The sequence below is a fragment of the Camellia sinensis genome, chromosome 5 (genome assembly GCF_055761805.1).
Source record: "Camellia sinensis isolate YWXY chromosome 5, ASM5576180v1, whole genome shotgun sequence".
Taxonomy (NCBI): Eukaryota; Viridiplantae; Streptophyta; class Magnoliopsida; order Ericales; family Theaceae; genus Camellia; species Camellia sinensis.
The window spans coordinates 151,891,775-151,952,722 of NC_138965.1; the positions used below are offsets into that span (position 1 = coordinate 151,891,775).

At 36.7% G+C, this 60,948-nt stretch overlaps 2 protein-coding genes across 5 annotated transcripts; one reads left to right on the plus strand and one right to left on the minus strand.

Annotated features, from left to right (window-relative positions):
- Window positions 1-18,220: 18,220 nt before the first annotated feature.
- On the minus strand, window positions 18,221-18,847 carry LOC145791790 (uncharacterized). Its single transcript, XM_082872229.1, has 2 exons — window positions 18,711-18,847; window positions 18,221-18,620 (listed from the first exon to the last, which is right to left on the minus strand). The coding sequence occupies exons 1-2, from the start codon at window positions 18,845-18,847 to the stop codon at window positions 18,221-18,223; spliced, it is 537 nt and encodes a 178-aa protein (XP_082728355.1).
- Window positions 18,848-32,511: 13,664 nt separating this feature from the next.
- Window positions 32,512-39,539, plus strand: RAD9 (cell cycle checkpoint control protein family). 4 transcript variants are annotated; one of them, XM_028212327.2, is made up of 11 exons: window positions 32,512-32,736; window positions 34,016-34,135; window positions 34,206-34,314; window positions 34,414-34,665; window positions 34,778-34,890; window positions 35,244-35,308; window positions 35,900-36,147; window positions 36,245-36,386; window positions 37,199-37,242; window positions 37,327-37,520; window positions 39,136-39,539. In XM_028212327.2, the coding sequence occupies exons 1-10, from the start codon at window positions 32,632-32,634 to the stop codon at window positions 37,461-37,463; spliced, it is 1,335 nt and encodes a 444-aa protein (XP_028068128.2). In that variant the 5' UTR covers window positions 32,512-32,631; the 3' UTR covers window positions 37,464-37,520; window positions 39,136-39,539. The 4 variants fall into 4 exon arrangements, with proteins under 4 accessions (XP_028068128.2, XP_082726324.1, XP_082726325.1 ...); XM_082870198.1 differs by having other exon boundaries at window positions 37,202-37,242; XM_082870199.1 differs by having other exon boundaries at window positions 36,245-36,373; window positions 37,154-37,242.
- Window positions 39,540-60,948: the final 21,409 nt, after the last annotated feature.

A 60,948-nucleotide genomic window follows, 5' to 3' on the forward strand; every position in this document is an offset into this window, starting at 1 on the left:
CATGTGAGGTATACACCGATCACAAGAGTTTAAAATACTTCTTTACACAGAAAGAGTTAAACATGAGACAGCGGAGATGGTTAGAACTGATAAAAGACTACGACTTGCAAATCTTGTACCATCCGGGAAAAGATAACACCGTTGCTGATGCACTGAGTTGGAAATTAATTGGAAATTTGGCCTGTTTACTTTCCGGACAGAAATAACTGCTATGTGATCTTAAAAAATTTGAAGTTGAGATTGTTTTACGAGAACAAGGTGGGACATTGGCTACCATTTCTGCTCAACCGACACTTATTGAAAAGATTAAAGAGAAACAACACATAGATCACTTTTTGAAGAATGTCGTTGATGAACGGGAATCCAAACCAAGGCCGGACTTTAAACTTGAAAACAATGTGTTGAAATTTCAGAGAAGGTAGTGTGTACCAAATGATTCTGAACTTAAAAGGCGAATTTTGCAAGAAGGCCATAATTCAAAACTTTCCATCCATCCAGGAAATACAAAAATGTACCAAGACTTGAAACTTAATTTCTGGTGGCCGAGAATGAAGAAAGAGATTGCTGACTTTGTGTTGAAATGTCTACATTGCCAACAAGTTAAAGCTGAACACGAATGACCCGCAAGCTTACTTCAACCCTTACCAATACCTGAGTGGAAATGGGAACATATTACTATGGATTTCATTGTTGAACTGCCTCGCTCCAGTAAAGGTATGGATTCAATTTGGGTTAATGTTGATCGATTGACTAAATGTGCTTACTTCTTACCTATTAAAACAATTTATAATGCGGACAAATTGGCTACAATTTATATTGATGAGATTGTTAGATTGCATGGAGTGCCTGTATCTATTGTTTCTGATAGGGACTCGAAGTTTACATCGAGATTCTAGCAAAGTCTGCAAATAGCATTGGGTACTGAACTAAGACTGAGTAGTGCATACCATCCTCGAATAGATGGCCAATCAGAAAGAACATTCCAGACTCTGGAAGACTTACTGCATATATGTGTTCTTGATTTCCAAGGAAATTGAGAAAATCATTTACATTTAGCTGAATTCCCCTACAACAACAGTTTTCACTCGAGTATTGGTATGGCGCCTTTCAAGGCTTTATATGGCAGCAAATGTCGATTTCCTATTTGCTGGGCAGAAGTTAGAGATGGGCCTTTACTTGGGCCCAAGATTGTCCACGAGACCATAGAAAATGTGAAACTGATTCGACAAAGATTGAAAACCGCACAAAGCCGACAGAAAAGTTATGCAGATGTACGAAGGCGAGACAGGGAATATGAAGTGGGCGATCATGTTTTCGTTAAAGTGACACCAATGAAAGGACACACTCGTTTTGGGGCTAAGGGTAAACTAGCACCGAGATATGTTGGGCCGTATTAAATCATTGAAAGAATTAATCCAGTGGCGTACCAAGCAGCGCTTTCTCCTGAAATTGAGCATATGCATAATGTCTTCCATATTTCAATGTTGAGGGATTATCTTTGGGATCCCTTCCATGTTATTGAGCCTACCCGTGTAGTGCTAAGTGATGATTACACTTAAGAAGAACGGCCCATTCAGATTGTAAACCGACGAATCAAGAAATTGAGAAATAAATAAATTCCGTTAGTGAAAGTGGATTGGCAAAACCATGGTGGCGTTTATGCCACTTGGGAAAGGGAAGATGATATGATGAAAAGATATCCTCAATTGTTCCCTCTGGACCCAGTGTTCCTCCAAAATGAAAATAATCCGAGTTTTGAGGACCAAACTCTTTTTAAGGGGGGAAGACTGTGACAACCCTCACTTCTGATTAGTGTTAAACTGTGATCAAGCATGATAAGTGATTGATTAAGATGAAATTCTAAATTGTTTGAATGAGTATGTAAATTACTTGCATTTCTATCTGTTCGTTACTGAATGATCTATTCATGTTTTTAATTTTGAATTGCGAATTGAAAGCCTTATCGGCGACCGATTCCAAAATCGATTAGTGTTATATGCTAATTAGGATTTATGTGATTTTATGATAGGTTTAATTAAAATTTGATTTGGAATGATTAAATTAGAATAAATAATGTTAAATTACTTTAACTAGAGTCATTTGCACTTTTGCCATTAGTGGGCATTGTCTAGGCCATTAGTTTGATTTCATGTTTGGCATCATTATTCATCTCATTTCCTAGACCAAACCGCGAGAGAAAAGGAGAGTAGGAGAAGAATTGATTCAACAAGATTTGGCTTGGAAAATTAGAGGAATTGAAGAGAATTTGCAAAATTAAGCTAGCATACTTGGAATTCAAGACCTAAGGTAGGAAATTCACCCTCTTGAACATGAATTTAAGTTGTTTCTTGCATGGTTCATGGAATTATTGGAGATTAGAGTCAAGTTATGGCCTCAAGAGTTGAATTGCGAAGCAATGTGTGCATGCATGTCCATATCATTGAGTTTTGAGATCATTTACATGAAAATTTCCACATGCATGTTCATATTTTAGTTGTGGTCCATGAATTTACCATGATTTTGAGCTCAATCTTGCATTTGATCATGTTTTGGAGCATTAGAGTTCATAGGAACTCATGCATGTTAAGTTCTTGCATTGTTCTCCAAAATTTCATTCAAATTGTGTTCAATTGTCACACCTTTGGGCTTGATTTCATAAAATGATCTTTAAAACATGTTGGATTATGGGTTTCTAAGTGTTTTTCAGAAAATTAGCCCAGAAAAATCGAATTTGAAGCTTTAGAGGTTGAGTTTTGCGCTTGGGGATCAATCTAGAAATTCCAGATTTTTGATCCACGTTCGAGCGGAGGACTTCACGCTCGAGCATACACTCTGAGTACATGCACTTCCGCTCGAGCGTAGGAAGTCATGCTCGAGCGTGAAATGCATATGCTCAGAAGTTCACGTGTTTTGCAGTCCGCTCGAGCGAGGTAATCTGCGCTCGAGTGAGGGTTTGAGTCTCACGCTCGAGCGTGAGTCGAGCGTGAAAAACGTGCAACCAGTACTTTTTCATGAGTTTGCAGTCCTCTTGAGCGAGGGAAGTCACGCTCGAGCGAAGCCTCTTTGTTTGCATGTCCGCTCCAGCGGGGAAAGCCACGCTCGAGTGAGACCCCTGTTTTTAGCAAATTTTGAAAAGTGTTTTAAAGTGCAATTTTGCATTCTCATCCCATCCTAGGCATTCCTAGGCCATGTTTAAGGCATCTTAATGAGGATAATGTTATAGAACCACACCAAGTCAAGATAGGGGCCAAGTTATTAAATCCGAAGTGTGTAACTTAGTGTGTGTTCGTTCTGCAACTGTGTAGGGTTGGCATCCAAGGACGCTGACTAGCATGTCTATAGCTCAGTACTCTGTGAGTAACAATGTTGTAAAGATACGTTCAACTATAATTATTTCTGAACGATTGACTGTACTGCTTTCTGAAATAACACTACTTACTGAATGAATGTTTATCCTATTTGTAAACTGCACTCGTGGCATCCATAGCAACTTACTGTTACTGTACTGTTACTGCTATTGTTATAGAGATCTCTATCAGTTCCAATGTTTGGAACTACTACTGTTTATTGTTATGATGGCCATCAACCGTCTGTTCAGTCTATTAAGACTTACTATACTGTTTTGCTATTGGACGTACCACGTATGCCTGTTATAATTTCTAAATGACTGATATGGCATGAAATATGAGCCACAGATTGAATAACTGATTTACTGGTGCAAATGACTGTTTTAATTAATGAAAGGACATTCACTCCTAACCCCTTTACACAGTTGTTATTCACTGGGCTTTAGCTCACTGTTTATATATATGTATGTAGGTGGCCAAGCACCGGATCGAAGCTAGGAGCGTCGAGTTGAGTTCATGTTTTGTCAAGCCAACCATTGTGCCTCACTTCGAGCTTCCGAGTCCGCTCAAGCTAAGGCTGTTCTGGGGCGTCTCAGGGTCACCATTTGTCTCTGTTTTGTAATAAATGTTTAAGACTTGACTGTACAATTACGGTGAAGGGATTAGGTCCCTAACTTGGATGTTATGTGCATCTGACATGTATATATGTTTTAGTTATGAATGTGGCCTTGTGCATAAAAGTCTTTTTGCATTCAAATTTTCCACAGCTCATTGGACATCTTCTATTTACTATTTGGCTTCCACCAGCCCCTTACTCTGTATTATTGTCATTACTGTTAAGTAGGCCTTTGGTAATCACAGATTATTGGCCGGCTACGATGTTAAACCCGTAGGGGCGGGTTTGGGTCGTGACAATTGGCGACCAAAGGCTTTTTTGGTCGCGGAAGATCACCTTTTGGAGGCTAAAAAAAAAAAGTTGGTCGCGGAAAGTATACTATTGGCGACCAAAGGCTTTTTTGGTCGCGGAAGATTACCATTCGGCAACCAAAAAAAAAAGTTGGTCGCGGAAAGTTACGGCGGAATAAATTTTTAAAAAAATGATACTACTGTAATTACATGTTATTTTTCTGTTTAGGCATTAAAAGTTTTATAAAATAATATATAACCCAATTTTTATGGGTTATATAGTTTTTTTGCCAAATATGAACAAGAAGCATATTATTGGCAGAGTGGATTGGGTGCATGGTGACTCCTTGGTCAGGAGTTCTAGTCCCAAGTAGCACAAAAGAATTATTTTTTTGGGTCAAGGTGCTGACTTTTGGCGACCAAAAGTTTACTTTTGGCTCATATGAATTGGACTTTCCGCGACCAAAAAAGTTGGTCGCGAATGGTCACTTTTAGCGACCAAAGGCTTTTTTGGTCGCAGAAAACTATCTGTGATGAGGCTTTAGCGACCAAAATGTTGGACACGAAAAGCGTTTTTCTTGTAGTGACCTAAGGTTCCGAGCCAAGCATCCTTAGTTACGACGAACAGTGGCATTGGCGCGAGTCATGGGTTTCCTAATTTCCCAAAATAAATATTAGGTGGCGACTCTGAGATCTGATGACACGGTCCATTTTTGACAAAATTGCAATAAAATTGATTTTCAATAAAAGTTGCCAAATTTGGACTCTCGTGTATGTTTCACATTGCACTAGTGAGGCTAGATCAAAGAGATCTCGGGAGTCCGAACTGTTTAACACGTGCGGGTACCCCCCGGGCATGCTACAGGATCAGGCGAGGTTGTGCTGGGTTTTGTGTCGCCAATAACGGCTAGTTTATCCACTGCCAGTTGTGGATTAGGGATCTTGAGTCTGCAGGCTTCCTTCCGATGATCAATACGACCACAGATGAAGCAGAAAGAGTGAAAAGATTCATATTCAATATTGTAGCATTTGTTTTCCCAAATGAATTTGGGTTTTAGAGGCTTGGTGAGATCCATCTCCACTCATACTCTTGCAAACTTTCCTCTGGTTGCCATGGTTGTTGTCCAATCAATTTTTAGGGGTTTGCCAATGGTTTTGGCAATTGCAAACAAAACTTTATCTTGATAATACTCTATCGGAATCTCCGAAAACCGAACCCATACTGCGGTTATTGTTTCAAAGGCTTCCAATGGTTTGAAATTTGGTTCCCATCTCCTAATAGTAAGATAGTGATCCATTAGCACCCAAGGACCTCCAGTATAAACCTTAGAGTAGTCTTATGGGTTAGAGAATTTAAAAAAAAAAAAGAAATTACAGCCCAAGTCTATAGCATTGAATTCTTCTTGGAGCCCCCAGATATTTTTCACTCTAGTGCATAACATTTTATATCCAATGTTTTTTCCCAGGAGTCTGACAATTAAAGCATTCTCCCATGGTTTCCTGATCTTCTCAAGGAGTTTTTTGGGAAGAGAAACTTTGGGCAAATCCATGTGATCCAAGAAAGAGTGCACAATGAGATTTTGGCCCTCTGGATCATCATCTTCTTCATCGGATGAGAGTACTTCCACTATACTATCAAAGGTATAGTCACCAGTTCTAACCTTAATCAGAGCTTCTTTGAAGGATTTGACTGAAATGTTCTCCTGAGGTGCGAGAGTTTGTGTGTATGGGCCTTCTTCCCTTGTTTCTGTGTCCATAGCTACTTCATTTTCCTCTTTTAGATGTTCCAGCAGATTAGAGCTCTTGATTTTTTTGGTGCTTTGAACCAGATGGTCTTCTTCTTCTGTGGACTTAACAGTGCTCAGTGTGTCTAGATAAACAGAAGGGTTATCGGAAGTCGCCATCTCTAACACTATCCTTAAACCTCTTTAAACCCTTTTCAACTACTTCAATTGCTGTTAAAGTAAAATGTTTATGAAAATATCTAGAAAGAGGAATAAAAAAAAACAGCATTAAAGACAAAAAATACAGAAAATGTATTATTTTTTTTTATCTTCAACAATTTTATAAGTCTAACATAATTATATAGTGCCCTCTAAACAAAAATGTTATATAGACAAAACAAAAAATATTAAAAATATTTATTGCAGCTTAATGTAACTTGCATTCATAGTATTTTGATGGTGCAAAATGATATTCCGCTTAAATAGTAGACATGTGTAATAAACAAGTGAATACTAAATATTCGATCTATATAATTTCTCAATTCTAACACAAAATACTTATTATATTGAATAAGTACATTTTATCTAATAAAATGATTTTTTCCATAACCTAATAAACTAATATAATCAATTTATAAGAAAATATTATAAATTTTCTTTTTATATAGGGCAAAACACCAATAAATCCCAAATTTTAATTTGTTAAATCATTTGGTACTGCCTTTTATTTTGTAGACTAATAAGTCCTATTTGAATGTTAATTACGTATATACCCATTTGTTTAACACGTAATTTTTTTTGATAAAGGACAAATGTAAGTTTTTACTGATGTTGTAATGACAAAAATACCCAAAAAGTTTACTATAAGCCTTTTTTAGATTTTCCTCCTTTCCAAACATCAGCAACATCAACAACATCATCAAAATCATCAAACATCAACTACATCAGCAACATTAACTACATCAACAACATCAAAAACATCATCAAACATCATCAACATCATCAACGTTGTGAACATCATCAACATCAACAACATCATCAATATCAACTACATCAACAATATCATCAGCATCATCAAACATCAACTACATCAGCAACATTAACTACATCAACAACATCATCAAACATCATCAACATCAACTACATCATCAACGTCATCAAACATCAGCAACATCATCAAAACATCAGCAACATCATCAAACATCAGCAACATCAACACCGTCATCTTCGAATAACCCCCAACACCTTCGTCTTCGAATTCGAGTTTTGGAAACCCTAGCAATGGCGGACCAATCGGCCGCCGTCGATCTCATCCCTCCAAACCCTAACCCTACCGACTTTGATGCCCTCGCAATCCCACCCCTTGACTCCGCCTTTTTATCAGACTCCTTCTTCTCCGATCTCGCCTTACCCTTTGACGCCGATTTCGACGACCTCGATTTCACCTTCGACGATCTCTACCTCCCCTTCGACTCTGAAGACTTCCTCAACTCTTTCCCCTCTCAATTCTCCTTCGATCCGAGCCGCGACGCTTCCACGATCCTTCAGATGTTGATGTTGATGTTGATGTTGAAGAGATTAGAAGACCTGCAAAATGAAATCAATATGGGTAAAAATGTAAACTCTATATAAAATATATCAAAAACATATATCATACCAAAAATAAAAGGGACTAAATGATTTAAGAAAAAACACTTAAGACTAACTAGAACGACATTTATTAAAATGAGATTTATGAGTATTTTTTCTTTTTATATATAGCATTACTTCCTTTTTTTTTAATCTAAATTCACATTACTTTTTCTCGTACCGTACGTTAGTCATTTGGTGTAAAAATAGCCATTTTAGCCCTTTCTACACTCCTCGTCCACGTCCATTTAAAACTATGTGAGTTTTCTTTTACCTAAATATAAATTTAGAATTATTATATTTCAATGGTTGATATAATATATAGAGAAAAAGATGGAAATAAGTGGTACAAACCTCCACTCTCAGCTACACAATAATTTTTTACATAACGCAACTTAAAAATCGTAAATTTTGATTCTTTAAATTATAAAATGAGATCACTTTGCAATTTGAGTTTGAAATTAAGAGTATAAAATAATATTCAATCATAGTTAGAAGGTGCCAGTAAAATTAAGCACATTAAATATTTATTTACTTTTAAACTTAGAGTTGTTTTTTGTTTATATTTATAATAGAAAACATATCTATATATTATATTAGCTAAATGAAATTTCTAATGAGAAACCTTTTAAAAGCGCAAAACTTTCATTCTTAAAATTATTGATTTTTTAATTTATAAAATAAATTTAAAAAAATTATTGACTGATTTATTTATTTAATTACTTTAGAAATAATAATTATTCCTTAATTTATGGATTTCAAACGGAAAGATAACAAAAATATTTCATAATCTCTTCATTCTAATCTCTTTGACCGATTTTCAAAAGAAAATATTAAAACTTGCCTTCCTTCTCTCTACCCCAAAAATCAGATAGTAATATTTTTTATGAGAGTTGTGGGTATCTATCTATAACTTATATATTATATTAGAGACTTTTTTTAAGGTCTCTGACATTAAAATTTTATAAGATAAAATATATATAATATTTTCATAATAGTTAAGGTTCCTTAACAATTTCACAGATAAAATTCGACTCAAATAAATTTTGTCCGACTCACCCTGTCTTAAAGAAATTTCAATTTTCATAGACGGGGCAAAATTTCTCTGAGTCGAATTTTATCTGTGAAAATGTTAAGGGATCTCAGTTAATAAAAAAATATATCTTGGACCTCTCCTACTACACAAAGTTTGAGAGGGATATTTCACTAATTTTTCCATTATATTATAACATAACAAAAAAAAAAATCATATATATAAACAAATAAAATTAATAAATTTGATTTTTATTATTCAGTCAAAATCTTTCTTTTGCCTCTCAATATCCAATTTTAAATTTTAAAATTGTTAAAATTTATCTAAACAAATCTAATTTAAAAATATCTTCCACCATTATAATTTAAATCAATAAAATTCACATGTTTATTGCATATTTAACTCACAACATAACTTACCTAAATAATAATAATTAAAAACAAATAGAAACCACAGATAAATTAAATTTTAAAAAAATAGAAACCCACAACTTCATCTTAAATAAATTGAAAAAAAATATAAACCACACAAAAATAAAGAAGATAATAATTTAGATATGATTTTAAAAAATATGACAATATTTAAATTTAAAGTATAATTTAGTAATGTAATTATATATTTTTTTGACATATATCTATCAAAATTTTAAATAATGGAACAAATTAGTCAATTTTCAAGTTTTATTTAAAGAATAATCTGATTAGTCATCCCAACTTCTAGACTTCCCAGGCACTGACGGAGGAGCTTACAGATTGGGCTAGGTGAGGTCTAAGTTGTTGGAGGTAACATCCTACCACTGTATAAATTTATTTGTTTTTTAATTTTATTTTTTTTCCTATGTGATTCTCTTTCTCTACTATTGATTTGGTTTTGGTTTCAATTTTAGTGAGATTTATGTGTTTATTTACAAGTTTGCATGGTGGAGAAGAATTATTGGTGATGGTGGTTACAATCGAGGTATCTATGCCCATTATATTCTAAGGATTTTGATTGGATTTTGTTTTATTCAATGAAAATCATAAAATTGAAGTAAAAACAAATGATTATAAAAAAAAATTAGTTTAGGGACGTTTACACACAAATCATAATTTATGAATTTATACTCCATTAAGTTCTAACTAAGATTTTTTGAACCTTCAAGTCTCAATAAATTTTTAATAGTCGGAATTATCCTTCAAACAATGATTGTTCGTCATCTATGATTATTTATAAAGGAACATGATAATTTGACATTTATTTTGATTTTCAAAACTTTAAAACAACAACTTTCAAGTTGAAAAAAAAAATTAAAAAATTATGTGCCCAAAAAAAAAAAACTTAAGTTTTATTTTTTTGAATTTTTTTTAAAAAATATTATTTTTGGTGCAAAACTCAAAATTTTGTATTTATAAAGGATCATGATGATGGAATATTAATGTGTAAAAAAAAAAATTGATAATGTTCTCAGTTTTAAAACTGGAAAAAACTAATAATGTTTTCGGTTTTATTGGATAGTTCGAATCAAACCAATAAGCAGAAGGGCAAAAACGTTTAATCTTATACTCTGTTTTTTTTATCAGTTAGTGAAACAATTATCTGGAACACTACTATACAAAATTGATAACATTCTTAATTTTAAAAATTGAGAAAAACTGATAATATTCTCAATTTTACTAAATAGGACTTATTGATTCAAAAAATCTTAGATAGGACCTGAGCTACCATAACATTTGTAAATATGACTTTTAGGTAATTAACTCTTATAAAGTGTGAAAATTTACTGGAAATTCAAGATTTTACTGTAATATTAGATTTTTGTATAACTAGATAAATTTAAAATTTTTAAATATGATTGTATTGTTTATTTTTATCCTTTTTCTGTTTCATTATACCATTACTGCTATTTGTTAGTTTGTTAATTATAATTCAATTAATTGAAAATGAAAGCTTTGTATGACTTTTCATATATATTATAGTTAATTTGTTACCGATATAGTTGTGTATAATAACATAATATATGAAGATAATCTCTAAAGCCTTGTTTGGCATGATCTAAAAAAGACAAAAAGTTAAAAAGTCACTATCCTATTTAAGTCACGTCATCTTATTTAAGTTACATCACATCTCTAACACATCACTTCAAATTCAACCCATACCCAATCCATATTTCATAAAAAGTCAAAAAGTACACTTATTTAGATCATCCCAAACCACCCCTAAATATAATTTCTATTTTTTTATGTGATTAAAATAGTCCATCTTAAATAGCATATAAAGAAGTTAGATGATTTATTTTATCCCCAAAAAACCCATTCTATTTAGTTTTTTTACTTTCAAAATTTTTAAATTGAAACGTCAGTTGTTCATGTTCACAAAACAAAAAATAAACACATATCCAAAAGTTACAATTTTTTTTTTCTTTTTCTTTTCTTTTTTTCTTTTTTTAATAGGTAGGATATTTACAAAGGAAAAATCTTTGGCACCTAATTTTTTTTTTCATAATCCAACTAATAATGATGTGGTCATAAGTGTCAATTTTTATACAAATATAAGAAGAGAATTAATCAAATTATACATTTAACTAACCACATACTAAAACTTTTACTATTTCAAGATGCTATTTCACTATAATTTCAATTAAGAGAATCTTCAACCCGTAATATTATTTATCAAATTATAATTTGATAGAAATTTAAAAAGATGAAGCCTTAGAAATCATTATTTTCTCCATCAAAATTGACAAAAAAAAAAAAAGGGATAAGAATGAAAGTTTTTTTTAAAAATTGATAAAAATTTAATGAAAAAGTTAAAGTAGTTCATATCAAATCAAATTTTTTGTTTAAATTTAAAATCAAATATAGATTAGAAAAAAAATTAAAGGAAAATGATGAATGGTTCGAAATATTCGGAAGTCTTCTTATTCTTAAAGATTAGAAATCCCTGCGCGTATTACATTCATATTGTATTTTTAGTTATGAAATTGAAATCAACATAAATGTAACTTAAATTATTGTATTAATAATAGAAATATCATATCAATTATTGTTAAATATCATTTCACTTCATATTTAATAATAAAATTATATATTTGTCTTAATTATAAATTTTTAATTTATATATTTTCATATGTCATAACTCATTTAACTTCATTTAATCATGCTTAACTTTTTGTTACTCAAAAGACAACCTAAGAGGGGGGTGAATTAGGTTTTTACAAATAAAAATAATAATAACCTAATAAAAATTATGACTAGCACAATAGATAAATATAGTTAATGAAATAAAAATAATTAAAACAAGTGTTCTAACAACTATGTCAGTTAATAATTTTAGCACAGTGAAAATGTGAAATATAATTATGGAAATTTAAATAAAATAAGGAGATAAGGGAGAGAGAGACAAACAAATTTATAGTGGTTCGACTTCAACTCGGCTTACGTCCACTCCTCAAGCTTCACTTGAGATTTTCCACTATACTCTAACTCCACAAGGTGTTAGTAACCTTTTCACAGATGGAACAATCATCCACAGATTTTACACACACTTTCTAAGTCAAGAATACTGAGTGTACTACACTTTTACAAGGTTGAAAAAAATGTGTTTTTGCTTTCACAGAAAGCTACAAGAATTATCTCTCAAATATAGATATAAAAATGAAACTCTGGTTTTTCTGTAAACCTCACACAGGAAAGATGGGTTTAAAGCTATACGTCTCAGTGTATAATTTTTGAAAGAGGATGTAAACAAAAATTGAAGAACACTTCTTAGAAAATTTTTCAGAGAATAAATGAAAGTGATTTTAGAACAAAGAATATTTTATGGTTTCTATAACTTGTTTGTAGTTTCTGTGTCTTGTTCACATCAGAGGCTTTGGTACATATAATGAAATTTATAACCGTTTATAGCCGTTGTATTCATTTGAATATCTTCCACTCGATCATTACTAATTTAAATATCTTTCACTTGAACCTTTTGGCTTGCTGCTGTGCTGGGCTGTTTGAACCTTTGTTTTGGGCTGTTTGAACCTCTGGTTTGGGCATTATTTTTGGGTTGAAATGAACTCCTAATTTAAGAAAATATTAAATACATTTAAACAATATTTAGGATAAAAGTTTAGGTGAGAAATAATGGGACAAAATAAATTTTGATTCTATTTTTCTCTTTCAAATAAATTAAAACATAATTAAATAAATTATAAAAAAAAAATGGATTCTATTTTTCTTTTTCAAATAAATTAAAATATAATTAAGTAAATCATCAAAATAAATTTTGGATTCTATTTTTTTCTTTCAAATAATTTAGAACATAATTAAATAAATCATCAAAATAAATAAGTCTAACACTTTTTTTAATACAAATTATCAAAATTGCACTAAATAGATTTATAATATATTTTATTTTTTTGATCTAATAATTTAAAAAGTTATAAAGATAAAAAGTTAACTTATAAATTTCATCTATACCACAAGATAAAATAGTAAATTATTTCAAGATAATTATATATCTATTTTTTTAATTTATAAAGTCCCGTGCATAGCATGGGTTACCATTCACTCTATTCGGTTTTAATTTCTAGAATTCACTTTTCAAAAAAATTTACTTTTTTGTTTTCCGTATTTTATTGTTTTCACTTAAATTTTTTTTAGACACACCTAATGTACGAGTACGAAATAATCTTCTCGTATAATCCTGTTGATCAAGTTTGCCCTCCTCCAAACGTCGTCACTTTACCACCTAAAAATACAAACCTGAGATAGTCAGCGAGAGTGTGCCGAAAACCTCTCTGATGCCTAAGTCAGCAAAGTAGATAATAGACACAAAAGCTCTGTATATTTGAGAATTAGAGTTGTGATACCTGTGCATAGGTCCTGTTACGAACTTTTATAGGTTCTGCCTAGTACAATTCTAGCACGACTCCAACTCTACTTAGAAGAGTCCTCCCAAGAATCACGTTCACAAGGATACTCCTTATCCTCGGAACACCCTAAATATTGCAAGCTAAGTGAGTAAGCTCAAATCTTTTGTCTCGGTTGGTACTACATTCAACCGAGCTTTCTTGGTTCTGAGCTACTTTGGGTAGAGTCATGGTAGCTATCACTACAAGAGGGCCCAATGCCAAACTACACACAGCTCGACCTTCTTCCTTGTTAACACCTTGGTCTGCCCTAGGACTTAGGTCTAGATAGTGCGGTCAAGGCCCTGGAGGCACCTTTAATTGGCTTGATGCCTGGATGGCCCAGGACCGAGCTATCGTAGCTCCAACTCCGGCCCATAGCTCAGTCCAAATGTCTAAAAAATAGGGTACTTAGCTCGGTCCAATTTATTCACATAAATTATCCTCTCAATTGCCCCTTAATTCCATCTACGTAGCATGATTAAGATTATTTGTCTTTTAGCCATGCTAAAATGTTTCAAACCAATCGAGCCAAAATACTCAAACTAACCTAGCCAAAAATGTTTTATCCAACCGAGCTAAGTTTAGCTCGGCTTCCAGAACCCATACAATCGAGCTAAGTTTAACTCGGCTTCTAGAACCCACGTTGGTTAAATAGTCCATCGTCTCAGATATCTGACATCGTGTCCTTACTAGGACATGTGACGTGCATTAATTGCCGTTTTGTACTGTAACAATCATTTCACACTACTCAAATTTTTTTTGAAAAGACCTGCCATTTTACATCCATTATATACATAGTCCCTTACCTTCGAACAGTCACCGTTCACTATTCATCTTCAAGCCCGAAAAATTCTTGTGATCTTTACTCCAATCCTGTACTTTTGAGTTCTTCAAGCCCCGGTACCATCATTGTCGTCATCAAATCGAGCTCAAGCACTGTTGCTGGAACACTTTTCACTGATCAGCGTCGCATTCTCCACTCAAAAACTGGTAAGTTTCCTGTGCTTTTAAACATTCTCTGTAACTTTCTATGTTCTTGGATTGTGAACCCATCGATGATACAACAATAATATTTTTAGTATTTGTTATGTGTAAAAACAAACTCAGAACTGCATTAGCTCCTAAAAACTCCACACTTTAGGGAAAACTCTCCCCTCCCACTTGGAACTGAAATCCAACAAGGCTTTTGGTTTTGATCCAAAATCGTCCTGAAACCGAGCTACAAATTTGTTTGTGCTCACTTAGACGCGTTTCACCAAACTAGGAAAACTTTATTTAAACCTGACCGTGCTAAAATCTCACCCTTGCTCAGGATGAGGCTAAAACCTTGCCTCAATTTTTAGCCGAACAAACTAATTTACACTGATGCCTTAGTCTAGTCACTAGCTGGCCATAACACATTCTATGTTTTTCACTGTGTAGACTTTGACTAGGTTTTATCCAGGCACACCATTCACCACAACGCCGGGCTAAGGTGCCGGGCAGATTTTTATAAACAAACTAAGGATACATTTATGGGCAAATACCAGTTCCTCGTAAGGTTGCCCGGTGCCATAGCCAAGTTCCGAAGGAAATACAACATTCCTGACGATGTACAATTCGAGCTAGCCGAACTGGACACCACGTGCTGGGGCAAATCGAGCTTCGTCCCTTTTACCTTTATATCCATCGTAGAGGCCGAGCTACGGTTCCCTGTCCAGCCCCTCATCTACGAGTTTCTTAGGCAAACCAGATTGTGTCATACCCAGTTATCCACAAACACATACAGGATAATAAATAGAATCACCGAGCTGAATCGCCAACTCGGTCTCAACCTTGGATTGGTCGAGCTATTTCATCAATATTCGCTCAGCCAAAATGACAACGGTTAGGTCTATTACCTACGCATCAGAAAGGGCTGAGAGAAAATCGTCAAGAGTATGTCAGACAAGGATCTGAACGACCACGATTTTCTCTAGGTTTCTAGTAATTTTGAAGATCAAGAGGCCCAAATACTGGGCTACATCATCAACTGGAATAAAGGAACCCTTGGTGAGCATAGATCGGTCGTTATAAAAATTGCATCGTTAGGCTACCGTGCTAATACTTACTCTTTTTGGCAAATCTAAGGCTAAAAACAGACTACGCCTAAGCTAACCAAGCCGGGCTACGAGCTGGCTTACAGTATTGCCACCGCGATTGGACCGAGCTTTTAGGAGTAATACCGTCGTATCACTACAGTGACAAGAGGAAAAGCAGAGTCACAGACTTCCTACTTGAGTCTTCGCCTGAACCAGATCCCAACCTAGCTCAGATCAACCTCATTCCCCTCACCGAAGAGTAAGATATGGCCAAAAAAAGGGCGGTGCGAGCTCTTATCACCGAACAGCCCTCTGTTGAAGTTCAAACCGAACAAGTGTCCTTTTGTCAACCGCGCGAGACCGTGGTCGCCTTTCTAACCACCAAGGCAACCACGTCTCGGTAGAACAAGCGCGCGGGCACCTCGTCAACCAAACAACAACATTTGGTGGATGAGGATGAGACCGTGCTTCTTGATCCCGTGCTACTTAACCCAAAGCCTGCCCGTTCTAATCGAGTAGGCCCTTTTAAATGGGTACAAGCAATGTCCTACAAAAACCGCGCTGTGTCCACCAAGGATTCAGTGGTTACTGAGAAGGACCACATGCTCGCGTTCAACCTTTCAAAAAGCCTCTGCCTTCCAACAGACATGGAGTTTCACGACCACTTGACTGAACTAAAGGCCATTTGGTCAGCTTCAAAGTCTATGGTGCTAGTAAGTCCTCCACTTGTTATTTTTAAGCCTGCTGTGTTTAGCTATTTGCTCGGTTTGTAGCCTAACACCTCTTCATTTAAATCGCAGGCCCTGTAAAAAAACCATGTAGCGCATAAACGTGTGCTTGAACTACGAAAAACAGCGTAGTCGGTCGTGGCTGATTCAAACGCAGAGGTAAAGGCAAAACTAGCCGAGGTGGCTGTTGAAAAATGAACGACTGGCTAAGCTAGTCAACACGGCCGAGTCTAACAAGCAAAAGGCCTTGGCTGAGAAAAAAAACTGTTATTTGCATGAGCTCATCAAGCTAGAAAAGAAAAAGAATGCTGAGATCCAAGAGTGGAAGAAGAAGACGGAGGACGCTAAGGACCGGGGTTATAAGGAGGGAGAAAAAACCTACGTCCAACAGTGTGAGGCAGCCAAAGACATATTTTTCAAATGCGATTGGAAGGCTGTGCTAAAAAGCTCGGTCAAGGGCATGACTCCGGAATTTTTCTGAACCCTTCCTCCACTTCATACCGAGCTATATGACGGACTATGCAAACGCAGTCCAGTAGAAATTCCTTCAAGAGGGGGAGAAGGAAGTAGAGACCCTTGACCCAGTTAATGCTCCTCCTACCAACACTAACCTTGGTCGCCAGTCTTCACTACCCACTCGGGTGGATCTGCTCAGTCAAAATGTTCCAAGCACGGTCGACGGAGTGCTTGTGACCAATCTAATTTAGAAAGCTGAAGCCGGAACCGACTTGCCCAGTAGCGAAGTCCGTGGTGGCCTAGATACTGACCTAGATGACCTTTTTGTTTAACCAGGAAGCCTTTTCTCTTGTTTTTTGTTCTGTGAAAAGTAACCGGACTATATGCTCCACCTCTTGTAATCACCTTTTAATCAATGAATTTTTTTTTGTTATTTTTGCTTGGTCACTATGTTTTTCCTCTATTGTAGTGCATCATTTTAACTGCATCCCTTGCCGGGCTCACCAGCTTTACTTTACCTTATCCTACTAACCTTCATTGGCCAAGATACTTATCTCGGCTAAAGAAAAACTTGTTGGTCAAACCTGCCAACCTTCTTAAGCCTAGATCCTTATCTTGGCTGAAGAATGCAAAAAGAGTTAGTCAAACCTGCCAACTCTCTTAAGCCTAGATCTTTATCTTGGCTGAAGAATGCAAAAAGAGTTGGTCAAACCTATCAACCTACTTAAGCCAAGATCCTTATCTCGGCTGAAGAATGCAAAAAGAGTTGATCAAAACTACCAACTTTCTTAAGCCTAGATCCTTAACTTGGTTGAATAATGCAAAAAGAGTTGGTCAAACCTGCCAACTTTCTTAAGCCAAGATCCTTACTTCGGCGGAAGAATGAAAAAAGTGTTGGTCAAACCTCTCAAAATTCTTGAGCCTAGATCCTAATCTCGGCTGAAAAATGAAAAAAATATTAGTCAAACCTGCCAACCTTCTTGAGCATAGATCCTTATCTCGGCTAAAGAATGAAAAAACTGTTGGTCAAACCTGCCAACCTTCTTGAGCCTAGATCCTTATCTCGGCTAAAGAATGAAAAAAAAGTTTTGAACAAACCTGCCAACCTTCTTTATTGCCCTCTAGTCGGGCAATGAGTATGAACAATTTTACAAACAGAGGAAAGAATTTTTACAAAAAAAAATGTCCACTTGTTTTATTAAATATCAAAAAGAAAAAATTACAAGCGTTTAAGAGAGAGTTAAAAATAAAATACTTTGAGATTGGCTGTGTCCATGTCCTTAGAATAGCTTGGTCATCCACATCTTCTAGGTGATCTGCCATTTTCCTGCCAAACCAATCACTCTGTATGGTCTTTCCCAATTAGGTCCTAATTTGCTATCTCCAGGTACCAAAGTGTTTCCTATTACTTTGCGCAGTACCCAATCTCCAATATTGAATTACCTTGGGTGCACCGTTTTATTATATTTCTTGGACATCTCCTGTTGATACAAGGCAATGTGTACCAATGCCCTTTTCTCTTCTCTCTTCTGCAAGGTCTAATTCTAAGGCTATGGCCTCTTCATTTAAGTTTGGATCAAAATTTTCACTTTTAATGGTGGAGAGGCCAACTTCCAGAGGGATTATTGCCTCCATGCCATAAGCCAAGGAAAAAGGTGTTTCGCTAGTTGACCACCGAGGTGTAGTTCGGTAAGCCCACAAGACGTGGGGAAGTTCCTCATCCCATTTGTCTTTTGCTTTTTCTAGCCTCTTTTTCAGACCATCTAAGACTACCTTATTAGAAGCTTTAGCCTGGCCATTGGCCTGGGGGTACGCCGGCGTAGAGTTATAAAATTCTATCTTGTATTCTTCGCAAAAACCCCTAAAGTTTTTTCCATCAAACTAAGTGTCATTGTCAAATATTAAAGCCTTAGGTATTCTAAACCAAGTCATGATGTTCTGACAGACAAACTTCTTGACGTTTTTCTCTTTAATGGAGGCGAGTGCCTCTGCTTCTACCCATTTGGTGAAGTAATCTGTTGCCGCAATAAAGAACTTTTTGTTGCCCAGAGCAGTTGGGAGTGGTCCAACAATGTCTAGGCCTCCCATTGTAAAGAGCCAAGGGTTGGTCAAAGGTAGGAGCTCTCTAGCTGGTTGATGTATTTGATGTGTGAACTTCTGACATTTTTCGCACTTCTTGACGCACTTCTTTGCGTCCGTTTGCATGTACAGCCACCAATTCCCTTACGAAATAGCTCGGTAGGCCAGGGACCGCCCTCCTTGATAACTCCCACATACGCCTTCGTGAATCTCGAACAAGAATGCCTCGACATTGTTGGGATTGACACACATCAAGTATGGACCTGTGAAGGACTTTTTGTACAACGCCAGGGATGGGAAAAGCCAAAATCACTGTGATTTTGGCGCGAACTTTGTTGGCTTCCTTCTTTTCTTCAAGTAAAATGTCGTCTTTTAAAAACACTATGATGGGATTCATCCACGAAGGACCTAGATCCACGCAGCATGCTTCAGCCACTTCAGGCTCTTCAATACTTGGTCGTAGCAAGAAGTCTATTAACAATGGATGTAGGATAAACGTATCTGCCATTGACACAAAATCGGCCAGCTCATCTGCTTTACTATTTTCCTCTTAGCCAATTTACTCTATCCTAACCACTTCAAATTTCATGATCTCCTTTCTGACCAACTCTTGGTACTTTGTCATTCTATCATCCTTTGCTTCATAGTTGCCCGGAATTTGGTTGACTACAAGTTGGGAGTCAATGTAAACCATCAACTCGGGGGCCTCCATGCGGAATGTTGACTTCAAACCAACTAGTAATGCTTCATACTCCGCCTCGTTGTTGGATGCTGGAAATCCAAGGTTAATTGCCTGTTCAATTGTCAGACCATCTGATGGGATGAGGACTATGCCAAGTTCTACACCGTGCCTGTTCGATACTCCATCCATAAAGAGCTTCTACATCTCTCCTACAAACAGCTTCCGACAAGTGAAGGGATTTGATAATGTCTTGGGATCAGGGGCGTTGATAATGCATTCTTCTAATTAGTTATCCGTCATTAGGATTTGATCCATACTGTCTGACTGTTTTAAGACTTTACCTTTAAGCGAGTCTTTGCTGGTAGTAGTGTGGTCTGATCTTTCTTCTCCTTCTATAGGGTTAAATGGTTCGCTACGCAGTTGAGCGTCTTGCTGCGGGGGTTGCGCTATCCTTGTGGCACTTTCCCCCCTTTGCTCGGTTGCCTTGGCCAAGTTGATCGAGTAAACATGATAACTGCCTAGCGCAAACTCAGCCACGAAATCTGCCAAATCTTGGGCCGTTATCACGGTTCTTGGTTGAAACTTAATGTCAAACTGCCCTAACTCCATGGCCCACTTCAAAATTCGCCTAGAAAAGTCTGTCCTTTCAAACAAGGCTTTTAAGGAGAAGGCCGTTAAGACAATCACAATATGGGCATGGAAGTAGTGCAGCAATTTTCTTGAGGCCATCATCAAAGCTAAGGCCAACTTTTCCAATGGTAGGTACCTTGTTTCGGCGCCTGGCAATATCTTGCTAATATAAAAGATAGGCAGGTGTTGTTTTTCCTCTGCTCGTATCAACACTGCGCTAACTACATACTAGGAAACTGCTAAGTATAAAAAGAGTTCCTCTCTTGGTACTAGGGTCACCAACAACGGAGGAGAGGCCATGTACTCTTTCAAGCTTTCCAGAGCGCGATCGTACTCGTCATCATGCTCAAACTTGGCCTTCAATGCCTGGAAGAATGGTCAACACCTATCTGATGATCGACTTATGAATTGGTTTAGCGGGACTACTAGGCCAGTGAGATGTTGTACCACCTTGACTGTGTTAGGCCCCTCGAGATCTTGAATGGATTTGATCTGAAACGAATTGGCTTTTATACCTCAGTTAGTCACTAGAAAGCCAAGGAATTTTCCTTATCCCACGCCAAACGCGCACTTGGATGCGTCAGTCGCAGCTTATGGGTTTTCAAAATTTGGAACATCTCAATGAGATCCTTGAGATAGTCTCCTCCATTCTTGCTTTTGACCACCATATCATCTATGTAAGCCTCCATTGTTCTGCCAACAATGGCTCAAACATTTTGGTGATCATTCGCTGGAATGTCGCTCATGCATTTTTCAGGCCAAAGGGCCCTGTAGTAATACAATCCTCTGGGTGTTGTAAACGATGTGACCTCCTGATCTAGTTCATGCATAGCAATTTGATGATAACCGCAATACGTATCAAGGAAGCTAAATCGGTTGTGACCTGCAGTTAAGTCCACCAGTTGGTTTATTCGTGGTAGAGAAAAATTGTCTTTTGGGCACGCTATGTTGACTGTCTTGTAGTCCATGCAAATACGCCACTTGCCGTTCTTTTTTGGCACCACCACGGTGTTAGAGATCCACCTGGGATAATGAACCTCCCTAATTGCCCTGCTTCTAGTAGATTCCCCACTTCCTCAGCCACTACCTCGGCGTGGTGAAGTGCTGATCAGCGAGTTCGCTGTATAATTGGTCTGGCGATTGGGTGGACATTGAGTTGATGGCAGATGAAGTTTGGGTCAATGCCAGGCATGTCGTACGGCGTCCAAGCAAACACCTCGATGTTAGAGATCAAAAATTCCATGATCTCTATTCTCTTGGTGCTGGACAAAGATGAGCCGAGCAGAAAGAACTTTTCTAGGATCTTCTCGTTTATTCTGACCTCCACCAGATCTTCCACTGCCTTCTGTTCAGCTGTCTTGTCGACGTCTGCGAACAAATCGTTGCTTTCTGGCTCCTCCATAATTTGTATGAATCCTTTGGCAGCTTGACTGCTGTTCACTGTTACGAATAGGGCTGTGCAAAATACAGCTCAATCAGCTAAAACTGCACTGATTCGTATCAATCTGCACCACCGTAACCGCTAACCGCTGTTTAAACTTCAAAATTTATAATCCGCCAATCGAACCGCTCCGCTCCGCTATAGTTAATACGTATATATTTTTTAACTTCCAATGAAATATCAATGTAAAAATAAGTGTGAGAGAGATTTAAGATATAGAATTTATTACAAATTAGTGGTTATATCTATGAAACATATTATGTAAAATTACTTTGTATTATATATCTAAAAAATATTATATAAATTTGTATTATATATTATGCAAATGTATGATAATTAGTTAAAATATTCTTCAATCCGCTAAAAACCGCCCAAACCGCAATTTGTCAATCCGCTAATCCGCTAACTCGCCATTCGGTTTGTAATTTTACTTTCAAATCGACCAAACCGTGCACACCTCTAGTTACGAAGCATTGCTTGGACATAATTTGGTCTCTTAAGACTTTTTCAATCGTTCCGGCTTCGTTGGGGAACCGTAACACCTGGTGGTAGGTTGATGCTACCGCTTGCATAGCATGCAACTATGCTTTTCCCAAGATTATGTTATGGGACTTTCAATACCCAAAATTCCACTTGCTTTGTCATTGTTCCTACTTTGACTGGCAGAATTATCTTGCCAAGAGGGCCATTCTGGCATCGAGTTGAAGCCGACTAAGGGAGATGTCGCGGGTGCTAAATCTTTGTCCTCCAATTTGAGTTGTTTGAAGGTCTCATAGTACATTATCTTGCATAAGCTCCCTTGGTCAATCAGAATCCGCTTGATGTTGAAATTTTTGACGCGCAGAGTAACCACTAGTGTGTCATTGTAAGGGCTTCGTAGCCTTACTAAGTCTTTATCAGTGAAGGTGATGACGTTTGTTGTCTCTGTTTTTCTCTTTTTCATGGGAGGTTGTGCACTCAGTACCTCTCTCATGTGCTCAGCCTTCTTGATCATCCCTCTGAGTTCATATACTCGTTTAGGCTCGATGATCCCATGTATCACATTGATTATGCCTTAGGACGGACTGTCGGCTGGCGTCCCATCTAGCCTATTGTGTCTCTGGGGGGCTGGTTGCGCTCCCCCTTCAATGTATTAGTCCAGGTGGCCTGCGGCCACTAACTCCTCTAGATGTTACCTTAATGGTGTACAGTTTTCAGTTCGGTGTCCCTTTTCATCATAGAAGGTGCAATGGTACCTATCATCGTAGCCCCTCTGTGCTTCTCCCAATTTAGCTGGCCGCCAAACAAAGGGTCGTCGTGTATCTCGCTAAGAATTCGGTAGATAGGTTTATTGAACACCATGGTGATGGCGATGCGGACTTTTAACTTCTTTGCTTAAGAGTCTTCACCGTTGGCTCGTCTGCTTCGACCAATTTTGTTCAGTCGTTCTTTCCGCCCGACTATGTTAACTTTTACCGTAGGTTTTTTGTCTGATATCGCTGTTGTGCCAGATTTTGCTTTGGCGAGAGCACCATCTTCTTCTACTCGGATGTGCTGATGCACTCTTTCTATTAGGGCCTCCATTATGAGGGTTGGCGTCATTGTCATTAAATTCCTCAATTTATTGCCTACTGACAAACCTCGTTTGTACTGTGTGATAGCTAGGCTTGAGAGGCAATCTCCAATCTAATTAAAAGTCTTCCCATACCGATTGTTGTAAGACTTTAATGTTTCATTTTCGTCCGTGTTTATAGAGAGCAGCTAGTCAATCTCCACTGGCGTCTTGGTGTTTATTCTAAACCTGTCACAAATGCCTCCACAAGTTGCGCCCATGAAGCTATGCTGCCTGCTGGCAACCTCTCAAACCATGTCAAACCCAGGTCGCCTAGGCTAAAAGAAAACATGATACACATTAGAGCCTCGTTTCGTTGATACACGACTATAACCTGACGAAAGTGGCTCAAGTGCATGTAGGGGTTTGACTTCCCCTCACAAGTTGTGAATTTAGGCTGGTGGAAGCCTAAAGGTAATGGTGCGTTCTCGATCACTGGAACAAATAACGAGCTCTGCAACCCTGCTAACACTTTGTCTGATGGTTCGTAGGCAAGGCGTGGTACTTGCATTCCAACCTTGACACTCCTATGTGTCCTTAGAGCCAACCATTGTAGAGCAAAGACCCTTTGGAGGTTGTGAGCCTGATTGTCTTTTGTCCATCGAGCCTTTTTTTGTAGTACTATTTGCAGGTCTGCCGACCTGGGAAACTCTGTGTGCCTAGATGTCGTTTGGTTCGTATGCGAGGGCAGATAACTGCTTCCTTCCATATAAGACCTTTCAGTCCTTATTCACTCAGACCTGGAGTAACGAGTCCTAGATGTTCTTGACTGCGTGTCACCTGTCTTGAGGCTTCTGCTTTCGATCTGAGACGATGCGAATTGCTTGCCATGATCTCCTGACTAGCGAGAGTGCGTTCTTCCTTTGCCCATCTCTTCTTCTGCCACCCCTTTACCCTTCATCTGGCGCTTCATAGTCTCCATGTCAGCCGCTATTCTCCTTATCACTTCGTCTTCCTTTACGCAATCTTCCAAACCTGAGGATCTATCCCCCGCCTTTGTCTATCAGGGCTTTGAGAGCGACGTGGACTTGAGCCCCATCTTTCTTGCATGTCTCTCTGCGGGTTCCATCGCTGGGGATCTAATTCTGCTATAGGCGGAACAAAAGGCAAACCTTCGAGCCTCCCGCCCCTTTCCGAGGTCTGCCCATCAATAGCAGAATGTGGCAAGTCCTCGTTATGCGCCATTGACATAAATTGAAGGAAAACTCAATCAAAAGGTTTGTTCTCTGTATTATTTCCCACAGATGGCGTCAATTATACGAGCACGAAATAATCTTCTTGTATAACCCTGTTGATCAAGTTTGCACTCCTCCAAACGTCGTCACTTTACTACCTGAAAATACAAACTTGAGCTAGTCGGTGGGGGTATGCCAGAAACCTCTCCGATGCCTAAGTCAGCAAAGTAGATAATAGACACAAAATTTCTGTGTATTTGAGAATTAGAATTGTGATACCTGTACATAGGTCTTGTCACAAACTTTATAGATTCCGCCTGGTACAATCCTAGTAGGACTCCAACTCTACTTAGAAAAGTCCTTCCAGAAATCACATTCACAAGAATACTATTTATCCTCAGAACACCCTCAATATTGCAAGCTAAGTGAGCAAGCTCAGATCTTTTACCTCGGTTGATACTACATTCAACTGAGCTTTCTTGGTTCTGAGCTACTTTGGGTAGAGTCGTGGTAACTATCACTACAAGAGGGCCCAATGCCGAACTACACACAACTCGGCGTTCTTCCTTGTTAACACCTCGGTCTGCCCCAGGCTTTAGCTTTAGATAGTGCGGTCAAGGCTCTAGAGGCACATTTAACTGGCTTGATGCTTGGATGGCCCAGGACCGGGCTATCGTAGCTCCAACTCCGGCCTATAGCTCGGTCCGAATGTCTAAAAAGTAGGGGACATAGCTTAACCCAATTTATTCACATAAATTACCCTCTCACCTAACATAAATACACTTAAAAAGTATAATATTTGTGAAGAAAATCTTTAAAAAATTCACTAAATATCGAAAATACAAAAAAAAAAAAGAAAATTCAATATATTTTTCATATTTTTGTGTATTTATTAATTTTTTAAAATATTATTTCACAAATATTTTACTTTTTAGATATATCTAAGTAAGGTGCATCTAAAAAAGTAAAAAATAAAATTGCTTAAAATTTTAAAAATATTAACTAACAAAAAAAATTTCAATTTTCAAAAAATTGAATTCAAGAAATTGAAACCAAACATACTAATTAGTTTTTACAAACACATTAGGAAGAGATATAATTTTTTGTTTATCGTAAAAAGGGTAAACACAAATAATCTTCAAATATATTATTTTCCGTATTCTTTATATTTAATTTATAGTAACAATTACATTACTGAACTTCACACAATAATCCAATTTAATTTTTTACAATAATTGTCATTTAAAAAAGGACAAATTTCACTTTACCCCCTATGGTTTGGAACGGGTGCGAATTACCCCCCTGACATTCGAATATCACCACATAACCCCATGTGGTTAATGGGTTGATGTGCACAGTTAACACCGTGAATGGCAGATGTAAAATGACTAATTTGCCCTTGTATATATATATATATATAACCTTGCTTACCATTACACTCAACAGTCGTGCATTTGAGATAAAGAAAGTGGAGAGAACTTAGGTTTTGCGATTGAACAAATTAGGGTTTGAATTGAACAAACTAGTGGTTAGATTTGACAAAGTAGGGCTTCGATTGTTTGATTCAACAAATTAGGGGTGCGGAGTTACTAATTTGGAGATTTACGAAGCAAATGAAGCCAAAGAACAAGTTGGAAGGTATTTTTTCAATTATTTCTTTTTATTTTGTATTGGATTCTCTTCGATTTGCTCATATATATATATATATATATATATGTATAATGTTAGTTGATGTAGTTTTTTTGCTATATAGTATGGTTCCCTATGTTTTGTCTATTAGGGTTTCTGTGCCTCGACATAAATAGAAAAAGTTACTTAATTTTTGTCGATGTTACCCCTTTTTTGTACTGTTAGTGGTTCACTTTTTGTGGTGGACATTGTGTTCGATGATGTTCTTCATATCCTGTTACTATTTGCTTTTTTGGTTATTTGTTTATTTGTAGTAGATGATGTCAATGTTTTGTTTTGTTTGTTTGTTGTTATTGTGTTTTCTTTTGAAATAGGGCATGCACTGAAAAGGTGAAATTCCCGTCTTCAATTAACTGTATGTTTGTTGTCATTGCAAATTTGTCCTATGTGTTGTGGTCCCAGTAGAACTAGGAATTGGTTTTTTTTTTATTCTATTACTTTATGCTTGTCATATAGTGCAGGCATAAATGTATGTTTGGTTTTATATTCTCTTTTTGTTTTGTGTGAACTGTTTGAGGATTAGGGATTATTCAATTATTATTTATGTTGGTTACATGCATGAATATTTATTTGTTTAGGGTATTGAGTGGTGGTCCCAAAATGTATTTATGGAAGTTTTATTTATTTATTTATTTATTTTTCCTTTAGGAGGGAATGTTGAAATTCATAAATGGTTTTACTTTATGTTAGTTACATGCATGACTATTTGTGTTGTCTAGGGTTTAGGGTTGTGGTCCAACAAATATATTTATGGAAGTCTTTTCTTCTTTAGGAGTGTATGCTGAAAATGTCAGACAATTTCATTACTATTGAAATGCATCATGGGGGCCATTTTGTCATTCATCCACATGTTGTTTATGAGGGTGGTAAGGTGAATCAAATAATTAACTGTGACCCTGACAAAATGTCCATGTTTGTGTTAAGAGACCTTTATTATGACTTGGTTGGTGGAAAATGAACAAACATAGATGTGTATTATACATGGCCTGGTTATAGTTTAAATGTTAGGTTGAAAATAATTTACGGTGATGTTGATGTGACGAAAATACTTGAGGCTTATAAGGTTTGGATTATGTAGTAGTTTATGTAGAGAAGGGTGTAGATCCTACTATGGTTTTGTCATCCAATGGTGAGTTGTTGTTAGATTCCAATAGTGCACAAGGGCATACTCAAGGTGTACAAGAGAGAGGTAATATTGGTTGTGTAGAACAGGGTGGTAATGCCATAGATGGTGGTGACACAGACATTATTGATATCAACTTGTTTGATATTGACATATAATTGATGACATTGGGAATGACTCAGAGGATAGTGTAGAGGTAGTTGAGGGTGAGCATGTGGGTAAGGAATCTGAGAATAGGGACAATTCAAGTGAGAATCAGGCTAGGGAGAGTCAAATAGGAAGTCAGCATAAGGGTAATGATACACAAAATGAGAAAGGGTTGCAGCATACTACTGACACTAAGTGTATAGAAGGTAATGAGGCTAATGAGAATGACATTGCAGAGAGTGAGACTAATTTTTTAGCTAATAAAGAGAGAAGTTATAGTGATGATTCTGAGGAGTTGGACTATATAGTTAATGAAGAAAATAGTAATGCAAATACTGAAACTTTTGAGGATAGTACAGAGGAAAGTGATGACCAAAGTTGGTTGTATAAAGACCTAGAGGGTTCAAATGATGACATATTTGATGAAACCTCACACAGAAGAACAGAAGGACCACCGCCTACAGTCAATCAAGCAGCTGATGTTGGTTGGTATTTAGATCCTGATGATAATGATGAACTGATTAGTCTGAAAGGGTCATTAGACGAGGAAGATAAAGCAGATAATGGATACCCTGAATACAAAGTAGGGATGATGAAGGATCCCAAACTTGTAGTTGAAATGAAATTTGTAGCCATGCCAACAATGCCATTCAAATCAATCATAAGCAGCCAGAAGACTATGTGCATGAGTATTACACCAAGTCAAAGTACTTTGATACTTATGCATTCATGATACACCCTGTTTCAGACATGCATGAGTACGAGGAAGGTGGCTAGAAATTGAATCCACTAGAAACAAAGAAATTAGTAGGAAGAACAAAGAAGTTAAGAAACAGACAAGCAAATGAGCCAATAAATCCACACAAGACATCAAGGAAGAACATCAGTGTGACATGTGTTAAGTGTCTATAGAAGAGGCACAATCAGAGGTCATGCAAGAATAGTCTGCATCCTAAGTCCAAAATAGTGAAGGTTAGTGTATACTTATGCATTCATTTGTTGTACACATGTTGTTATTAGATTTGTTTGTGCTAGTAACTTAAGCTATTTGTTGCAGGAGAGATCTACTAGGAGGCAATCATCTTCATCTCTACCTGCATCAACTCCTACTTCTACTCCAACAACAAACATCCCATCCAATCAGGTAACACGACAAAAGTTAACTTTTAATGTTGACTTGTAACTTCAATATAGGGTTTACTTCATCTTAGGCCTAATTTAAAGTTGAATTAATTTGTACCAGAGGTGTACTAGGGTGCCCAATTTGTGAATGTTCCTAATTGTAAATTTTTTTGCCTCAGATGTCCGGTGGAAGGCAAACCAGAAGAGGAGGCCAATCAGCATCTCAGCCACCAATGACAGGTGCTTCTATTGGACTGAAGAGGAGTATAACTCCAACTTTTTTATTTTGTAACTTGTTAGTTTGTTAATTGAAAATGTTGTTGCAGCCCACAAAACTACCAACCCACGGTGGAAAGGCATCAAGTGGTCTTGCCAAAGGACCTGAAGTCACAGTTGGTGGAAGAGTAGAAGACCAATTAATGCAATTGCAGTCAATGTTGGAAGAAGTAGAGTGAATGCTGATGTGAGAAGGCATGTTGTATCTATAACTTCTGTATTTGAGACAATTAGAGCAAGGAGGCAGGTCAAAGAACTGGCTAGTGGGTCAAACTAGAGCATAGGATAACCTGTTGTTCTTATTTTTGTTTTGTATTGAAACAATAGTGTAGGGTCTGTTTGATTTAAGCTAAGGAAGGGTAGACACATACTTAGAGTTATGGTTTTGAAAAATTGGTTCAACTATTGTACAAACTTTTGATGTGTTTTTTGTGAGTTTTTAGCATATTAGATTAATTGGCAATTGTGGTATTGAAATGCAGCATAGTTCTGTAAATGGATTACTTTTGGGCCATTGTAATGTAGATTTTTGGGAAGTATCGTTTTTGTATTTAGAAAAATATCACTTATTTGTTTGTTTTGCAATTAAACTTAGCAGGGTTAATTGTGTTGGAATAAGCTTGAATGAATTTTAATGTTGGTTCTATTTTTTGCATTGGAATGCAGTAACAACAATTCAGAATTATTTGTTTTTTTAAAAAATTAAACTTAGCAGAGTTCTATTTTTTACATTGTTTGCATTGGCATGCGGTAAGAAAAAATACAAAAATCACTAATTTCATAAACATAATTTCATTGATTTCAAACAAGTACATAATGCACCTTACAAATTCATTTCATACTAAACATTAACATGGTGCTAATGAAACACACAACCAAAACCACCTTAGATGCATTCATCATCTTGTTCAATGCCTCCATCTTCATTTCCAACTTCATGAGTCTTCCATTAAAGTGCACACCTTCCTCAACTCTTGGCTTCTCATCATTAATCTCATCTATTCCATAGGCGGGAGCAAATCCAACTGGGTTGCACCAAGCCCAGAAATCACAACCCCCTCAAACCCGCATTTTTACACACATAGTACAACCTACCTTTCGAAGGCTTTTCGGACTCTATGATTCTAATGATTGCTTTTTTCCCACAACGACATTTCTTGTTGATGAACCTCAACATTTGTCTTTCTCTACCGTCCATGCTTGAAGAGGACAATTTTGCTGGCCTGCAACTCAAACATGCAGAGGACAGAGAAAGTATACAAAGCAATCTTTTTGGGTAAGCTTTTATTTCTAACTCTAGGGGCATTTTGGTCTCTTCATTGTGAGGGATCATCATCAGTTCATGCCCAATTGCACATTACTTGCATGAACTGCACGCCCTGTTAGAATAGATGGAAATGCTAACTGTGCATATTAACCCATTAACCACAAGGGGGTTATGTGGTAATATTCGAACATCAAAGGGGTAATCCGCACCCACCTCAAACTATAAGGGGGTAAAGTGAAGCTTGCTCTTTAAAAAACATAAAAAAAAAAAAAAAAAAAAAAACACTACATTTCACCCTTACATCATGCATTTGAAGAGCATTTGGAGGATTTTTTCAAAAAGGCACAAAGGAGGTGGAAATTGAAACCAATTATGAATTAGCAATCAACCAAATTCAAAATGGCTCGTGCCATAACTCAACCCACAAGGCCCTCGTTGAGGATTCGACACACACTCAGAGAATGAAACAAATGTGTTGACAAATTAGTCATTGTGGGTGTTTGAAAAGTTATTATTTTAGTAGGTTATTTTAACTATTTTATGAGGCTAAATTTTTTGTTATTTTGTCTTTTAGTGCTATTTTAGCCAAAAAAAAAAATTAAAAAATTTCTTCCTAAACATCTCAATTTATATAGGTGTTGCACAAGATGAACATATGGCAATACTTGAAGACCCACTAGGAGCAGTGACAACTTTGATCATAGATGATATGATCGGAAAAACTTCGTTTGACATTAGTTAATATAGTCAATTTTTTTGTGTTGAGACTTTTTTAATCTAGCCTTTTTAGTTTCGTTTGGTTTAATTTTTTTTGGTTTTTTTGGCTTTTTTGACTTTTGTGAGAAAAAAGTGTAATGATTACAAGTTATATGTGATATTTTGTCTGATTAGCTTATTTAGCCTATTTTGTCATTTTATACATTTTTAACCCCAAAATGATAGCCAAACTAGGGCTTTAGTGTTGTGAGAGATTAGCCCTCTAATTTATGTACCTATTTATTTCAAATGCTTATTTTCCTTTATTAACGGTTGAATAAAAAAAAAAAGGAAAAAAATATTTAATTTGTTTGGTTTCCTAACTTATGATTCACTTTTTAAAATATTATTATTTTTTGTTTTTTGCGTTTTTTTTTATTGATTTTTTAATATTTTAAGTAATTTTTTATTTTTATTTTTATTTTTAGATTCGCCTAACAAAAATACATTTAGAAAGTTTAATACTTGTGATTTTTTTTTATAAAAAAATTAGTAAATACCAAAAAAATAAAAATTTAGTACATATTTTGTATTCCTGCATATTTATTGATTTTTTAAAATATATTTTTTACAAATATCTTACTTTTTAGATATATCTAAATAAGGTACATCTAAAAATATAAAAATTGTTTAAAATTTTAAAAATATTTACTAAAAATAAAAAATATGAAAATCAAAAAATTTAACTTTTAAAAAATTAAAATTAAAAAATTAAAACCAAAAGACAGATACTTTTCGTGTTCTCTTTAAATGACAGTTTAAAAAAAAAGAAGAAGATTATGTTTGATTATTACATTAAATTTATGGATAGAATTGACTCAAGATAATACTTTATATTGAGCTTTGAAAGAGCAAAGTGTAAAATAAGTCATAATTTAACTTGTTTGGTTTCATAATTTAAGATTCACTTTTTAAAAAATTAATTTTTTTTGTGTGTGTGTGTGTTTTTTTTATTGATTTTTTTAATATTTTAAGTAATTTTTTTAATTTTTAGATACACCTAACAAAAATATATTTAAAAATTATAATATTTGTGAATTTTTATTAGATACCAAAAATATAAAAATATAGTATATTTTTCGTATTCCTGTGTATTTATTGATTTTTTAAAATAATTTACTTTTTAGATATATCTAAATAAAGTACATTTAAAAATGTAAAAATTGTTTAAAATTTTAAAAATGTTCATTAAAAATAAAAAATACGAAAAATAAAATATTTAATTTTTTAAAAATAAAAATTAAAAAATTAAAACCAAAGGCAGATACTTTTCGTGTTCTCTCCAAATGACAGTTAAAAGAAAAAAAAAAAAAAAAAAAAAAACAAGAAGAAGATAGATTATGTGGCGTTTTGAAAAGTTTGTAAAAAATTAATTTTTTGATTTTTGACTTTTTTTGATGATTTTTTTGACAAAAAATTGTATTGTTTTAAGTAAAAAAATTGATTTTTTTGAAAAAACTAAAAAATCAAAAACTGACTTTTTACCGTTGTTCAAAAAAAAAAAAAAAAAAACCCATATTTGATTGTTACATTAAGGATTGGTTTGGAATGTTTTAAAAAAGTACATTTTTTGATTTATTGACTTATATAGATTAGGTTTAAATTGGGTTTGATGTGATATGTTAAAGAGATGATGTGATTTAAATAAGATGATGTGACTTAAATAGAATAGTAAATTTTTAACTTTTTGTATTATTTAGTTTATATCAAACCAACCCTAAATTTATGGATAGAATTGACCCAAGACAATACTTTTATATTGAGCTTTGAAAGAGCAAACTGTAAAATGAGTCCTAAAAATTTAAGGAGTTGATTGTTGTGAAGCGGGCTCTCTTTCCCGCCATTTGAGTCGATCTGGTTGCCTAGCGAGAGAGAGAGTGAGAGAGCCGCAAAAATGGAGTTCAGCCTGAGCGGGAACGCCCTAAAAACCTTCGCTAGGTGCATCACGTGCCTCGCACGAATTGGGAACGAGCTCGCCATTCAAGCCTCTCCTTCTCAGGTATCCCCTTCCCCACCTCACTTGCTCTTTCTCTGCTTCTTTCTATGCAATTCATAGAATGTATACATACATGTGGAGACACATATTTGTATTATATATATATATATATATGCCATTCTCATCAAACTTGCTTGTATAACTGCGTATTGACCTAATTAGTTGATGGGTTTCTCAAGTCTCATATAATTTAAAGCATTTAGAGTAGTTAATTGTTTGTTTTTAATGGGTTTTATTTGATTTGTCTTGTAAATCAGCGGATAGAGTTTTCTAGAATTCGTTGATGATGTTTGGGATGTGTTTGGATCTTAGAATTTATGGAGGGAAAGTAAAAGGGAAGGGAAATTGGAAAGAAAGAAAAGTATGCATGATGAATATGCCCTTCTCGTCAAACTAGCTTGTACAACTTCGCATTGACCTAATTAGTTGGTGGGTTTCTCAAATCTTTCATAATCAAAAACCATTTAGAGTAATGGGTTTTATTTGATTTGTCCTGTAATTCAGTGGATAGTATTTTCTATGCTTGGTTGATGATGTTTGGGCTGTGTCTGGATCTTAGAATTTGTGGAGGGAAAGTAAAAGGGAAGGGAAATTGGAAAAAAAGAAAAGAAAAAAGAAGAGAGTAATTCAGTTTATTTTCGCTCCACAAATTGAAGATCCAAACATGGGTTTACAGGGTTTTGGAAAGACCATGCGTGATAATTAATACAAGAAACTAATGCCTTTTCTGGTTAAACCTCTGTTTTGTATTTGATAAAAAAATAGAAGAAAATTGAACTAGGATTGTGAGGTCAAATCTAAATCATTTGGGACCTCATCCCCAAAAGGAGGAAAAAGAAAATGGAATTGCTTGATTGGGCCTTTTAATAATATTTTGTTTCATTAAGGTTGATTTTCTTTCTTGATAACCTAAACACTGATACACAACAGTCAGTTATCTCATCAACCAAACTTGGGGTTAATTGGCTTTGCCTATTTCATACCAATAACATCTAGCAAAGTATTGAATTAGTGTATACAGCGATAGAGCAATATCATTTTTTAAACTAGGGACACCTTTTTCTTTCTTTTTTTGGGTTTTTATTTTCCTTTTTTTTTTTTATTTCCTTGAATTTTGTAATATATTTATTTGTTTGATTTGTTACTGGACTGAATTGTCTTGAAACTTGTAAGAAAGAGATAAGGATGTTAAAGAAAGAGCATGAAAATGATTAATCTGTTGTTTGCTTTAGCTGCATCAATTTAAAGGTTTATCTGTCTTTGTACTCCCTTTTGCCTGCAGCTTGCTTGTCACACACTCAACTCATCGAGGTCTTCTTATCAGTCTATCGCATTTAAGCCCGACTTTTTTGATGTCTATACAATTTCTGGTACTCAAGTGCAATGTAGTGTGCTTTTGAAGGTGTGGTTATATGATCTATGTTTTAGCTTGATTGTGTAAATAGAATTTTTACTCTAATTGATGTATATAGGCCATTTGTTCTGTTCTTAGGACACCTCTTACAAGCATTGATCATTTAAGTGTGGTATTGCCTAACCTGGATGCATCAAAAGTGCAGTGGACTTTAGACTGCTATAATGGTAAGGTGTTAGTTGCAGTTCTTTTGTCTTTTTGTTCTACCGCTTGATTTTTTATTTGGATTTAGGTTGTTTGTAAATACTGTGGTGTACATCTTGCAGGAATGAGGAAAGCCTATTGGATTACTTGCAATGTTGAACCTGACATACAACAGCTTTCACTTGATAGGAGAAAGCTTCCAAGCAGCTTTGTGGTGAGGCCTCGTGATTTGAGCAGGTTGCTAGGTAATTTCCAGTCAACCCTTCAGGAGATTACTATCATTGCAACAGAACCCACATCATTGCCATCTGATGCGGCTAGTGAAATTGGAGGGAAAGCTGTTGAACTTAGAAGTTACCTAGACCCCACCAAAGGTAAATTAGGTTATTATCTTCTTTTTTTTTCTTTTTTTCTTTTTTTTTTCTCCCCCTACTGTGTTGAACTTATCTTATGCACACATTTTATGCTTGAAATTTTTTATTGTAGAGAATGACTCATCGCTACACACTCAGCTATGGATAGATCCAACTGAAGAGTTTGTGCAATATACTCACACTGGGGACCCTGTAGATATTACATTTGGTGTGAAGGAATTGAAGGTATAGTTAAAAACTGTGTAGAACCTAATTGTCTTTGATTTTATTAATCACATGAATCATCTTTAGTCTCAATTCTCAACAAAGCCTTACCCCTAGTGATGAGCCTTATTGCTTTTTCATGAAGATAAAATTCACTTAATCACTGTCATCACCATCTTGATTATAGTTGATGCATATAGTTATTTTCCCAATTTTGCCCAGTCCGTTTTTTTTGGTCATTTGATCTCTTCATTTTGTTTAGCTGAAGCATTTTTTTCTGAAATTATTGAGTTTCAGGCATTTCTTCCTTTTTTTTTTTTATGAAGGATGTTTATGGCATCCACTTAACTACTCTGTCCATTCCTTAATTTCAGGCATTTCTTTCTTTTTGTGAAGGATGTGAAGTTGACATCCACCTATATTTTGAGAAAGCTGGCGAGTATGATACTTCTACTGTGTCATTTTATTTGTCTTGAATCTCTTGATGTTGTTTGTTTTGTTTAGTTTATGTTTCTTTCTTTCTTTTCCATCTTGCTTGTCTCCTTGTCCTTACTGAGGACTTACTCAGAAAACTTCAAATGGACTGTCTGGAACCCTGGTTGGATCATCCATGCGCAGTTTTGGTTGTGTATCCATGGGTATCACATTATGTATCTAGATAATCAGCCACTTCATTTATTCAGAGTTAATCTGATCAGTTGAATGGAATTTGTACAACCATCTCTGAAATGATTTTAGCTTCTCAACTTGCTGTCTTTGATTGGATGGTCAATCAAGATGCAAATAAAACATGATTAGGCAGTCATTTGTACTTATGAATTGTAGGATTATCTAATCAGTTGTCTTGTCAGTTAGGACTGCATAATCAACTTTTATGTCCTTATAAAGGAAATGCACAGTTAAAATGTACAATTGGAAGTTTATTATTTGTCCATTATTTTTGGATCACACTTGCTCTTTATTGTTTTAGATGCAAGATTTATGGCTTCCAAATCTTAAAAAAAATTAAATACATATTCTGCGTGAACAGGCCTATCCTAATGGCACCAAAATTCGGTCTAGATGATGGATCCACTTCAAACTTTGATGCTACACTAGTACTTGCAACAATGCTTATATCTCAGCTCCATGAAGGAAATCCCTCAGAACGTCCATCTGCAGCTGATACAGCGCATGGTCAGGCTGAACATGGAACAGGGTCTCAAGCACAAGAGAGGACAAGAGCAAATGTCTCTGACCAACCATCTGATCACACCAGAATTTGGTCTGAACTTTCAGGTAACTTTTTTATTTTTTATATTATAATTTTTATCAATGTTTAAATGGTGACATAATATTATCCATCCTTGACTCTTCTAACTCCTACTTCAAACAGGAAGTGGGGCCAAAAGTTATAATGGCGTTGAAGGGGACAGAAATCCAAACGTTGACAAAGAGAGGGACATTCAGAGAATTAGCACAATGCATATTTCTAGGGCTGGGTCTGCCGTGGGAAATGTGGCAGGTGTTCCTAATTCGTATCCTAATTTTTTTTTTTCCTCAAGTGTCTTGAGTCTTACAGGCAAGCCTCTGTCCAGGAATGTAGAACTTTTACAATTGTATGTTTTGTGATGTTTTTGCTGGAAGGATTAAACTTCACAAGAGTGTTGATACCTTACAAGCAAGGCACTAGTTAAGGCGAGAGGTCCTCCAGATACTTGACAAGTATTAACTTCATTTGCTTTCACTTTTCATGTTTCTAAAGATAGCAAAGTGGAGTTCTTTAAATATGTGGGCTCTGTGGCTCTCTGTTGAGCTCAAGAAGTTAAGACCAAGGTTAATCCCAAAGCATCTAGATGCGCAACTCAACCCCATGTGAAATATTGTCTGCCTAGCACAGCCCAACAGTTGTCCCCATAAGTTTGTCTCTTTGGGGTTCAATCCAAAAGGCACCTCCATCCACAATGAATGTGTCTTGCACCATCTTGTAAGTCCATCCTGGGCATTGTCCACAACCAATGCGGGAGGCCAACTTACCTTCCATAGCGCAAGCACAACCCTGGCTCTAATACCATGTTAGATGCATGACCCAACCCCCATCTAGAAGTATTGTCCGCTATGGCCCAACCCAACAGCTGGCCTCACAGGTTTGTCCCTTTAAGCTCTAACCCAAAAGGTCCCTCCACAATGGAAGTGTCATGAGCCGTCTAATTTTAACTGCACTGTACGTTCCAAAGACTTCATTTAAGAAGTCAGAATAGCCTGTTTGTAAGAATCCTGATATGTATTCTAATCAACTGCGTAGTTCTACCTGTAAAGAATGAGAAGTAATTCTCTTGACTGAATGTAGTAGCTGCCATCCCATGGAAACTGATCGTGCACAAGACCCTCGAGGTTATTCAAAATGCTCATTTGTTTGGTTTGATCTTTTAATTGCAGTTAGTCTTGCAATAACTGATGCCCTTTTACTTTGCACAGAAAGGGCAGAAAATGTCAGCAATGGTTTATCACAACACCATCCTATTAACTGGGTAGATGCAGATGATGACGAAGATGAAGGGGATGATGAGACTGAACTGTGTGTCCAGTCAACGCCACCGTATCATGAAGAATGATACTAATCATAGCATTGTCTTATTGCAAATGGGGTGGATGGACTGCTAAATTATGTTGTAAGTTCTCGTGTCTCTTGGACTGAAACGCTTTATTGCTTCTGTTTTATTCTCATTTCCATAAACTAATTTCAGCAACTTCACCTTGCCATGATTTTGCTTTTGGGTATAAAATTCTGTTTGCAACTCAAGTATATGTGATCAGGAGGTGGAGCCAGCATTCTAGAAGGACGGCCCGTTTATGTGCCACGTTTGGATTATTATAGGCAAACTTTTTGCCAATAATTGGGCATATTAGTTTGATTGGATGGAATTGCTTAAAAGATTTGCAGTGTAGACATCATATAAACATGTAGAATACTAATACTAGAAAAATATTGGTTAGCAAAATCTCAACTGCTTATGAGTAAAATGAGGGATTATTTTTTTTTTAATTTCTTATTGTGTTGATGAGGGATTACTGTCACCATCAACAAATTCAAGCAGAACAGTTGAGGCGAATTGGACTCATACTTTTTAACAATTGTATATCCTAAATTATCTCAGGAGTGAGAAAATTTTCATTAAATAGTGCTAGCTTCGCTGATGATATATTATGATGCAGATTGGGAATCCCAATAATTTTGGCTAGATTGTTTAATATCTAAAATTGGCTTCTATATTCACCAGATGAATCGTGGCTTTGCCTTTACCTCCTTCCTTATATCTAATTGGATTAGGGCTGAGGAAATAAATTAGTCATTATGGTGTTTTTGGAAAAAACAAGTAGCTCCATGAATTCCATATCAATTTGGTGAACACCTGGCCAAGGTAGACTCTGCGGGTGTGCCAGGACTAAATTTGGACAATACACATGAGAAAATAAAGTTTAGGTAGAAAGTGAAGTGCAAAAAACCGATGAAAACTAGAGATTGCCATTGCTGAAATTGAAAGCGCTGGAAATTGGTTAACCAAAAAGGGAATGAAACACTGGAAACAACTGAATTGCTAGAAACCAAAAACAGTTTGTGCTAGTTTGTTGTGATGTGTGAAGGGGAATGGGACTTTGTTCTCTGTCATCTCCATCTTTATTTGTCTTTATATAGCTGTTTGTACATGTAAGCTATGGCTCTTTGCCCCATGATTGCACATTTCCCTTCCTTTGTTCTATCAAAGTCATTTGAAACACTGCAAGTAATCGACCTGTTTGCCAAGCAGAGTCTGACGAAATCTTCTCTCTTTGCATTCAATTACATTTAAAATGACTTGTAAATTTTATTAAGACCATCTCTCATAGTTTCTGTGGATTTCATTGTCAAGAAGTGTATCCACGACTCCTCGTACCAATTTCTCCTAGCACATTACTAATTCTCCTGTTGTATATCTACTTGTTGGTAATAGATTATCATTAGTAAGAATCTTGTTACGATAAATAACACTTCTATGGAGTTCATTAATATCCGAGCTCATAAGTTTGCCCCCATCTATTTGAATGATCGGTCTCAACTCTGGAGGTCCCATTTCTCTGTTATGCCATTAACCCCCTATGATTGATAACTCTTTCCTGTGCCACATGTCCATTGGATTATTATTATTATTGTCTATAAAATATGATCTATTGCATTCATGCAGCAGAATAGTAATGTGAATTGAATCTCTTAATATTGATTGATTCCTGCTATATGCTTTCTTGCAGCAAGTTCATGCTCGACGCAAAGTTCTTCGATGAACTTTGGAAGGAATGGATGGCCATAGATGACATGAACAGCAATAGATGGTGCCATGAACCAAGTTGAGGGAAGAATTATTTGTTTTTACAGCTTGCAAGAGCAATTCTTCATTTGCTATTTTAGGTCTTTAGGATAAGAAATATTTTTAGGGTTTAATGTGGAATTGACTTCAACTAATTTTAAGTGTGACATGACAACCACCAAGGGTTTTCCTGGACTTGGTACAGGGGAGAAGAGATAAGGTAGAAAATGGAGCAGGAAGAGTTGGGAAACTTGCTTAAAAATAAGTTGGTATAAATTGTTTGTTGGAATCGTGGAACTGTTTGTTATTGCTTTTTTGGAATAATTATAGCTTATTTTAATTTGGAAATCTGTGTCAGACTATTTGGTGCAGCTTCTGTTTATAGTTTATTAGGCAAAAATAATTTAAATAAGTTGAAAAAAACTGATTATTTAAAAACTGGAGTAGAGATGCTTTTAACTTCTGCTTTTTGATTATCAGCTTTTAATCCACCAAACTGGGTCAGTATGAAGTCGTTTTGCAAAGTAAAGGTTTTGTTTGGATTTTAGATTTTATTTTTTATCAATGCAATCATTTGGTAATCATCTCCAAGGGATAAGGCAAAAAGGCCACATGAGGCATTTTTGCTAGTGAAACTGGTTTTTTCTTCTTTCAACAGGCTTTGCATCACAATTGGCATTTTGTTCATTTTTATTTCACTCTCCACATCTAACTAGCCTCCATTGCTAGGCAAAAGAGTTTTTACGCTGCTTTAAAGTTTTCATCTCTGCTTGTTTTCTCAATTTTTGTTGCATTTCTATTTGTTCCAGTCTATTGTTATTTCTAAAATTTTGGTCATATAAAAATATTATTTTAAAAATAATTTAATTATATATTTAAAAAAATAAATATTTATAAATGTTATGTCAATACTAGGTGTATAAACATATTATAGAAAGATTATATTTTTTGTGGGGATATATTTTTGAGTACCAACACGTGGCAAGGTGACGCCGACGTGTTAGTCGAGGTGCCACGTGTCTTGGTCGATATGCCGAAGTCATCTCGGTTAGGCCGAGGTTATCTCTGAAGATATCGGAATCTGAGATAAGCGAATAAGAGATAAAGGACAAGAGTCCTAGAATAAAGCAGAGACTTAGTCAAGATAAGGATAAAGTTCTCAGAAAGTTTATCTTTATCTCTTGAGGAGTCCAAAGTAAGTACTGAACAGGAATCCATAGAAGTCAGGCTTCTATTGAGATTAGGATTGAGGTAACTATAAAAGAAAGGCACCCCCATGGGTCTAAGGTACGCAATTTATATTCTGTCTAGTGAGTTAAGCACTATTGATTACTAACACGTGGCAAGGTGACGCCGACATGTCAGTCGAGGTGCAACGTGTCCTGGTCGATATGTCGAAGTGATCTCGGTTAGGCCGAGGTTATCTCCGAAGATATCGGAATCCGAGATAAGCGAATAAGAGATAAGGGACAAGAGTCCTAGAATAAAGAAGAGACTTAACCAAGATAAGGATAAAGCTCTTAAAAAGTTTATCTTTATCTCTTGAGAAGTCCAAAGTAAGTATTGAACAGGAATCCATAGAAGTCAAGCTTCTATTGGGATTATGATTGAGGTAACTATAAAAGAAAGGCACCACCATGGGTCTAAGGTACGCAATTTATATTCTGTCTAGTGAGTTAAGCACTATTGATTATCTTTGAGAGATATTGAGTACTGACTTGATCGTCGGAGTACCCCTGGGTGGCGAACCACCACCGGAGTCTTCTCTTTCTGTTGCAGGTTAGTCAGGTGCTATCTATTCTGTCGGTGCTCTCCAGCTGGATACTAAGATTGCAGTGTGGTCAGATTTTCACTCACAATTTGGCGCCGTCTGTGGAAACAAAAGTAAAATAGATGGCCAGTAACGGACAGAAAGAAAAGGTTGGGGACGACACTCCTGCTGGGAGTGGGAGACCAATTGATCTTGATATCACAAGAGACGAATGCAATGCAGAAACTCGTGACCAGAATCACGGAGCGAAAAACGTCAGCCAGACTGGCGACGCGCCAAAAAAACTAGATCGAAGTGAATACTACAACGAGGACGACCTCCAGGTTTGGAAGGATAGGTGCCTACGGAGCGACGAAGAGGTAAAAGAGATAGCAAACAAACTGGCAAACTTGCAGTCGGTCGTCAATTTCATGATGCAAAATAACGTCATGCAGCCACCGTTCCCACTGCACGACACGCCGATCCCAGCGGCTAATACCTAGAAGGGAGGGCAGAAAAGAATCATGGAGGACGCATCGCACAAAGGAGGCAAACCCCAAAGGACATTGGCATGTTTAGGGGCAGGCGCTGTGCTTCGACACAACTCATGGAGAAGGGTCGAAAAGGGCTCACCACGAGGTCGAGAGTAGTATACCAAAAAGATTGAAGTCAAAAGATAGCCGAGCTCCTAGGCGGAGCAAATAAGGCTTAAGAGATTACCTCAAGAGGAAGCAACAGAATGCCGAAGTCGAGGTAACCTCCCTAGATAAGCCGAGGACACCATTCTCGGTGGAATTGGACACCCAAGAGATTCAGTATGCCGAGGTTTCAAATATACGATGGTAAGTCAGACCCCAACTTCCATGTTGGACTATATTTGAACTCAATGGCATTGTATAATAGAAACGAGCCGTTGCTCTGCAAAGTGTTTCCCTCATCCTTCGGGGAGATTGCATCAGATTGGTTCCACAAATTACCAAAAGGAAGCGTGAGGATTTGGGAAGGTCTGGCCGAGATGTTTGTGTCTAGGTTCGTGACAAACAAGTTGCAGCCAATAAGGGTGGACGCTTTGATGGCTTTGAAGATCAACAAGGATGAAGACCTTAGGGCCTATGCAAAAAGATACTATGAGGTGTTCAATCGAATACCCGAATGTAATCAAGAGGTGGCAGTCGTATCTTTCAAGAACGGCCTGAAAGACAACTGTCCACTACGAAAGTCTTTGGCAAAGACATTGCCAAAAAGTATGGAAGAGCTCATGGCAAGAATCGAGAAGTATGCCAGAGCCAAAGAAGACACGTCGGGGGCTAAGGAGATGAAACAAGAGAAAGGAAACGGCTCGCTGAACTGAGGCCGAGGTAACAATGGATCGAGCAAACAAGAAGCAGAACTGAGAGCCACACAGGTAGTAACAACTGTGTTCCGAATCCCAATTTACAAAGTCCTAGATCAAATTCGGAACCAGCCCTATTTCAGAATGCCAGAGAGGACTCCAAGAGAGTTCATGGGAAGAAACATTGGCAGACATTGTGCCTACCACAATGAAGATACAACTCAGGGTTGTAGAGCCCTGAAAACACATTTGGAAGACCCAGTGAGACAAGGACATCTGAGAGACCTTGTCGATGAGACCAGGACAAGGGAAGAACGGGCAAGGTTGCCTCAGGCACCAGTAGCCCCACCTCCCCCAGCATAGCAGTCGCAGGCAAGAGGACCTCGGGTAATCAATGTAATCTATTCGAAGGTCAACGAAAATGAAATCCGAGGAGAGACCCAGAAGGTAAAACACCTACAACATGTCTACCAAGTCGGGGAGAAAAGACATCGGGCAAAAGAGTTCCAGGAACCAATGATAACCTTTACTGAAGCCGACCTAGAGATGATCCAACATCCGCATAATGATGCCTTGGTAGTATCCCTCTAGGTTGGGGAGTACCAAGTGAAACGCATCCTGATTGACTAAAGCAGCTTCTGTGACATCATGTACGTCCGATGTTATAAGGAGCTCGGCCTTCACCCAGATGATATGGAACAATCCAATAGTCCAATGGTGGGGTTCAATGGAACGCCAACATGGCCACTGGGAACAGTAAGCTTGGAGGTGCAGGCTGGCACTAGGAAGATTAAGACAGAATTCACCATCATCGACACACCCTCCCCTTACAACATCATCTTGGGAAGGCCATGGTTGCATGCAATAGGGGCAGTTCCCTCAACATTGCATCAACTATTGCGATTCCCAACAGAGCATGGGATAGAAGAAGTCAAAGGCGATCAGCTGCAGGCGAAGAATTACTCCATGGCAGCAATGAAATCTACCTGCAGCATACGAGAGCCAGAAAAGGCAGAAATTGAAGATGAGGACTTGGAAGTCCTAGAAGACGTCGTTAAGGAGTCAGCCGAGAAGAGCGAAGAGGCACTGAAGAAAATTCTCGCCCAGGATGGGGATGAAGAACGCTTCTTTCTTCTCGGCTCAGGCTTAGCCGAAGAAGAGGAAAAAGAATTAGAAGCTTTTTTGAGAACAAATATTAAAGTGTTCGCTTGGACACCTTACGAAATGCCTGGCATTAACCCCGAGGTCCCTTGCCACAAACTGAATGTTGACAGGTCGGCCAAACCTGTAATTCAACGAGCCAGAAGACCGACGTTGATGCACGTCGAAGCAGTAGAAGAAGAAGTAGACAGACTTCTGGAGGCCAGGGCCATTAGAGAAGTACACTACCCGACATGGCTATCCAATACAGTGGTGGTAAAGAAGAAGAACGGTAAATGGAGAGTCTGCGTAGATTTCACCAACCTCAACAAAGCCTGTCCCAAAGACAGCTTTCCTCTACCCAAGATTGACCAGCTAGTAAATGCCACTTCAGGGCATGAAAGAATGAGCTTCCTAAACGCCTACAGGGGGTACCACCAGATGCCATGTACTCCCTAGACGAAGAGAAGATCGCGTTCATCACCCCAAAAGGCCTGTACTGTTACAGAATAATGCCTTTCGGGTTGAAAAACGCAGGAGCAACTTATCAAAGGCTGGTAACCAAAATGTTCAAACACCTGATTGGTCGAACAGTAGAAGTCTACATCGACGACATAGTCGTTAAGATCAAGGAGCCTGAGGGTCATCTCGCCGATCTAAAAGCAGTCTTTGAAATCCTCAAAACATATCGGCTCCGACTCAATGCATCAAAGCGTGCATTTGGAGTTGGATCTGGTAAGTTTCTAGGATACCTGGTAACCAGAAGGGGCATCGAGGCCAGCCCAGACCAAATCAAGGCCATCCTAGAGTTGAAGAGTCCGACGTCGGCAAAACAGGTGCAGATGCTAACTGGAAAGGCTGCAGCCCTGAACAGATTCATCAGTAGAAGTTCAGATAAGTGCAGACCTTTCTTCAACTTGCTGCAAAAAGCCACAGACTTCCTATGGACCGAAGAATGCGAAGCCGCTTTGGCCGACCTGAAAAAATACCTGACCACAACTCCAGTTCTTTCAAATTCAGAACTTGGGGAGGAGCTGTTCCTGTACTTAGCCATTTCAGAACATGCGATAAGTGCAGTACTAATCCGAGAAGAAAAAGGAGAGCAAAGGGCTGTTTACTATGTAAGAAAAATTCTAGCCGATGCAGAAACAAGGTATTTACCCTTAGAGAAATTAGCACTAGCTTTAGTAATGGCTTCAAAGAAGTTGAACCACTACTTCCAAACCTATAAAATTGTGGTGCTAACAGAGCACCCCTTAAAGTCCTTACTGCAACAAGGAGACCTGACAGGAAGAATAGCCAGGTGGGCAGTCACTCTAGGCCAGTATGACCTGGAGTACAGGCCAAGGACAGCAATTAAAGGCCAGGTTCTGGCCGACTTTGTGGCCGAGTTCACGCTAGAATCCATCGAACGTCAGGCTCCATTGAGCTAGGATAAACGATGTCCAACCAAACAAGGAGAAGCTCAAGCAAAGGCGAAAGAACAAAAGAAAGAAGAAAAACTCAGACCTTGCAGCATCTACATCGGTGACTCCTTTCGACTGTTCGTTGATGGGAGTTCAAACCGACAAGGAGCAGGGGCAGGAGTAGTATTGATATCCCCAGATGGGCAGGTACTAAAACAATCAATTCGTTTGGGGTTCAAGGCCTCAAACAATGAAGTAGAGTATGAAGCACTCATTGCAGGACTGAAGCTGGCAGCAGCAGTGCAAGTAGATGAGGTAATAGTTTTTTGTGATTCACAACTGATAGTTAACCAGACAACAGGCGAATTTGCAGTCCGAGATGAACGAATGTCGGCCTACGCAAAGGAAGTCATCAGACTGTCAACCTTGTTTCAGAACTGCCGACTACTTCAGGTAAGCCGAGATAATAATAGCCACGCTGATGCGTTGGCCAACCTAGCTAGTGCAGTACAACCTGAAAAAGCAAGGACAATAATGATTGACTACCTGTCGGGCCCGAGCATTGAACCAGTAACCACAGAGCGTGAAGCAATATGTGTAGACATAGGACCAAGCTGGATGGACGCAATCGTTGCGTTCTTAAAAGAAGGAAAGCTGCCAGATGACCGCAAGGAGGCACACAAGATCAGATTGAAGTCGGCAAAATTCAGTCTGACAGCGGAAGGACATTTCTACAGAAGGTCCTTCACTGGACCCCTTTTAAGGTGCGTATACCCTTTACAAGTCGAAGATTTTTTATATGAAATACATGAAGGAATCTGTGGAAGCCACGCCGGAGGCAGATCATTCGCTCATCGGGCCATCACCCAGGGGTACTGGTGGCCTTACATGTAAAAAGATGCAGAAACCTACGTGAAGCAGTGTGAACAATGCCAAAGGTTTGCACCTTTGATACATCAGCCAGTTGCTAACCTAAACCCTGTATCCAGTCCTTGGCCATTTGCTCAATGGGGCATGGATCTCGTTGGGCAATTACCCCAAGCAACTGGACAAAGAAAGTACTTGCTGGTAGCAACGGACTACTTCACAAAATGGATAAAAGCTGAACCTCTTGCCAAGATTCGAGATGTGGACGTGAAGAACTTCATTTGGAAAAACATTATCACCAGGTTTGGAATTTCAAGAGTAATTGTTGCAGACAATGGAACTCAATTTGACAGTAAACTAATCAAGAACTTATGTGCAAAGTTCAAGATCAAGAACTACTTTTCAACCCCAAGCTTTTCACAAAGCAATGGATAAGCAGAAGCATCCAACAAAGTAATTCTGGATGGAATAAAGAAGAGGCAGCAGGCAGCAAAAGGCAAGTAGGTAGACGAATTGCCCAATGTACTCTGGGCATATCGGACTACGCCGAGAAGATCAACAGGGTAATCTCCCTTCGTCATGGCTTATGGCACAGAAGCAGTCATTCCGCTGGAGATCGGCATCCCAGGAATCAGAACCCAGGGGGTAGAGAACGAGACTAATGATATACGCTTAGCCCAAGATCTGGATCTTTTAGAAGAAAGAAGAGAGAAAGCTGCAATCCAGCTCGCAGCATACCAGCAGCAACTTGCAAAAGCTTATAACAAAAAGGTCAATCCAAGAGAATTTCAGAATAGTGACCTCGTCCTAAGAAAAGTCGTCGGCAACAAGAAGAATCCCAGAGAGGGCAAGCTTGGCCCAAATTGGGAAGAACCTTATAGAATCATCTTGGTACTAGGTAATAGGATATATTGGCTTGAAGATAATGAGGGCAAAGAGTTGCCAAGACCTTGGAACACTTGTAATTTGAAATTTTTCTATCATTAGAATTTCTTTGTTCCTTTGCCGTTTGCCGAAGTAAATAAATAAAGATTCAGTTGGTTCTCTTTTCAAAATACTTGGCATTGTCTCTAGAATACATGCATAATGAAAACCCAAGTGGAACTCAGGTTCACATTAGTGGGCAAAAAGAAGAAGAATATGTTTAACACTTGTTGAAATTTGTGGACAATTTACAAGTTGAAGTTAAACTGAAATCATTGTTTAACACTTGTTGAAATTTGTGGACAATTTACAAGTTAAAGTTAAATCGAAATCATTGTTTAACATTTGTTGAAATTTGTGGACAATTTACAAGTTGAAGTTAAACCAAAATCATTGTTTAACACTTGTTAAAAGTTTACAAGTTAAGTTAAACCGAGAAGTTTGTTTATCTGAGGTGTGTCACCCCGAGAAGATTGCACAAAGAAGGAAGACTATGTTAAAGACATGCAGAATATTCTAAGTATAGAATCACGCAAAAACAGTCAAAAAGAAGACGAAAGTACAAGCACTCAGTGAAGAAAAGTTGCATTAGCATTCAACAAAGAGAGGGCACATCGGTCATACGGAGGGCTTACATTGTTTCAAAAATAAAGAAAAACAGAGTACAAAAGAAAAAAACATCGAAATTAAGATTCCTCAGCATCAGCAACAGGCTGGGTTTGAACCTCGGAAGGCTGTTGAGAAGCCACCTCGGCCGCCTTTTCTGCCGCAAGCTCAGCATCAATTTCTTGTAAATTTTCGTCAAGGCTCTTATCGGTAATGGCGACGTCGGCTAATGCCTTCTCAGGAGCAGCGTCTCTGGGAACCTCATCACCTTCCTCATCTTGAGTCAAGTCTAGGACTTGTTCACTCTGAGGAGGGGACTTGACCCCAGCAGCATCTTTTGGCTTCCTTACCAAAATCTCCTCCTCAGATTCAGAGTCACTGCCAGATTGAGCTAGAGTTGGAGTTAGGGCTGGAGGGCATGGAAGAGGAATGAGGTCGGCATTTCTGAAGGGCGAGTCCTTGGGGACATTAAGCTTCTTTAGAAAAGACATCCAACCAAGGGTGAAACCCTTGTTGCATGCCTGCTTCACTTGAATTTCATAAGCCTCCGTGACGTCGGCCATACCTTGAGCATATGCCTTCTCGTCGGCGTCTTTTATTTCAGCCTCTTTGGTGGCCAAGGCTTCTTGAAGCTCTTTTTCGGCTTGGGCCATCTTCTCCTCGGCCTCTTTTCTTTGAGACTCAGAAACCTTTCTGATAGCTTCAGCAGATTCAGCCTTCTCTTCGGCATTAGTTTGGGCTTTAATTGCAGCCTCGGCTTGGTCCTCCAACTTTTTCATCTTTGATTGTAAACTCTTGTTGGTTTTTTAAAGAGCAGAGAACTCCTTCTTCATCTCGGCCAACTTCTCTCGATTTTCTAAAGATTGAACAAAGAAAGAATGGGCATGCTGGATGGCCTGAAATTGAATAAAACAAAAGTTATTAGAAAATTTCTAAGTATGAGAAAGAAAGAAAAATGTGCCAAATGAAAGACACTTACTTGAACAGAACGTTGAAGCATTAAAGCGTAGTTTTCGTACTCGCTTATCTTGGCGTTTCGATTAAGATCGCCGAGGAGGAGCAGAGCAGTACTGAGGGCTACGCCAATCTTGATGTCATCAGCACTGTCGTTAGCCATGACTGGCTTATCTTCCAGAGTAATTTTTGGAGCCCAGGGGATATCATTCTTTTTAGACCCCGAGGTGGTCGCAGAAGATGACCTCGGCTTTTTCGATTTTAGGGACTCTGATGGCTGGGCTTCAGAACGCCTCTTCCCAGTAGAGGGTTGAGATTTGTCACTCTCAGCCAACTTGGAGATTGACAAAGTATCCACAGATTCAGTCTGAGTTACCTTAGCCTTTGGTTGAGCCTTTTTTATCCTTTTTGGCTTTGGAGGCTGGGTTGGAACTGGCTAAGCGTCAACGTCAGTTGGAATGCTGGCCGGAAGATCTTTGGCAACTGGTTTTAGACGACCCATCTCGGAAGAATAAACTATTCGGCATCGATGACGGCGTTGTGATATTGGAATCAAGTATGGAGCCGAGGTTGATGACTGATCAGCTGGATCGGAAGTTGACCCTTGATTTGTCCGAGATGTGAACGCAGTCTGTAGAGTTGTGGCAGAAGGTGGAGAAAGACTTTTCTTCTTCCTCTTAGGGACGTCAGGCAGAGCTAACTTATAGGTTGGGATAAAGTTGAGAAGCAAAGGCACCTTCCGTTTGTGAACCAGAAGGTTCAGTAGCTTCTTCAAATCCTTGCTGGGGAGGAAGGATTGGCGAAAGTTCTTTGGAGGCTGAGGAAGAACTGCAAAGATAGAACAACACAGACATTAGAACAGAATATTGAAAACTTTCTGCAAGAAGATAAGAAAACTTATGAAGGGTGGCCCTTACCAGCTCCTTCCCCGAAAACTGTTTGGCTTAAGGGATAAAGATGGAGGTCATCGTTTGGCTGAAACTCCCAATTGCCCGAGACGATGAAGTAATCGTCTCCAGCTCCCTTGTTAGAGTCTGGGAGGTCGGCTACGATTTTATATTCAGTGGATCTCGGCTTGAGGTAATAGACATAGTCCGTGTCTTTTCTAAGGCGACACATGGTATAACAGTACTGGAAATCGACAAGCGTAATCCTGGCATTCTCTTGTTTGACTAAAGCTATGGTACCAGTAATAACTCGGTAAGAATTGATGGTGAGTTGCATTGGGTTCAACTTATAGAAGTGAAGGATTTGACGAAAAAAATGGTCAAGTGGAAACCGGAGTCCACACTCAATAAAAGCAACCACAGGGAAGGGCATGGAGTTATCTGTAGGCATAATGGATTCATCGTCCCCAGCCAACCTCAGATTGACATCGGCTGGGATTTCAAACTCTTGCCTAAAAAATTCTAGCTTGGAGGGGGTGTCTACCCGATGTTTCCACATACCCATAATCTCGGGATAACTAAAGGTATTGGATTTCAGAAAGAAGATGTTTCAAAAAGGGTTATTGGGACCTCGGCAAAAAACCTAGGTTTGAACTGGTACAGAAATTTGTAAAGGATGTTTCAGTTTTGCCCTAGATTGTGGGTTCTATAGACAAATCCCAAACCTAAGTCTATGAAAACAAAGATTGAAGGCACAGATCTGGAAAAGACACAAAAAACAGAAAACAAGAACGGAGTTTCAGAATCAAGAACAGAGATGGTTTACCAAGAGCATAAAGAATACAAGAAGTATAGGGCCAAGAGCAGTAGCAAAAATACAGGGAAGTGGTGAAATAGTGCGTGTGTTCAAGATATGGGTAAGGGAAAAATCGTGAAAAAAACACATTTAGATATATGATTCACAAGTTAAAAGTTTGAACAAATGCAGTAATGGCAGCAAGTAACAGAAAGCATCAAAGAATTGAAAACGAAAGGAACAGTAAACTCACTGAAGAAAAGAAGCCGGTGTAAGGATTGCCGAAGTCAGACACTGGTTACAGAAGTAACAGAATAACGGAAGCTTTACCAGAAGGAGGAATGAAGGCAGTTGCAGAGCTTGAGGTCTGGAACAATGGCGTATTCAAGAGCAAGAGAGAGAAGAAGCAATGGAATCGAATGAAAAGTGAAAAAATGGAAGAAGAGGGAAACAAGTTTTGTCAAAAACTTGAAACGGCGGCAAAAGAGGGAAATTAATGCGTCTGGGACAACGTGAGCGTCAGACGACACACGTATATGCGAGACGATTACGAAACACGTGCCAAGTACGATCCAATAAGACAAGGACACATAGGCGAAACGGTTGAATTGTGATGTATGACAGCTCATACGCGTAAAGAAGCCCTTGGGATTCTTGATCTTTAAAAAGACATGTCGGCCTACGATAATGATCTTGGATTAAACCGATGTGCGAGCATGAGGTACTGATATAGGTTCCATCACCTCAGAATGCCGAGGTAATAGAACTTAGGGGCAATTGTAGGGATATATTTTTGAGTACCAACACGTGGCAAGGTGACGCCGACGTGTCAGCCGAGGTGCCACATGTCCTGGTCGATATGCCGAAGTCATCTCGGTTAGGCCGAGGTTATCTCCGAAGATATCAGAATCCGAGATAAGTGGATAAGAGATAAGGGACAAGAGTCCTAGAATAAAGAAGAGACTTAGCCAAGATAAGGATAAAGCTCTTAGAAAGTTTATCTTTATCTCTTGAGGAGTTCAAAGTAAGTACTGAACAGGAATCCATAGAAGTCAGGCTTCTATTGGGATTAGGATTGAGGTAACTATAAAAGAGAGGCACCCCCATGGGTCTAAGGTACGCAATTTATATTCTGTCTAGTGAGTTAAGCACTATTGATTATCTTTGAGAGATATTGAGTGCTGACTTGATTGTCGGAGTACCCCCGGGTGGCGAACCACCACCGGAGTCTTCTCTTTCTGTTGCAGGTTAGTCAGGTGCCATCTATTCTGCCGGTACTCTCCAGCTGGATACTAAGATTGCAGTGTGGTTAGATTTTCACTCACACATTTTTTATTTATGTTTATAGTATTTTTTATTTAAATTAATTAAGTTAATTTGATTGATTAATTAAAATAAAAAAGTTGGACTAGCTAGTTTGACAAAATAAAAGGAGATTGCTATTCGCACTCTTTTTTATAATTACACTTCATATTTTGTTTTTAGCATGAAAAATTACATGACACAATCTTCAATGCATACTAATTGACAAAATTTGGAGTGATTATAAAAAAAAAAATGAATAGCAATCCCTAATAAATTTTGTACTTTTCTGTGTATTTTTAGAAGGCATTTTGCTCAGTCGTCTTGGAGTTGCTCTTATTCATTAGAGATAATTACCTAAATGTCTTATCAACATGTTTGGTTGTAGCTTAGGTCCTATAAAAAAAATTTTGAATCAATAAGTCCCATTTGTAAGTAAAAAGACGTGTTTGCCCTTTAACATAAACAACTGTATATAAAATTCCATTCACATTATTTACTAGAAAGAAAAAAGAAATCAGTTAACAAATCAATTATGGAAGTAGCTGAAGATTCGAATTGTGAACGATCTTGAAGGATTTATTGCTTTGGTTCGTTATTATACGTAATTGATTTCTCGATTTTGATTCGAATAGGAAAAGATCTTGAAGGATTTCTTAGTTTGGTTTGCTTTTTGAGTTGAAATCTGTTGGAGTTTGTTATGTGCGATTTCGATTTATAAATTGGAGAATTGATTTGCTGGATATTTGATCTTCGATCTGGTTTACAAGTATGTATTGTTTCGATTTTGTGTATTATGTTTTTTTAGAATTTTCTTTAGTTTTGATTGAATTTATTTATGAGATTATGTTGAATAATTTTGTTTTTACGAATTGAAGACGTGATTTGCTGGATGATTTCTCGGTTTAGTTATTTATTTTATGAATTGAAAACGTGATTTGTAAAGTATTTGTATTGTTATGAAGTTTTTTGTTCTGGTGTTTACTGTTATGAAGTATTTGTGAAAACTGAGAAAGTTCTTAGTATTGTTATGAAGTATTTGTTTTGGTTTTTATTGATGCGATCGTTTTTTCTTGTTTAGATTGAAAGATGAGTGAAGGTTGTACGAGTGCGCCTATTTTTTTGTTGTGCAAGTATAATGGTTGCACATTTGCAATTAAGATTGATCAAAATGTTACATATGATCAGTTGGTTGAGAAGTTATGTTTGAAATAGGATAATTTGCAATCTGATAATATTTGTCTATCTTTCTCATTGCCTGGACATCTTAATTGTACGTTGGACAACAATGAGGAGTTAGATTTGTTGTTGGCATTAGTTGTGCATTTTGATTCAAAATGTATTGATGTTGTTGTGAGAGTAAAAGACTCAACCATTGACTGTGGTTATCTCAACAAAAGATTGGATTATGAAGAAAGAGAGTCAATGTTGGATCTTGAAGTTTGTGATATTGCATTGTCTCATGACAGCAGTAAGTTTGTGAACTTGTCAAACAGAGCATCTACATCTTCCAAAAGGAATTCGAGGTTAGAGGTTGAAGAAGAGGTTGATATGTTATCATCATTTTGTCGACACAAGAAAAAAATACTGTTGTCTGCTGGTTGGGCAGTTAGTATTACACATGTAGGACAGAAATTTGAAGGTGGAATTGTTGAATTTCGTAATGCATTGTCGAAGTTTTCTATTGAGTGTGGATTTGAGTTCACATTTGTTCAGAATGATAAAGTTTGTGTTATCGTACAATATTTGTTTAGAGAGACAAAAGGTTGTATGTGGAATGTTCATGGTAGAGTGGAGAATGCTAATGGGTTCTTTTATATAAGGAAGTTGAACAATGTCCACACATGTGGTGCTGAAGTACGCACGATGAATCATTCTCGTATGAGTTCTGATTTAGTTACTGATTTGATTGTTGAAGGTGTTCGTGATAATCCATTGACACGTCCAGTTCATGTTGTTCGGGATTTTAAGTTGGGGTATGGACTGAGAGTTAGTTATCGTCAAGCTTGGTTGGGGGTAGAGAAAGTAAAAGGTGAGATTTTTGGAGACTATTTAATGTCATTTGACCAGTTAAGATGGTATGTGGATGTTGCAAAGAGTTGCAATCTAGGGAGTTACATTGAGTTTGAGTGTGACGATACTACTAAACGGTTTAAGAGATTATTTGTTTCTTTTCATGGTTCCGTTAGTGGATTTGATTATTGTCGACCTCTCTTATTCCTTGATGGCACATTTTTGAAGGGAAGATTTAGAGGAAATTTACTTGCTGCTACAGGAAAAGATGGAAATCAAGGTACATAAGAAATCTGTTTTCTTTGTTCTGAAATTGAGAAAGTTCTCAGTTTAGAAATATGATTGAATGTTTTAAATTTTACATAATATTGTTGTTGTATATGCACTTTTTTATTTTTTCAGTTATTCATTTTAGTGTTTGATATTTTGAATGTTAAAGTGTTACCATTTTCTAAGAATAATAGAATATTTTCATTTTTTCTGTTTTGTACATGCAGGGTTCTTTCCTGTTTGTTTTGCAGTTGTTGGCTCAGAGAATCAAGATAACTGGAGTTGGTTTTTGGAGCATTTGAGTAGAATTGTTTCACCAGAACGAAATATTACATTTGTGTCAGATCATAACCTTGGATTAGCTGAAGTGTTGCCAAAGGTTTTCCCAATGACTTTTCATGCTTATTGTTTATATCATTTGAAGATGAACTTGAGGCATCATTTGTGTGGTATGTTTCATGGATTGAAAGAAAAGCTGATCACTCTGTTTGGGAAATGTGCATATGCTCCAACTGAAGAAACATTTTATCAATGTTTGGTTGAGTTAAAGACTGAAGGTGGGTCAAGATTTAAAAAGTTTTTAGATGACATACCATATGATCATTGGAGTAATGCATATTTTCGAGGGCAACGCTTTGGAGAGATGTGGTCAAATGTAACTGAATCTTTCAATTCGTGGATACGAAAGGAATGCCACTTGCCTATCACAAAGTTGATTGATAGTGTAAGAATTAAGTTGATGAGGAAAATTGCTAAGAGGAGGGAACTTGTTAATAAATGGAATGGTTTGATATGCCTTAAAATGGAGTCCAAGTTGCATGATAGTTTTAATACTTCAAGGCCATGGATTGTTAGTTCATCTGGAAATGATGTCTATGAGGTGCATTCACATCCATCTGTTTCAGTTGACATTAGTAGACGAATATGTTCTTGTAGCGAGTGGCAGTTGAAAGGGTTTCCATGTGCACATGTAGTTGGTGCTATACAAAAGAGTGGACATGATTTGAGTTTATTTGTTGATCAATACTTCTATGTTCAAAGTTATCGAGAGTCCTATTCTTTTCCCATATATCATGTTCCTTTAATTTGGAAACCCGATTGTAATGTTGATGGTGATAGTGAAGTTGTTCTTCCTCCTTTGTCTAAGAAGCAACCAGGAAGGCCAAATAAGAAGAGGATTCGTTCGAATGGTGAGAAAGTAAAGCAAATTACTTGTAGTAGATGTGGGAAGGTTGGCAATCACAATAAGAAATCGTGTAAGGAGGCTTTGTGATTTTTTGTAGCTGCTTTGTGATCATAAAAATTTCGTATTCATAAATTTCTTGAAGTAGCAGTTTGTACTGTTGAGCGCTGAGTAATAATCTTCTATGTTTTGAATAAAGTGACATTGAATTGAAAGTGAAAATATTCTTAGTTTCAAATTTTAATTTTGAAATTGTTTGTGATAATATTGTTTGGTTGGCTTTCGGAAATAAACTTGACTGTTGAATGTTTGTTTTGAAGATTATGTGAATACTGTATACAAAGTGAACATATTCTCAGTTTAAGTTTTTAGTTCAAAATAGCTAATTTTGTGATAATAGTGTGAGGCTCTTGTTATGAATTGGAACTAGTTATAAATGTGATCAATTGAATGAATGTGAATTAATATTCTAAATAGATGTGGTCAATGCTCTATATTTTGATTAAAGTAACAGTGGACTGAAAGTGAAAATATTCTTTGTTTTGAATTTTAGTTTTTCAAATTGTCATAATATTGTAATGCAGCAAATAAGTGATTATGATAATATTGTTGTTTGAAAATTGAGTGATCTGTATAAAACTGAAAATATTCTCAGTTTTAAAGTTTGAAAATAAGTGATTGTGATAATATTATGAGGCAACAAAAAAACATCAACAAAGCACTAATTGTGATACAGTAAAGTCTTGTGTCCACTATTTTCACATGTAATACTATTTTCACTTTTCCCATATAGTAGTGTGAGGAACAGGATAATAGAAACTGAGAATATAGACAAAAACATCAACAAAGCTTAGGTGCATATATCTTTGAGAGTATGACAAAATATTCCATTACACATCATAGAAATTGTAATATGTTTGTTAGGTAATATGCTTGGAACTATTAACAAAAACATTAGTCATTGTATCAGAGTGTTACAAAAAAGAGTTCATTGAGTTACACATCAAAAAAGATTTCATTGAATGTTGCAATCTTGACTCTACTTGACTTTGATTGATCTTTGTGGATCACTGAGGAACTCATGTACCATGTCTGCTCTGAGTCTTGTGGATGTGCCTGGTGGTAATGTGTTTGGAATTGGTTGATGCCTCATATATTGTCTTATGATGTAGCAAACAATAATTCTACAGTCATTTCTACAGAAATCATTTTTGACACAGTTAGGGAAAAAACAAAATTTTTTGAAAAATATATTAAAATTTGTTAATTAGAATAAATTAACATACGTCATTGCTTCTTGTTGAGGGCTGTCTTTAACTGATTCAATCTTAACATCAGGATTTCATGCTTTTTTGCTTGACAAGGTGTATCCTTCATGTATTGATGGATGATTTTTTGCTGTAAAAAATATCAATATAAAGTATGTAATGATTTACATCTGATTATTGTAATGGTAATCTGAAATTGTTCTTACCAGTTGATTTGCAACGTTGTAGTGCTTGTCCTTTTCTTTTCTTGGTCTCAAAGCGTTAAAATGTTTCCAAGTCTCTAAGTGTTTGTCGATAACAAGTAATGTCCAATGATTGAAATTGTGGATGGGGATATGGATATATCTACATGGGAGGGATTTTTGCAAAGTATTTTTCCAAATATTTTTCCTTTGTTCTGAAGTTTTCTTCTTCAATAATGGCTGTTTTTTATAATAAAAAAAAATATGTGAATATTCACAGTAATGGTACGAACTCAATATTCAAATGTCGATGAAAAGCAACAAAACATGATTAACTACGATTTATCACTCAAATTGTTTTGAAATCTGAGTATATTCCCAGCAATGATACCAAAATCAAAATTTGAGAACATTCACAACAATGATAGCAAAAACAAAAAATTTACTTTGAAACCAAAATTGAACGGAAGATAAAGTATAGAATTGACACATGCACATTTATTCCTTACCCAATATAGACTTGACAGTATGAAAGACTTGCCGTTGTGCTCTGTTCCATCACCAGAATTCTGTGCTTGTGGTTTTCTTTCAAGAATTTCAGCATATGCATCAATTGTCTATCAAATTGAAACACAAAAGTGATGTTAACAAATTAATGAGAAGTTTTTCAGTGTTAAAATATTAAAAATATTATACGTACACAGTTGGATATGTCTGTCCTTTTTACCAAGATCTTGATATCATTAATAAACACACAATTGTCATATCTTGCGCCAAACCATATACAAACACTATAAAATAATAAAAAATGTGTTAATAATTAAGTCAAAATATTTTTAGAAAACAGAGGTATTTCTCAGTTTCATGTCATATATTTGTACTACATGAAAAATTGAAATATTTATGCAAGATTATACTTTGATTCTGTTTACTTTTCTTTCCAAAGAATTTGTAGTTTATATTTATCTTCAGAAGGTAGCAATTGACCCACAATATACTTATTTGAAATTGTCTCATCTTTGTGTTCCTTCTCTTTCTCAACTTTAACTTTCTTGCCTCTATACTCATAATCTGATATCTCTATAGTCTTCCTTGCTTTAGCTTTGATATTTTTAATCATGGAATTCTGTAGATTTGTTTGTCTTGATTCTGTCAGATCATCGGCTTTTATTGCACAAACTTGTTGGGTTAAGTCGTGGACTTCTTCTTCCACTAACTGATTCTGCAACTGAAAATTTTGACAATCTTTCATATTTGTATTTGTCTCACAATGTTTTGTTGCAAAAGGTTGTTGCGTTATCCAATGGACCTCTTTTTGATGGAGCTCTTTGTCCACCACTTCAGAATTTTCATGGACCTCTTTCTGATGGAGCTTTTTGTCCACCACTTCAGAATTTTCATGGATCTCTTTCTAATGGAGCTCTTTGTCCACCACTTCAGAATTTTCATGGACCTCTTTCTGCAGCACTTGAAAATTTTCATTGTTTATTGTATGACTTTCATTCTTTGCATCTGTCCCAGAATGTTTTACTCCACAAACTTCTTGGGTTATCTCATGGACCTCTTTTTCAACCAATTGGTTATGCAATCGAGAATTTTCATCTTTCAATTGTTGTATTTGTGCTGTGAGTAGCCTGTTATCATCTTCAAGTTTATTTATGTAGATGGTCTTCACTGTGCTGTCAAGTTGCAAATTGTTGTTCTCAGTTTAAAGTTTCTCAAGTGTTTGTTGATGAATTTGTTCTTCTCCCTCAAGTGCATCATTGAGTATAATGTTGCAGAAACCATTAAAGTCTTCATTTGCTGGCTTTTGTTCTTGGTGGCACTGTTCAGCATATTGACCATCTTCTTCTTCTTCTTCATCTTCTTCAGAATCTTCTTCTTCTTCTTTAGTATTTTCAGTATCTTGTTTTTGTTGTTGTTGTTCTTGTACTTCTTGTTCTTCTTCTTCAGCATCTTTAGTATTTTCAGCATCTTCTTTTTTCTTCTTCTTCAGTGTCATTAAGTTCTTCATCACTTTTCCCACTCAATTGAGCACTAGTTACCTGTAGGTCAATATACAATAGATATTAGTTTTTGAAATAATTGAAGTTTAGGAAACTAAAAAGTTTCTCAGTAATAATTCAGTGTATAAAAATAGGGATTCTTCCCAACTTGAATTGAAATTCAAATGACATGAGGATGTGACCTGTCTTGTTGTCAGTTGATGTAGTGATATGACTTTATACGTTTATGTAATTTGATAAGATTCCACTTGATCACCCTTGGGCATGTTTCGCTAACTTCAGGGTGGCTGATCAGTATGTGCTCACACAACCAATATTACAAAGCAAATGTAAAGAATTTTTGTCATTTGAATAAAAAATAATACTATTTATTATTAACAACAAACTAATAGAATAGAGTAAAGATGTACTTACTAAGAGAGCCATAACACATCCTGTGACTTTTGCTGGATTTTTGTGATATTTTTCAATTAAAGACATCAGTGTGTTCTTTATTGCTTCTAGCCAATTGTATTTTCTCATTGAGTTTATGTCTTCCATGTAATTAAGAAATACCCATCCAACTGTTCTTGATGTAGAGAAAAAAAACTTCAAACAAGTATACATACACAGCATCCTTATCACATCTTCATTGTCTTCTTTATTCTTGCCTTTCAATGCTTTTTGCAACAAGTCTATGATGTCTGTGCTCGATAGCCTTTCAGTTTGTATGGATCTCCTTGTCAGAAATGATGATATACTTTTATTTCCATAACCAAGATGCATCGGCTCATCTCCACAAGATACACCAAAGATGGACTTGATGTCTTCCATTGTTAGCTTTACAGTTTCTGGTCCTAACTGGAAAGAACCACTGCTGCCTGGCTGGTATGTTTGAATTATTTTCAATGCAATGCCATCATATTTTCTGCATTGTTTATAATTCATCTCGTTTGTCAATATGGCATCAAACAATAACCAAAATGGGGTTCAAGCCATTAATATGCTCATTCCTGAGTTTGATGTGCTGTAATAGCTTCACTATTGTCACCACGTTTGATCTGAAAGTTAATCTCCATTCTCTACGCTTTCCCTTTTGCTTTTTATCCATTGAAGTTGATTTTTTATGCTTTCTTATCATTTTCTTTGCATTACTTTTTAGTCTCAGGGTTTTCATGAGTTGCTTTCCTGTACGAAAAATCAACATAGACAAGATATAAACACTGAGAATGTGTCCTAAAAGAATCAATCCAATGTCATTCACATGAAGTCTAAATTTGATAACATTCATGGCTATAAAAACAAAATCAACATTGAAACTTAAATTGAAAGCAAGAGAATATGGTTAATTAGGGTTTTTCACTCAAATTGATTCAGAATATGAGAACATTCACAGCAATCGCAGCAAAAATCAACATTGAAAGTTAAATTGGAAGCAAAAGAACATGATTAACTAGGGTTTTCAGTCAAATTGATTGAAAACTTGAGAAAATTCACAACAATCATGTCAAACTCAATATTGAAATCAAGAGAATATGATTAAGTTCGGGTTTTCACTCAAATTGACTAAGAATATGAGAACATTAACAACAATCATACGAAAATCAACATTGAAACCCAAATTCAAACCAAGAGAATATGATTCACTAAGGTTTTTTACTCAAATTGTCTAAGAATCTGAGAACATTCACAGGAATCGTACCAAAACCAACATTGAAAGCTAAATTGAAACCAGAGAATATGATTCACTAAGGTTTTTTACTCAAATTGTCTAAGGATTTGAGAACATTCACAGGAATCGTGCCAAAATCAACAATGAAAGCTAAATTGAAACCAAGAGAATATGATTAACTAAGGTTTTTCACTCAAATTGATTGAAAATATGAGAACATTGACAGCAATGGTACCACACTGAACATTGAAACCTAAATTGAAAGCAATAGGATATGATTAACTAGGGTTTTTTTATTCAAATTGAAACCAAGGGAATATGATTCACTAAGGTTTTTTTACTGAAATTGTCTACGAATCTGAGAACATTCACAGGAATCATACCAAAATCAACAATGAAAGCTAAATTGAAACCAATAGAATATAATTAACTAAGGTTTTTCACTGAAATTGATTGAAAATATGAGAACATTGACAGCAATGGTACCACACTCAACATTGAAACCTAAATTGAAAGGAATACGATATGGTTAAGTAGGATTTTTCACTCAAATTGATTCAGAATATGAGAATATTCACAGCAATCGCAGCAAAATCAACAATGAGAGCTAAATTGAAATCAATAGAATATGATTAATTAAGGGTTTTCACTAAAATTGATTGAAAATATGAGAACATTGACAGCAATGGTACCACACTGAACATTGAAACCTAAATTGAAAGGGATAGGATATAATTAAGTAGGGTTTTTCACTCAAATTGATTCAAAATATGAAAACATTCACAGCAATCGCAGCAAAATCAACATTGAAACTTAAATTGGAAGCAAGAGAACATGATTAACTAGGGTTTTCAATCAAATTGATTGAAAACTTGAGAAAATTCACAATAATCATGTCAAACTCAATATTGAAACCTAAATTGAAATCGAGAGAATATGGATTAAGTTCGGGTTTTTACTCAAATTGACTAAGAATCTGAGAACATTAATAACAATCATACGAAAATCAACATTGAAACCCAAATTCAAACCAAGAGAATATGATTCACTAAGGTTTTTTACTCAAATTGTTTAAGAATTTGAGAACATTCACAGGAATCGTACCAAAATCAACATTGAAAGCTAAATTGAAACCAGAGAATATGATTCACCAAGGTTTTTTACTCAAATTGTCTAAGAATTTGAGAACATTCATAGGAATCGTGCCAAAATCAACAAT

What these genes read in the sequence shown, in the direction of transcription:
- LOC145791790 (XM_082872229.1), bottom strand. Translation starts at nt 18,847, where the DNA reads ATGGGAGGCCTAGACATTGTTGGACCACTCCCAACTGCTCTGGGCAAC. An exon ending in AAAGAGAAAAACGTCAAGAA is followed by an intron (nt 18,621 to 18,710) that starts GTTTGTCTGTCA and finishes AAAAAACTTTAG; the next exon opens with GGGTTTTTGCGAAGAATACA.
- RAD9 (XM_028212327.2), top strand. Translation starts at nt 32,632, where the DNA reads ATGGAGTTCAGCCTGAGCGGGAACGCCCTAAAAACCTTCGCTAGGTGC. An exon ending in AATGTAGTGTGCTTTTGAAG is followed by an intron (nt 34,136 to 34,205) that starts GTGTGGTTATAT and finishes TGATGTATATAG; the next exon opens with GCCATTTGTTCTGTTCTTAG. An exon ending in GACTTTAGACTGCTATAATG is followed by an intron (nt 34,315 to 34,413) that starts GTAAGGTGTTAG and finishes TACATCTTGCAG; the next exon opens with GAATGAGGAAAGCCTATTGG.